The sequence below is a fragment of the Hoplias malabaricus genome, chromosome 11, assembly GCF_029633855.1.
Source record: "Hoplias malabaricus isolate fHopMal1 chromosome 11, fHopMal1.hap1, whole genome shotgun sequence".
Taxonomy (NCBI): domain Eukaryota; kingdom Metazoa; phylum Chordata; class Actinopteri; order Characiformes; family Erythrinidae; genus Hoplias; species Hoplias malabaricus.
In genome coordinates this window covers 38,909,631-38,981,228 of record NC_089810.1, presented here as the reverse complement: position 1 = coordinate 38,981,228, position 71,598 = coordinate 38,909,631, and the positions used below count along the sequence as shown (strand labels likewise).

Here is a 71,598-nt window from a genome sequence, read left to right as displayed (position 1 = left end):
AAATTATTCTGGTGTGTTACATGTTTTGGTGCGTTTGGTCTAAGGCTAAACCAGCTAAAATAATACAAATCTGTTTAACCTAACCCAGTAAACAAGGAACGTCCCTGAACGTTCAAAATAGGTCTAAAAGTAGTCTGTCCGTCAAGGACATATTTTAAACGTCAATGGACGTCCAAAATCCATCTTCATAAGTTAGTTATCAAGTGGTGACCAATCGATAACGTCAGTGGACGTCCAAAACGCGTTTTATACAAGTAATTTATTTCGGGACCAATTAAAAACGTCAATGGACGTTCAAAATACGTCTAATAGTCGTCTTTTCAATGTCTGTGTTTGGACGTCTTTTCAACTTTCATTTTCAACCTTAAGAGAACGTTGATTAGACGGTAGTCATTACGTTATTTCAACGTTGAATCAACGGCTAAATGTTTATGGGGAAGATATCACATTTATTATACACTCCTAATAAATTTGTATTTCCAGTGGAATATTAAGAATTGATAGTGTGTTTGTAAATGTGAAATCTTATGTGATTCCTCAGTGAATCAGTTCTTTTAAGAGTAAATATTAGTTTCAATGTCTTTAATTGTGCGTTCCTGGGTGATAGTCGAGCTAATTGCTACAGTGAGTGAACCATTCTGACGTTAGCTGTTCGATTCCAGAAATGATGGAATTGACAAGTTTCCAATCCCAAGTGACTGAGTGAATCAGATTTATCCAATATTTTTTAAGATTAAGACATCTTACATAAAAAGTACCGTTATTTTTGGGCTCGTAACACAGCATTATTATTAATATGGACCACTTTGAACCTGACATTGAGTTGAAAGTACCCAAAAAAAGGGTACTCGGATGGGTACAGCAGAACCTCTCATGTGTCGTATTAACACAACTGAGTGGAATCGAGTCCAGCTCCCTGTTGGGAGCTTTTGTAGTCTCTCAATCCCCAATCGGTCATGTGTGATTTTGCTGGATAACCACCCTAAAACACTAAGCAGAGTAGGCTTTTGTAGTCTCTGCATCTTCATTCATATGTTCATGAGCTGCCTGGGGAGATTCTCTTCTGGCTTTGGTCAGTGCTTTGAAAATAACACTCAGCTGCTGCTCCATGCGTGTTTTCTGTGAGTAACAACGTTTCAGCAGTCGCAGTTGGTGGGTTATATTAAGTTGGTTCATTGGTATGTTCTAACGAGCACAGTGCCTTATAACAGATTATACACTTTCCAGGTTTGTAAGTATATTTCTTGTTTTCTTCCTTAGCCACGTCAGAGTGGATCCAGTTTTTCAAAGATGCAGGAATCCCACCTGGTCTGGCTGTCAACTATGCTGTGTCTTTTGTAGACAACAGGTAAAATTGTCTTGAGTAATGTGACTTGAAACTGTGTTCCTCTCAGACTCATGGTGCAGCAATTAACACTTAACTAAACCCTAATAGACACTAATGACGTTTACATTCTCTGTATGTCTTCTACATATTGTACTATTGACTATAAAGCTGACTTTGACTTGACTTTCATGTGATGCACATTAAGAAAAATCAAAATTACCACCAGTTTCACATCTGGGAAATGTATTCTTGCCTGTGGATAGAAGTGAGGCCTTTTCTAAGTCAGCTTTTGTTACATTTGTGTGGATTTATAAATAATTAATGGTGAAGCCCTAATAGGATCGAGGCAAAACATATCTATCTTTATTGAGTGCAACAGATATTATTATTGTTATTGCATAATAAAAGACATTAAAAAAAAAAAAACTGTACTTTAACAATTGTGAATGCCCTAATGATAGATAATAGGATAATAGGAGCTTTAACAGTGACATTCCCTTTTTCCAGACGGTTTAATATTCCCTGGGGTCTTAATGAAATATCTGTGACATGATTTGGATAAAATACCACAAGGATCAAACACCACACCCCCATTTTCACCCTGTCACCTGGCCAGTTTCAGCTCCTGTCTCAAACCAGGGTTGGGGTCGTTTTTTCCAGCTCAGTTCTTTTATTCTCTGTTCACATTTCCATATTTTGTTAGTTTTAAACTGTTTAACCTTGTCTTGGTCTCACATACGAGGGGGCAGTGCAATTCTAAAGTCTCCACACTTGATGTCAGAAGTGGAGCAATATCAGAGCAACTCCTTTAATCTGTTGTTTTCTGAAATTAACCGGCCACAGGAAACTGACGGGTTTGTTTTGTTTCACAGTTTGTGGTTTGGTAAACTCCATTTAACTTAAAGCATGTTATGAAACACGTTTTTAGGCACTCGTATTTCCCTATTGAGAAATGTATTGACTCGATTATTTGTATTCAATTGAACTCCAAGTGCAAACCTTTACTGAGCTCATTGGTGTGGGATGTTTATTTTGGGGAGCAGCCCTTGTACAGAACTAAGAACAAAGTGAGTTTCTTTGTGAGACGTCTGTTTGAGCCGTGAGCATGTGTTTTGAGTCAACGCTGAGTTTTTGTTCTTTTCAGAATTCAGAAAAATATGCTCATGGATCTCAGTAAAGAGATCATGATGGATTTGGGCATCACAGTCATCGGGGACATTATAGCCATTCTCAAACATGCCAAGCATGTCTACAGACAGGTGAGCAGTGCCTCTGGGATGTGCTGGAGCGAAATGAACAGTTGCTCTGTTTAAAATCTGTTCGTTTTCTCATAATTGTAGTATCTGTACATAAAGAGTTTCCGTGATTATTCAAAATCTTTTTAACCAAACAAATCCCAAACAATATCTGGATATATTAGTGTTCTGTACAGACACACAAACAATCCTGTTCACTGCGTTTCATGTAACGATGGTTGAAAGCACATTAATACAGAACTTTTATTATTAGATCCAAGTATATAGAAGATTAAGGTTATTAGATTACAGCTTTATTGCGTCCACGAAACCTTGAAGATGATTTATGAGAACATGAGTTTGACATATACCTACAAGATTATCGACTTACCAATTGAATTCCCAATTACGTAGAGTGGAATAATGTAATGCAACACCAGCCAAGAGCAGTTGTACAATAACTGTATGAGAAAGGTGTTGTCAAGCCCTACTTTTAGACTTTGGACTTGTGATTCACTGCAGTCTTATCCCACTTGGGAGAATGTTCGACTGGAAGCCTGTATCTCTAGCTAAATTTATATTGTACTAGCCTGGCCTAGTATTCTGTGTCATAGGAGCTATATATGGCAGGCATAGTTTGCATTCAAAAATTTCTTCCTGTTCTGCCTGTAACGTTCTGCAAAGTACCGTTTATTTCAGTACGTTTTAAATACTGTACAAAAGCCTCCAGAAAAAAACTTGTATTAATTTTAGAATGAGGAAATATTAGTAGTTTAGACATAAAGGCCAATGCTGCTTCTATTTTGTGTGTGAGTTGTTTTTTATCTTTTTTTTTTTTCCTCTCCCATTCTGTGAGTGTGTTTTGAAACATTTGAAGTTTAAATAACAAATTTCCTACCTGCCTCCTTTGCAGGACATGTGCAAAATGGCCACTGAAGCCATTTCCTCCGGCCAAACGAGTGTTCAGGCTGAGCTGAGGCGTGCTGCCAATACTCGTGAGTATTGAATGTGCTAGAACATGCACAGCCACAACAGCGAAATACTCTCTAGATCTGTCCATGAGTAAGCCTTGATTTATTAGCTTAGGTACTTAAATATAAATCAGATCTGACTTACAATGGAATACACTTTTAGGCATAATCTAAACACACATTTCCACCATGTTATTGGGAGTTACTGACAAGCCCAGAACTTTTCTATCACCTCTTGGAGCCCCCGAATTTAAATCAGAAATGTGATTTGTTGAGTCAGTCACTGGTCCTGTAATCTACATATAAAATATGATAACCATATTCTTTTTTTTATTAGTCAGCATCTGAACTGTTCATGTTCAGTTTTGCCAATAATGAATTGCTTTATATACTTATCAATAAATTGCAGGCAGCCAGCAACATATATTCAGTTCTCTCCACTTTCCGTCATCTTAACGGTCTGAACTCTCTGATATGAACGCTTATCTGTTTCTTCACTGTTCGTCACAGTGACTGAACTCGGTGCACACAGCACCAGGAGGCATGTGAGTCAGCAGCAGTGTCTTTCCCCAAAGCACAGAGACTCAGCGTGCTGACGGTGTGACTTATTAAAGACGCAGCATTTGTCAGTGCTGCATGTTTTTCTTGGCACCAAAATTTGCAAAGATAAAAATAATTTTAGTTACAACAGTAATATTTCTACGCTGACTCAGATTTTAAGGAACTTTTTGAAGGTTTTGCATGGGGGGGGGTAAAAAGAGCAAGTAGAACAATCTGAAGTGGTGTAGGAATTGAGTGATTAATCTAAATAAAGATAGGCACTGTGTTGTTGTAGACAGCGGGTTAAAGGTGTTTGGAGTTGAAGGATTGAAGACGCCAAGTGATGTAGCATTTCAGGTGTCCCATCTTAAGGTGGGGAAAGGTACAGGGTCTTCATTGTCACGTTTACCCTTTCAAAATGTGCCACAAGTTCTCTGTTGGGGACAAGTTGGGACTACTTGGCGCACACAACCTCTTCCTCTGCATCCAAGACTTCATGTGTGCAGAATGTGGTTTGGCATTGACTAGTTAGCAGCAAGATGTTGCTCCAAGAACTGTATGTACTTTTCAGCGTTAATGCTCTGCCAGCACAGTGTTCTAAGTTACTTTTGCCAAGGACAGTGATATAACCTCATACCAACTTGTGGCTCGAAGCAGTTTGAATGGTCGTCTTTTTCTTTGGTCCAGAGCCCATAGCATCCATTGCTTCCAAAACTGATTTGAAATATAGCATGAAGACTGATTGGATAAATACAGTGGAACCTCTACCTACGAACTTGATTCGTTCCGTGACCCGGTTCAAAAGTGGAAAAGTTCATTTCTCGAGTCAATTTTCCCCATTTAAAATAATGGAAAAGCAATTAATGCGTTCCAGCCCCCACCCCGAGAGTCACCCTTTTTGCACTGATATATGTTTACAACACTCTCAAATTAGTAAAATACATGTAGCGTTACTAAAAATAAAAGAGAAATACAGTGGAAACAGTAATAAAAAAGAAATAATAAAGTTGTAAGTGGTTACACATCGCTACCTTGAAGACGTGACGACTGGCTGGAGGAGTAACACAGGCACTGGCTGTATGACGGGAGCTGGGGGGTGGGTGGAATAACGGAGAGTAGGCGGTGAATGTGAGGAGACGAAGCAGACGAAGTAGATACGGCTTAACTTAGCACGAATTTCGATGTCTGCTATTTACACAAATGCTAAATTGCTAAAGCTACAATGTGCTAATCTTAAAAGCTCACTCAAGTCTGGGGGCGCTGGGAGACTCGCCTATTGGGGTCAGTGGACATTTCCAGCCGCCGGCTCAGGGGAGGATCGGGTTCGTTTCTAGAGTCATGGTTTGTTGTTGGAGGCAAAAAATATTCAAATGCCCGGTTCGTATCTTGGAAAGTTCATTAGTAGAGGTTCCACTGTATCTTGTTTATATTGTGTGCAGCAGAACACTAGTCAAAGTAAATTTAGAAATCACTGCTTTCATTTTTTTCAGTTTGTATATTCCATACTATCAAAGCTATTTCTGAATCTGTATAAAATGCAGGAGCCAAATATAAATGATATAGAAGCTCAGGTAGGAGCCAAAACTGACATAAGGAACCGTTCTCAAACGATTGCAGTTGTTTGCTTTTGTTTGTATGGAATTAAATGTGCGAGATTCTAGCAGCATTTTCTTTAAGAGAATTCACACTTTTAAAAAGAGCTTAAGGGAAAAGGCGTACCATTTTACAGTTGATGGAAATATCCCATGATGTAAATACGAATGACTTTCCAGTTCCCTGGTGAGGACTTTAAAGTCAGCTCTGCGGTTATGGCAGTAATTAAGAATGTGTTGTTGAGATTGCTTTACCGTTCTCCACTTTCAGCTGCCACACGCATGATCGCCAACGCCTTGAGTCGGGACTCCCCACCGAGCACGCCCGCCCGTCGCCCTGACAACCGCCTCTCTGTGACAGTCTCCAACATCAGCGCTCAAGCGGGTACCTCTCTTTTCTCACTTGTGTCCTTTTCTCGGAGACTATGCTGTCACCATGTCACTGGGTGTTAGCCCAGTGTAAATGTTTATTTCTCAGCGAGCGTGAATGTCTTGGGCACAGATTACAGCAGCATGATGGAGACATCTGCTTGGTCTCCACACCTCCTTGGTTTCGCACCTTTTTTCATTTCTCACTGTTGAGTGTTTCTCTTTTTTTATGATTTCTCTCCTCCTCCTTTTTCAGCTGTCAGTCAGCCTGCAGATGAGGAAAACGACTCTCCAGTGAAACGTCGGCGGGTTACGGCGGAGATGGAGGGGAAATATATCATCAATATGCCTAAGGGCACCACTGCCCGCACCAGACGCATCCTGGCCCAGCAGGCCAAAAAAGGTGGGTGGGAAGTCTTTGCTTTTATAGGTACAAGTTCCCATCTTACACACACACACACACACAATCATGCTTGTATGTGTATTTAGCCCAGCTTCATGCACTAAACCAGGGTTGTCGAACTCTTGGGTTGTTCCTTCCAGGCCAGAGCACTGCAGCTATTAACGTTTTCTCTTTTCTGACACTCTGAATCCAAGTCATGAAGACCTTATTAACTGAGCAGTAAATTGGGTGTGCTGGATGAGTCAGAACACTAAACTCTCAAATGCTGTGACCTGGAATGACCCATATATTTATGTCTCAATCATGTACCCTTTTTCTGGCAGTGGCAATTTTAATGGCTCTCTTTTTCTCATCTGTTTGTTTTCCAGCCAAGAGTCTGAAGCGTACTTCTGTGTTTGAGAGGCTGGGGTCAGAGTCTAAGGCTGATGCTGCTACAGCCAATAACGTGACTATAATTTTCTTATTATTGTTTTAATCCGTGTTGTGATTCTTGTTTTTTAAATGTACACATCACTTTTGTCTAAACAGTTTCTCTAGCTACACAATTTTGTTTTATTACTTATACTTGTTTGTTTCCTACCTTCCGTCTACAGCAGGTAACGGGAGTGTTCAGTCGACTTGGCAAGGTAGACAACGATGAGGACCCTGAAAAGAAGGTGGGAGGCGAAGCTGGTGGTAATGGGGATGAGGACAGTGATGGTGAAGGCTCAGTGTTGCAGTACGCTGGCGTCCTTAAACGACCTCCGCTGCCTCCAAAAAAAGAGCCTACTGCACAAAAACCAGAACCCACCACCGTGTACCGTTTGGGCAACAAGTTCAAAACCACCCTCACTGCTGAGAGCACTCCCCCTATCCCGTCCTCTACCTCCTCCAGCCAGGAGGGGGCGCCCAAGCTGAGTATAATGCAAAGACTGGGTAAGGCTCCGTCAGCCAGCTCTGGCCCTGCCTCCTCCAGTTCCATAGCTGGCCAATCAGCAGATACACAGGATAGCCGTGTCACCAGCACTAAAAGCAAAGCTCAGGGAAGCTTTGCTTTGGCCAGCCCCAAAGTCAGCAGTAGCACAGGGGCAGGGAGGGACTGTCATGGGGCTCAGATGGACGCTAGGACAGTCAGTGTCTTCAAGAGACTTGGTGCCAAGAGGACCTAATGCACAAAAACGTCCCGAATCACTCCTCCTCCTCCTCCTTCCCTCTGCATTTCTCATCCCTGCAAAACCCTCCAAGTTCAGGGCTTAGAAATCCCTACATCGAAGAGTAGGAAGGAATCCCACTTTTCCTCAGCATAGGTGGAATGGAAAGTCTGTATGTGTCTTCACAGTCCTGGTTATTTGCAGTGTTATTCCATTGTGTGTGTCAGGTGGGACGATGCCTGAAGACAGAATGCAGAGTTTGCATGTCCTCTTGGTGCTTATAGGAAGTTTATGCACCCTTACCTCTCTCCAAACTCCCTTGTTTTCTCTTATTGGGCTGTACAATGCAAACAGAATATCTGAATTAAGATTAAATTGCTACATATTTTGGGTGTAGTGTGATATGCAATATATTCAATTTTGTATCATTTAGTGGTTGAGGTGTAAACAAAGGTGGTTTGATGTTGAATATTTTTACTTTTTTAATGACAGTCACAAATCTCGCCATTTTATTTACAGTCCAAAATGACCAGTGGACCTGCACGTTTCTTTGGGTCTTTTATATCCAGTGTTTAATAACAGTAAAGTATTTTTAGAGACTATTTTGCTTCACTCTGTCTTGCACGTAGGGCGGCACGGTGGCGCAGCAGGTAGTGTGTCTGCGTGGGTTTCCTCCGGGTGACTGTCTGTGAGGAGTGTGGTGTGTTCTCTCTGTGTCTGCGTGGGTTTCCTCCGGGTGACTGTCTGTGAGGAGTGTGGTGTGTTCTCTCTGTGTCTGCGTGGGTTTCCTCCGGGTGACTGTCTGTGAGGAGTGTGGTGTGTTCTCTCTGTGTCTGCGTGGGTTTCCTCCGGGTGACTGTCTGTGAGGAGTGTGGTGTGTTCTCTCTGTGTCTGCGTGGGTTTCCTCCGGGTGACTGTCTGTGAGGAGTGTGGTGTGTTCTCTCTGTGTCTGCGTGGGTTACCTCCGGGTGACTGTCTATGAGGAGTGTGGTGTGTTCTCCCTGTGTCTGCGTGGGTTTCTTCTGGGTGCTCCGATTTCCTCCCACAGTCCAAAAACACACGTTGCAGGTGGATTGGCGACTCAAAAAGTGTCCGTAGGTGTGTGTGTGTGAGTGAATGTGTGAGTGTGTTGCCCTGTGAAGGACTGGCGCCCCCTCCAGGGTGTATTCCTGCCTTGCGCCCAATGATTCCAGGTAGGCTCTGGACCCACCGCGACCCTGAATTGGATAAGCGGTTACAGATAATGGATGAATGAAAAAATGTCCTGCACGTACCTCTCACCAATGAATAAATTAAAAAGGTTTTAGGCCAAAACCTGGTCACAAAAATGTATACAAATGACTGTTTGCGAGATCTTTAACTGTAATATTTTTCTGCGACTGAGCTTTTAGAGGCTTTTGATGCCTTGTTCCCATCAGGACGGTTGTGAACAGTTCCTCCTCCTAGGTTTGGGAACGATTTCAAATCAAACCACAATGACCTTGGTTACGTTTCAACCATTTAATTCTGCAAAAGAAGAACACAGTGAAAAATAACCCCCTAAACATAACATTCACCAAACAGTATATTGTGCAGCTCTTTCACTTTCCCATACCTCTCTACTCACGCCCTGCCTTTGAGAGCTCCTCTCTCCGTTTTAAAGGAATCCCTTGTTTTTTCTACTGCATCATTGTTTAGTTTTGTACCGCATGACGCCAAGCAACGAATGCCCTAAAAGTGGGTGACTTCCCACTTCCTTTCACTGAGAAATCTTTCAAGTGAAAGTGTAAACAGCATTCACCCTCTGACACCTCTTTGACTCCAGACGCCTCACTTGTGACACTGTCTAAAAGGGAAGGATCTTTTCTCATCTCGGGTTAAGTGTTCAATGATCTTTCCTTGTGTGTTTGTTAAAAGAAAAGACGTATCGACCAGTTCTTGTCCTCTACTGTCCTCAGCTGTCGCTTCCCTGAAGACGTAAATGCCAGCGTGCACGTTATAAGTCGTCCTCCCCACTGCCCCCCGTTTGTCGGTTTTCCCTTTTCTAAGATGCCAGCTGCTGAATGGGTGCCATGCTAAGTGTTACCTAGATGGAATGAGTGAGCCGAGTGTCATCTCCCCTGCTGGGGGATTGGACAGTGTTGCCAGGCAACACACATGACGATGGACCCTTGAGTGTTGTTGATTTTCACCTGCCAGCCACCCCCCCCCCCTCTCCCTGTTTGGTGGGCAATGTTTAAATATAAGTGGCTCGTGCGTGTGAACCACAACACTGGCCGACCACACTATTATCTCAAGGATATGAGATTTACCTGGTCCTGTTGTTTTTAAAATAATTTTATTTTATGACCATTTTAATTTGTAATGTCTTTTGAAGTAGACCTTTGTTACACTGTACAGAATTAAGGTCTATGACCGAAGGGAAAGAGCACTGTTGGATTGTTTTATAAAGTGAGTTGACCATTTGTCTTTGGAAATGGTTGAATATAAAACAGGAGCGCAAAAGAAATTCGGGTGTGTTTTATTTTTCCTCCCCATCTTTCCACAAAACTACAGGGTGGGCCATTTATATGGATACACCTTAATAAAATGGGAATGGTTGGTGATAACTTCCTGTTTGTGGCACATTAGTATATGAGAGGGGGGGAAACTTTTCAAGATGGGTGGTGACCATGGCGGCCATTTTGAAGTCGGCCATATTGGATCCAACTTTTGTTTTTTTCAATGGGAAGAGGGTCATGTGACACATCAAACTTATTGGAAATTTCACAGGAAAAACAATGGTGTGCTTGGGTTTTAACGTAACTTTATTCGTTCATGAGTTATTTACATGTTTCTGATCACTTATAAAACGTGTTCAAAGTGCTGCCCATTGTGTTGGATTGTCAATGCAACCCTCTTCTCCCACTCTTCACACACTGATAGCAACACCGCAGGAGAAATGCTAGCACAGACTTTCAGTATCCGTAAATATGGAGTAAAACCAAGCACACCATTGTTTTTCCTGTGAAATTCCCAATAAGTTTCATGTGTCACATGACCCTCTTCCCATTGATAAAACAAAAGCTGGATCCAAAATGGCCACCATGGTCACCACCCATCTTGAAATGTTTCCCCCCTCCCATATACTAATGTGCCACAAACAGGAAGTTAATATCACCAACCATTCCCATTTTATTAAGGTGTGTCCATGTAAATGTCCCACCCTGTATTTTCATTCTTTACAGAGTGACGACTTCAAGCCTTTGCTCTGTAAACGGCCATTTCCTCACCCCACTTGGTTTTACCCAGCACAAATAAGGCAGAGAGAGCTTATATTAAACTGACTTTGATGAATGGATGTGAGAGTTGCCCAGTTAAGCAGGTTTCAGATATTACAACACATTTTTGCCTCTGCTTGTGACAAATCTCATAAAGCAGGGTGCTCAGCAGAAAAGCTGAATATGAAAGTCCTGAGTGATGGAAAACAAATGTGTGCTATTCTTCTTTACAAGTACAACACTGCCCACTTTTACAGTGTTTTGTTATTGTTGCTGATTTCTTCAAGACTACACAACAACCTGTAGTTATCTTGTTTAGCTCGTGCTGGATTAGATGCACGTACAAATAGGAGATGATTATAAAACAGCTTCTGTTACACTGACCATGAAATGAAGTAGCTGATATTTAAAATGCTAGGGAATGTATTAACAGCTGCCTTATTCAAGTATTAACGTTGGGTGATGATTTGGTTCCCCAAAAAAAATCACTCCAGCCACATCCACCTCAGAGAATGCAGTTCAGTTCCAAAACACGATGCTGATTGCCATTGTTTGTGGTTGATGATGGGCTACTCTGTAATATGCTGGGTTTTTTTTTTTTCATGTATTCAGAAATGTTATGGGGTGTATGCAAACTAACATCGAGTCATGTAGGTGTTGGTCGGTGTGGTACAGTGGTAACCCCATTGACTCCCATGTGAGAGACCGTCGTTCGATTCTAGGTCTGGGCGACAAATCTGTGCTACAACAATGAGTCCTTGGGCAAGACTCCTAACACTGCCTTGGTTACCTGTAACACCAGTCGCTTTGAATAAAAGCATCTGCCAAAATGCCATAAATGTAAATATAGCTCTGGCCCTTCCAGTTAAAATGAAGTGTTTTTATTTATTTACTTTAAAATTATTTCATAAAAAAGTAGTCAACACAATGTCTGAGCATTTCCAATTTAAAACTGGATTTCCAAAGGGTGAGTTTATAGAGCCAGGGTTTCTTACAAAATAAACCTTAAGAACCAATCACTACAACTTGCTGGGCTTTGGGGAGGAGCTAATTCATAGTGTCATCTAAGCCTTGGAAATAACTTCTAAACATCGTCATGAACAGATTAATAATTATCATCAATTATTGATAACCAGAGGTGAACTGTTTATTTTTTCTCTTCCTGTCGGCTACAAAAACCTTTCATTTAGAAAATGTTCTGCAGTCATCTGTTGCCATCCAGGGTGAGGAGGCATACATTTTCCTCTGATGAGCTTACTGCAGTCCAATGGCTTGTCTTAAGTGCTGCCATTGCATCAGTCTGATGTAGAAAGCAGTTGGCGTTTTGCCTTGTTTTTCTATTCAGCAGGTTTTCCAGAGTGGTCGAACTATGGCTGTGTTCTGATGAAGAAATGTGAGAGTTGATTTAGGCCAGCTGCAGTAATCACAGTGATGCAAACTCCCTGCCATCTGCGTAAGTGTGCGGCCGCACGGTTTTAAGAAAATTGCAGTGTATATTTAGTGATGCAGTGATTGTAATTATTATGTGTAGCCAGCCATAGCATGTTCTCTGGGAGTGTCTTATTCGGGAGCAACTTCTCAGCACAACAGACCACCTCCTGCACAGAGATGCCACTGTTATTCTATTGGTAAAGCATTTTCAGTCAAATGTAAGTATGTTTCCTCCAGACAGAAAGATGAAATACTATATTTACACATTCCCAAACACATGGGACAGTCGGTGAAACGCAAACTATATCCGTGAAATGCTCCAAAAACAAGGTGATGCACAATGGCTGTGAAAGCACTTTCCAGCAAAAGGCCTTGTCCTTTATGAGTGGAGATGACCTAAGGCTCAGCACCTTTGACGAATGAAGTGGTAGCAAATAGTCCATCAGTTTAAGCGCAATACGTTGTGTAGATGTTAGTATTTCACACTTTAAAGCATTGTTTTAAATAGAAATTGCTACCCACTGGTTTGACGCCGTCTTAAAATGATTGGGTTTAAGATTGGTACAAATCTAAAGGTAGTTTAGTAGCACTTTTAGCTGCAGTAAGATGTCTGGCCTCTTAGTACACGACAGATTAACCCTAAATATTTGTCTTGATGGTGGTGGAGAGTGGCTTGTCCGTAATCATCCCCTGAGGTGTTCAGCTGGGCCTGAGGTCTGGGGACATTGGGCCAGTGTCCCGTCCAGTTCTGAATGTCCTCACCAAATGTTTACAGCCACATCAGCAGGGTCTATAGCTACTGAAACACTAGGAAGCTGAGCAGTCTTGTTTTGAACAAAGCTTCTGCCATGTTTTGCCTTGTAATTGATCCTCGATTGGATGGTCATTGGATGTTTTTGCTTAAAGTACATCATACGTTGTTTCCTTTGCTTTGTCACCCATATGTAGCTTTCGCGACAAAAGAAGTGTTAGCAAAGAGTTAAGGCTTCCTTCTGCACAACTCTAAAGCCCAGTTCTAGTTTATTAGCTCTGATTAATCTTTTGGAAAAGACACAATATATAAAACGCTCAGTTTCATGCTTTGTTTAGTTTATCAATGGGTTTTTCCAATGAGAATATGTTCTGTTATTTAATATTTTATCATTAAAATCAAAATACAGAGTGGTAGTCTACATTTATCACGTATAAAAGGCCTAATCTGCACCTGGTGTTTACTGGTTTAATAAAATAACACCAATATATAGAGAGAATTAAGGCACTGATGTTTCTTATCAGACATTTCCACAGGGATTAATGTCATCGTCCAGGAAGGTCACAGTGAATGAGTCTGTCATTTGGGCTCGATCCCGAATGTTATATTGCTTTCTAGTGCCCTATTTGTGGGGGGGTCCAGATTCGTTCCTATGAGATACGCTTTGTAGTGCACTAGGTAGGAAGGAGGAGGCGGTTTGTGACGCGGCCCTTTGTACGCGTTTAGCCGTTAGCGCCCGTTTACAGTTCGTTTTTCTGCAGATAACGCGCTCTCCCCACTTCACTACCCGTACATTAATGATCATTCCGCAGTAATAAGAGCCGGTCGCTTTCATAAACACGCGTATTGGGTTCCTCTGTTAACGCTACAACGAATGTGCTTTTCATTCGGGGTGTGTCCCAAACGGCTATATGCTCCCTAAGTAGTGCACTTTAAAAATCTGGTTACACACAAAACACACCGCTGTGTGTCGTGACTTTCCTAAAAAAAATGAAAACAGTTTTGTGATTAATCGAAATGGCTTGGTTTAACCTGCTGTGGCGATTATTTCTGCAGCTACTTGGCGCACTGCTTAGGGAGCATACAGTGATTGGGAACGCAGCCCCAGCCCCAGTGCTGTCGGTGGATGGTGATGTAGCTTTGGCTCCTCCTCGTGTTCTTTTCCTCTCTTTTTTTCCCACACCACAATGCCTCACTGTCCGTGGTGCTGAAGTGAGGTGCCAGAGGGGGCAGAAAGCGCTGAGCTCAGGCGAGGCATCCTCCCTTCTCTGCGTCCTTCCATTCATTCATCTTTGCGAAAGGCTCTGAAAAACGTGTGAGGTTCATGTCTTTATTTTGTTATCGTTAACAGTCTTTTTCTGTCTCTCTCTTGCTCTCTCTCTCTGCACTTCATCCTTTATGCACCGCACGCTGCTGGTCGTGCCTTCACCGTCTATCCGCCGCAGCCCCAGCATCAGAACAACCATCAACACCCTCGTCGTCTTCAGCATGGCTCCATTTCGCCGTGAAGGCGACTGAGGAGCTCAGCGATGGAGGCGAAGCATCAGCATCAGCACCAGTATCAGCATCAGAGCAAAAGCGTGAGGAGCCACCAGGAGGACAGAGGAGGAGGAGGAGGAGGTGGTGGTGGGGGGCTCGGAGGGGCTGGAGGACACCGTGCCGAAATGGAGATGCAGGCGAAGATCCAGAAAGCTGTGGACTTCAAGCTGGAAGGCCACCGCTGCTACAAGGAGAAGAAGTTCCGCGAGGCCATCGGCAAGTACCACCGGGCCCTGCTGCAGCTCAAAGGCGTCCACGGCTCCGAGGTGGAGCTGCTCAACCAGGCGGCGTCCAAGCTGACTGAGGAGCAGCGGAGAGCTGTGGAGAGCACTGAGATTGAGTGCTACGACAGCCTGACAGGTGAGACTCTGGAGCCTTTGTGGCTGAGACGTTTGAGGTTTTTCCAGGCTTACAGGGCTATAAGGGTGTGCTGCATTGGTATGCTATGGTAATGCTAGGAGAGCTGCAGAGGCCAAAGCTGGTGGTGTGCTTTGTGGACGGTAAGCTCTCAAACGTATCTGTAATAACACATTACTTTGAAACCTATCACTCGTGAAGATTAAGGCTCAACCGTGGCACGATCAACAGAAACCTTTTATGAGGAATACAATGAACATAGCTTTCTATGTCCATGTCTATAGCACTAGATGCTGTGACTCACTAGTCACATAGTAATAGGTCCTTGTTACAATTACAGCATATAGCAACAATAAACAAAAATATTGCATAAAAGATGAAGACATAAGACTCATATGTACACTATGTACCACTATGTAAACCCACCCAGTAAAAGGAAAAACCCTAAATGTGTACATAAATGTCGTATACATTTATTGTTGCTTAACAATGATGAGGTAATGAGAGGTGTATGTATATCAACATTGCTCAAATTCACACATAGGTTACATAGGAATAACATTCAACCAAATGCGTACAGCTTGATGGCTAGAACTCTTTAAAAATCAGTAAAGAATTAAGACTCACTGCTTGTAGCGCTGTGAATGGACACCTCTTTTCAGTAATTACAGACTGAAGAGTGTATACTGTATCTAAAGAATACGATTCAGTACCTGCAGTACCAATCATAGCAGTGTCTCTTAAATGGTGAAGTAATGCGACTCTTGGAAACACACAAAGAAAAAGACATCGTGGAGCTCTCAGCATCGTCTCATAACAAAAAGAAGGGCAGGAAAGACACCTCTGCAAGCGACAGGATAGTTTTTATTAATAATTTGAACGATCGAGAAGGCGAAGATGATCACGGTTGCGTTCCACATTGTGGAGGGCAACACTGCTTTAAAACAAAATAAAAAATGAACCCTCCCTATGTGCCATGAGGGAGTAACTCTCTCTTGCTTTAGAGGTTTAGAGGTTTAAAGTACAGTTCACTCTTGGCTGATTATAACAGATCAAGAACAAAACAATTTTCCTTTAAGTGTTCCATTTGCCTTAAAGGAAAACACTGACCAACAAAAAGGCGAACGGACACTGCACCTGCACCGAGAGGTGGGGGGGTTGATGTTTGTAGCCTTCAGATTCCTTCATGCTGTTGTAAATGGGGTCTGGCCATAAATCTAGCCTTGGGGAAGCCAGTAAAGCACGATGTTAAAGCACTGCGACTGCACAGTTTCTGTCGTCTCTTTCCCTGGCCGCTTTGCTTTCTTTTGTCTTTACCGTGTAAAAATAATAGTAAAAGTAGGTTTTGATCGAATGTAATGAATAATATTTAGGTATTGATATTTGAGACTATCAATAATGAGATGATATGTCATCAGGACGACTGTAACAACAGAGGAACATTACTGGTGCTACAATATAAGGCCACAATCAGTATAAGTATAATGTATAGTGGATGACATCAGTTCTAGTTCTGCATTTGAATGGTTGTGAACCTCTTAGAGATTTGAAGGACCTTCTTCAGGTTCTTCACATTCACACTCATTGAAAAGGACCAAGTTCTTCTCTAAAAGCGGTTCATCGGTGGCATTAGCGAGATTTAGCGTGGTTATTTTCTTAACCTTCCTCTTGTGTTAAAGTCTTGAGCGACCCGTTTTTAGGTTTTAAATAAATACAAGTGCTCCATGAATTTGTTTATTGCATCAAGACTTTTTGAATTAGGGTCAATTTCGACCGAGGTGTAATTTTAAATCAGAAACAAAAACAAGTGCCAAATCTGGACGCATAAACACACTATACACCAACAGCCTACAGCTGTCTCCTCCTACAACCACTGGAGCTTCAGTTAGGGGCTTCTATCTTTGTCTGTTTCACAAAACAAGGAAAGACAGACATGTCCAGACACGTAAGGCCCAGTCAGTTTAGAGTTAGAGTTTTGTATCGTGTACATCTCCAGTTTACAGTACGCAGCAATGAACAATTAAAACCAATCCTTTCATGGATAAGGAAGAATAACGAGGTCAACAAGAGGAAAGGCACAGATTGGTTGATGATTAATTGTTTTTAGAGGGTCTTAGGGCTGATTTAAGACACGAGTCATTAACGTAAGAGATGGTAACAGAAAGCTAACACAGGAGGAAGGTTTTAAACAATGACCTCGAATAAACTCTTGGTTTCGATGAATGCCGCCGTAGGAGGAATCTTTAGTTTTGGTGTAGATCGGGTACATTTTTGGGATGTTCTTTACAACCAAAGGTCCTCTTTTCCACAGTAAAAAGACTGTTTTTTTTATGGCATTTAAATCCTTTGTTATTCGGCACAGTTATTCTTAAATAATCTGAAGCTGAACATCTCCTCAGCCTCCTCCGTAAACGTCTTTGTCTTGGTACCGAGTGTCGGATCCAGATTCCTCGAGTCGCTGAGGATAAGCTACATTAGGCCCCTGTGTTGGTGTAAATGGCTGTTTTACAAGCCATGAGACAGAACAAGGCCACCCAGACTTTGATCCTGTGGCCATTGAGTTGCCAGCGGTGCGTGTTTTACTGCATGTGGACTGTAAAGATTCACACAGCCGCATGCAACGACAGAAGTGTTTTTCTGCAGCGTTTCTGTTAGCCTCAGCACTCCTCACCTAGCAAAGCAGTCACCAGCCAGGGCTGATGATGTTGGTGAGGGGGGGCTGATAGAATAGCCTGCTGTGAAACCCGCCGGGCTGAGCCAATACAAATGCTGCTGTTGTTCTTGCTGTGTGTGTGTGTGTGTGTGTGTGTGTGTGTGTGTGTGTGTGTGTGTGTGTGTGTGTGTGTGAGAGAGAGAGAAATAGAGAGTAAGGGAGGGAGCTGCCATTCAAAGCCTTGCCTGTTGTGACAAGGACAAGGTTTCCCTTCCTATTGTTCCACTAGAGCCAAGCACAGCAACTTCTAAAATAATTAAAAGCCCTTAATAAAACCCACTGAGAAGGCTTTACCCAACACGGCTAGGTCTTACATCAGCAAAGGGAGGCACAGTGGTGCAGCAGATAGTGTCTCTGTCACAGCTCCAGGGTCCTGGAGGTTGTGGGTTCGAGTCCTTTCTTCGGGTCACTCTCTGTGAGGAGTGTGGGGTTTTTTCCCTGTGTCTGTGTGGGTTTCCTCTGGGTGACTGTCTGTGAGGAGTGTGGTGTGTTCTCCCTGTGTCTAAATGTGACATTATTCTAAATTACCAGTGAGATTTTTTTTTTCTTACCAAATATATCCCACCTACCGGAAATGATGCAACCCTGACTGATTCCACTGTCTGCTCCTGTTTCATCTGTCATTAGGCCTCATCTTCAGCTCCTGAAGTCCTAGCCAATGACAGAGCTTGCTTAGATACATCCTTCCATGACCTCACACAACAGCTATTACAGACTTACACCAATCAGGAAGCCAAACCACCACAAATCAACACACACAATGTTTTTTTTTAAATATTCTTAATAAATAAAAGCTTTTTATTGTAAATCTACTTCACATTCTTTGACAAGAATGACAAGGAATGCAGCAAATTACCATGTTGTATATTTACATCAGTTCTTTATGATGCTTAAGATATTAACCTCTGTGTTATTCGTCTAAACGGCAAAGAATGCTTAGGTCAAAGAGAAAACGGTGGACAGTATGTACGTTAAAAACATACAATCATACCATAACACAGAGCTAAATGGGGAGAAAAACAACAGAGATATAGGGGTAGAGAAGTGCGCTGCCAAAAAAGTATTGTTACCTGATTCTGTCTGGGCAGCAAAAAAAAAAAAAAGACGAATGGTCTATTTGCCGTCTTTATTAAAAACACCCTCCCAGGAGAAAGGAAGGGCAGGAAGCGTTTGTAACTGGGTTACAGCTACATTTGTCAGGCATTTTTAGAGGAGCGCAGTGCAGCTTTTGCAGGTCCTGGTGTTAATCAGGCTTTCAAATACACACATGCACATACATGCATACACACACACACACACATACACACACACACAAAACACCCAGCCACAGCACACACCACTAATCCAAGGTGATGGGGAACAGATATTTTTGGCAGCTTCTCATGTAAAGCTTCTGCAAGAAGGAAGAAAGTTGTTTTCTTGTTGGTGTTATTATAAGTATAAGGTGTTTCTAATAAATTGGCCAGTGAGTGGAAGTATGTGTAAGAATATAAGGAGGTCTTTCTGATACAGTGGCCAATAAGTGTACATTATAAACATGGTGTTTTCATTAAAGTGGCCAGCGAGTTGAAGGAAATGGGGAACGTTTCTAATAAAGTGGCCAGAATGTGGCTGTAAATGGAGGTGTTTCTATTAAAGTGGCCAACGAGTTGAAGGAAATGGGGAACGTTTCCAATAAAGTGGCCAGAATGTGGCTGTTATTGGAGGTGTTTCTAATAAAGTGGCCAGCGAGTGAAAGTATGAGTGTTGTAATAATGCGTATGGTATAGTGTGTGGATGAACAAAAGCAGACAGTGTGATAGATCTCTGATTTCTGACGCGTGACGAAGCCAACGCAGGATACGGCTGAAACTGAGATTGTATCGAGCGTGTATTCTGCTGACACAAAATTAATGGCATTTAATCTCAGCACATTAGTTCTGTATTATCACACACAGCATTACTGGCAGTGCTAATGCTCAGATCGTATCTTAGTATTAGGCCTAAGACAAAGCCTCTTCGCTGTCACTGAAGAAAGTAATGCATTGTACATGGTTTCCATATTAATAACACACATTAATGTATAAAACACTTTATTACAAAAACCCATTTCCAAAGAGTTAGAACAGAATGGAAAATACAAATGAAAATTCATCCGGAGGAAACCCACACAAACACAGGGAGAGCACACCACACTCTTCACAGACATTCACCCGGAGGAAACCCACAGACACAGGGAGAACACACCACACTGTTCACAGACAGACACCCGGAGGAAACCCACGCAGACACAGAGAGAACACACCACACTCCTCACAGACAGTCACCCGGAGGAAACCCACGCAGACACAGAGAGAACACACCACACTCCTCACAGACAGTCACCCGGAGGAAACCCACGCAGACACGGGGAGAACACACCACACTCCTCACAGACAGTCACCCGGAGGAAACCCACGCAGACACGGGGAGAACACACCACACTCCTCACAGACAGTCACCCGGAGGAAACCCACGCAGACACGGGGAGAACACACCACACTCCTCACAGACAGTCACCCGGAGGAAACCCACGCAGACACGGGGAGAACACACCACACTCCTCACAGACAGTCACCCGGAGGAAACCCACGCAGACACGGGGAGAACACACCACACTCCTCACAGACAGTCACCCGGAGGAAACCCACGCAGACACGGGGAGAACACACCACACTCCTCACAGACAGTCACCCGGAGGAAACCCACGCAGACACGGGGAGAACACACCACACTCCTCACAGACAGTCACCCGGAGGAAACCCACGCAGACACGGGGAGAACACACCACACTCCTCACAGACAGTCACCCGGAGGAAACCCACGCAGACACGGGGAGAACACACCACACTCCTCACAGACAGTCACCCGGAGGAAACCCACGCAGACACGGGGAGAACACACCACACTCCTCACAGACAGTCACCCGGAGGAAACCCACGCAGACACGGGGAGAACACACCACACTCCTCACTGACAGTCACCCGGAGGAAACCCACGCAGACACGGGGAGAACACACCACACTCCTCACTGACAGTCACCCGGAGGAAACCCACGCAGACACGGGGAGAACACACCACACTCCTCACTGACAGTCACCCGGAGGAAACCCACGCAGACACGGGGAGAACACACCACACTCCTCACTGACAGTCACCCGGAGGAAACCCACGCAGACACGGGGAGAACACACCACACTCCTCACTGACAGTCACCCGGAGGAAACCCACGCAGACACGGGGAGAACACACCACACTCCTCACTGACAGTCACCCGGAGGAAACCCACGCAGACACGGGGAGAACACACCACACTCCTCACTGACAGTCACCCGGAGGAAACCCACGCAGACACGGGGAGAACACACCACACTCCTCACTGACAGTCACCCGGAGGAAACCCACGCAGACACGGGGAGAACACACCACACTCCTCACTGACAGTCACCCGGAGGAAACCCACGCAGACACGGGGAGAACACACCACACTCCTCACTGACAGTCACCCGGAGGAAACCCACGCAGACACGGGGAGAACACACCACACTCCTCACTGACAGTCACCCGGAGGAAACCCACGCAGACACGGGGAGAACACACCACACTCCTCACTGACAGTCACCCGGAGGAAACCCACGCAGACACGGGGAGAACACACCACACTCCTCACTGACAGTCACCCGGAGGAAACCCACGCAGACACGGGGAGAAGACACCACACTCCTCACAGACAGTCACCCGGAGGAAACCCACGCAGACACGGGGAGAAGACACCACACTCCTCACAGACAGTCACCCGGAGGAAACCCACGCAGACACGGGGAGAAGACACCACACTCCTCACAGACAGTCACCTGGAGGAAACCCACGCAGACACGGGGAGAACACACCACACTCCTCACAGACAGTCACCCGGAGGAAACCCACGCAGACACGGGGAGAACACACCACACTCCTAACAGACAGTCACCCGGAGGAAGCCCACGCAGACACGGGGAGAACACACCACACTCCTCACAGACAGTCACCGGGAGCGAAACTTGAACCCACAACCTCCAGGTCCCTGGAGCTGTGTTCATGTTTTTGCCACTGAACAGACTTTTAAGCCCCTGTTTAAGTAGCTTTCCTTTACTCTCCCAACATTTTTGGAACTGGAGTTCATAGAAATGTTATAAATCCACTCCGCAGCAGAGAGATGCTGACTCTGTGATGATCGTCTGTGGATGATCAGTTGGTTTCCTGCAGTTCAGGGGACAGTAATGAAGATGAAAGGGTGTGTTTATCACATGTAGCCTGCTATAACGTTACAACAGCCCGAGTCAGTCTATACCCTGCTCTGTGTCCATTTGTATTTTCATTACGATGATCAGGAAAAATCAATAAACTCCTGAAGCCTGATGTTCAGTTAGGAGCGATCATATTAAAAAAAGATTTAAGATACATCTCTCCCCCACATCACTATTTTTGATTTTATTTTTTCTCACTTTCTATTTTCCTTATTTATTTTGGCTCTTTTTTATTTATTTATTTATTTTTCTTTTCATTCTCTCTATATTTTTCTATATATACATATTTAAAAATTTTCTTTCCCCTTTCTCTCTCTCTCGCTCTCTCTCTCTCTCTCGTGCTCTCTCTCTCTCTCTCTCTCTCTCTAGCTCTCTCTCTCGCTCTCTCTCTCTCTCTCTCGCTCTCTCTAGCTCTCTCTCTCGCTCTCTCTCTCGCTCTCTCTAGCTCTCTCTCTCGCTCTCTCTCTCTCGCTCTCTTGCTCTCTCCCCCTCTCGCTCTCTCTCACTCTCTCTCTTTCTCGCTCTCGCTCTCTCTGGAGAGGGCAGATAGCATTTCTGTTATACTCGCCTCTTCATGCTGAGGGTGTTATCATCATCCCAGGAGCCAATCACATGAAAGCAGAAAAAATTATTAAATCCCATAACATTTAATATAAGGAGTGTGGAGTTGTGGAGGCGGTTGATGAAGTGATGAATGAGTGTGGGATGAAGATAAGGATGAGGAGCTGAAAGCTCATTTGGGTGGTGTTGGGCCAGCAGAGTGTGGTGAGGGCAGCTGGTGCCAGAGCTGCAGATGGCATGGCATCTCTGTGGGGTTCTACTCGGCTCAGACCCTACTATACCGTAGTGTATTATATCATAACAGACCCTACACCATGGAGAATAGGGGGGGAGATAGATATGTTAGGAGTGGGGAAGCAGCTAATAATCATTTTATAACATGTTAATCTGTTAATTGTTTGATTGATTAATCAAGCCATTCTACATTCTGTTACGACTACAGGCCTCTCACAGTTATTACATTATCACCTGACTGAAATGTTTATGTTGCAGCTAATGCCTGTGAACAGACAGAAGGAAACACTTTTGAGAGATATTATGAGACTTACAAAAACAAGAACAGACCTAACTTTAGACTAGCTGAATTACCCTGAGTAAATATTTTGTTGTTTGTTTATAACAGCTTTAGATGGCAGTAGTGAGCGATGTTTGTTTAAAAAAGCTTTAGATGGCAGTAGTGAGCGATGTTAGTTATAACACCTTTAGATGGCAGTAGTGAGCGATGTTTGTTTATAACACCTTTAGATGGCAGTAGTGAGCGATGTTAGTTATAACACCTTTAGATGGCAGTAGTGAGCGATGTTTGTTTATAACACCTTTAGATGGCAGTAGTGAGCGATGTTTGTTTATAACACCTTTAGATGGCAGTAGTGAGCGATGTTTGTTATAACACCTTTAGATGGCAGTAGTGAGCGATGTTTGTTATAACACCTTTAGATGGCAGTAGTGAGCGATGTTTGTTTAAAACAGCTTTAGACTGCAGTGTTATGTTTGTTTTAGTGCTGTCAAAGTTAACGTGTTAAGGCACACGGGAATTTAACACGTTAATTTGTTTTTACGGCAATTCATCGCTTTATAAAATTTGGTCACAACTTCCGTAATTCACTATTTTACAGAGTCTAGTGACCTGTTAGCGGTTCTATGTAGCGATGTAAACAGTGTCGTTGCTGTTGAGTTCAGAAGGTAGATTACGTTTTGTTTGTACTGAAATTATATATTAAATATCATTAAATATCATCTCTGTTTCCATGTTTGAGCCATGAGTTTCTGGCAAGGCACTGTAGCATTACATTTCTCCATTAAATCTCGGTCTGATGCTAAAGCTCTCCCTGTAAAATTTACTCTACAATTTAAGAGATAATTAATAAGTCATCAACACTGCACTGAGATATTATAATAAATTAGAAAGAATGTTTTCCTCTCACCAGTTTGTCATGGATTTCACACTACACATTCATCTCGTGCCCAAAAATACAAGGATGTGTTATAGCTTCATTTTTGTGGCGGTGGAAGTGGTGAATGATGTTTGCTCATTTGAGCTGTTTATGATTTTTTTTCTCATCAGTTAAGAGCTACTGTAAAAACCAACAGCTGGGAAACAAGACAGCTTTTATTGACTCTTTGCTGCAGGTTCAGGTCCTGCACATCTGGGGAGGCTTAAGGTTAAAAACGTTGCTGTGAGGATTTGATTGTATCCTGTCATGAGCCAGTAGGATCAGATACTCATTCATTCATTGTCTGTAAGCGCTTATCCAATTCAGGGCAGTGGTGTGTCCGGAGTGTACCTGGAATCACTTGGTGCAAGGCAGGAATACATCCTGGAAGGGGTGCCAATCCAGGGCGACACACACTCACACACATTCACTCACACCTACGGACACTTTTGAGTCGCCAATCCACCTACCAACCCTTTTTGGAGCGTGGGAGGAAACCGGAGCACCCGGAGGAAACCCACACAGACACAGGGAGAACACACCACACTCCTCACAGACAGTCACCCGGAGGAAACCAACGCAGACACAGGGAGAACACACCACACTCCTCACAGACAGTCACCCAGAGGAAACCCACGCTGACACAGGGAGAACACACCACACTCCTCACAGACTTTCACCCAGAGGAAACCCACGCTGACACAGGGAGAACACACCACAGTCCTCACAAACAGTCACCCGGAGGAAACCCACGCAGACACAGGGAGAACACACCACACTCCTCACAGACAGTCACCGGAGGAAACCCACGCAGACAAAGAGAGAACACACCACACTCCTCACAGACAGTCACCGGAGGAAACCCATGCGGTAGTGCGACACTACCCACTGCACCTGTGCCCCCTTGGATCAGATACTCATGTGGGGTGATTATTTCAGAATCATAAACATCACCAAAACATGTCTTAAACAACAAGGGGCTTAGTATCTTTCCAGCTGACAATGTTCACGTGGCATGTTGGCCTTAGGTTCCTGTGCAGTTCCATTGGTCAGTGTTTTACTGAACACGATTGTGTCAGCCCTGGGTGTACTTTAAAGCACAAATCCTTGGACGTATAGTGTATATGAAGAACTGTGTTGTTTGTGTGAAAGAAAGAAAGAAAGAAATGACAGGCTCTTTCTTGCATGTTGTGGTCATCGGGAGTGTTCCGCTGGGCGGTTTATCTCTCTATTGCAGTGCTTTTAGACGCTATTTCATTCCAGCTAAGAGCAGAGGAAGTGGCTATGAGGCCGAGAAAGCTGCCAAGACTGCGCAGAGAGCTGTCATCACAGTAAATAAAATCTCAGCTGGACATGAGTGGGGTGAAATGGAGGGAGGGGAGGGAGAATGATATGATGGAGTGAGCGAGGCTGCCACACACACAATCACATTATCAAAGTCTGACAGAGGCCTCAACACATCGCATGACGCCATTTAGCATTAACCTTGTAGTCCACTGAAGCAGTGCAGGCTCCTGGACCTCAGAACACTTTACCTGAGCCCGTTTGAATAGAATGAAACTGTTAATACCTTTGCACTTACTGTCCCTTCCCTCAGCTCTAGGTGCACGCTGTAGCTCTACAATTACTGACTGTTGTCCATCCCTTTGCCCCCTCTCAGTGGTTAGTACCCCCACAGAGCAGGCTGGGGGTTATTCTTAGTGCTCCAGATGCAAGATGCACCATTAAATGCCTAAATGTGTCTAATAAAATGGTCAGAATACAAATTCCGTGTTCTGTGACCCTGTGTAAGACTGGCGCCCCCTGCAGGGCGTGTTCCCGCCTTGCACCCAGTCATTGCTGGGAGGCTCCGGACTCACCGCGACCCTGAACTGCATAAGCGCTTAAAGACAATGAATGAATGAATTACTGCTTTTTCTGGGGGTTAATCATCATTGTTTTTTGACATCCCTTGGATGTAATGCATTCGATTGCTTTAAGGTGAACCCATTATAGAATGAAATGTTCTGTTGTTCACACACAGATGTTTAAGGGGACGCTGAAGCAGTGGCACATGAGCCCCAAAGCACCATGCTCAAGGATGTCTGGGTAAAAGTCGCCTCAGCATTGGACAGTGAAGCACTGGGATGAGTTGGAGTTGCATATCTATTGATACTGTTTTAAAGTCGGATGCATTTTCATCAGATTATTTTATTCTTGTTCCACTGCAAGGGGTTTAGATGGAGTTTGCTGACAGAGACGCTCCTCTGGGCAGGGTGACTTCACTGGTGTACGATGCTGAGTCACTTTGTGTGTGTGTGTGTGTGTGTGTGGTTTTGTGAGCACACCCTGTGCATTAGTCCTGCCCTCACCACTCTCCAAAGACCACCAGGGATTTATCCTGACCTCTGAAAGTCCATTATGAGATAGAGCAAGGATTAATGCAGAAACATAACCACTCTTTAGACATAATACTTACACAGTATTTTCAGTGCTGCCATCCTTGGTCTCGGCCATACACTCTGGACGGTTACATCCCCATTGTTTTATAGAATACTGTAAGGTCCGTGGCATGGCTTTTAAACATTCACATGGTGAATGCGCATGCAAACACACCACACTCCTCACAGACAGTCACCTGGAGGAAACCCACGCAGACACAGAGAGAACACACCACACTCCTCACAGACAGTCACCCGGAGGGAACCCACGCAGACACAGAGAGAACACACCACACTCCTCACAGACAGTCACCTGGAGGAAACCCACGCAGACACAGGGAGAACACACCACACTCCTCACAGACAGTCACCTGGAGGAAACCCACCAGACACAGAGAGAACACACCACACTCCTCACAGACAGTTACCCAGAGGAAACCCACGCAGACACAGGGAGAACTCACCACACTCCTCACAGACAGTCACCCCACAGGAAACCCACGCAGACACAGGGAGAACACACCACACCTCCAGGTCCCTGGGGCTGTGTGACTACGACACCACCCGCTGGGCCACCGTGCCGCCCTCAGTACATTGTTACCAAATTTAAAACAGTAACGTAACCATGAAGAGGAAATCTGAATGTGTTTTCAGAGTGAAACAGGAAGTTTGGGCCGGGCGTAATTGGGGAGAACATGACTTTATCCTTTGACATTTAACTGGATGGTGAAAAGTGAATGTTTCATAACAGTGATATAAGTGGTAGTATTTATCCTTGCCTGTGGCCTCTCACATACACAGTCACATGTTATAAGGCGTATTACAGGAAGAAAAGCCACTGATATAATGGTATACTGGTACAAAGATGCACATTTATAAAGATGCTAGAATGATATATTATCTATGATACGGCACAAAAAGAAATAGTTGTCATATCTCTGTAAATTAATTAAAAACGGTTCAAACTGTAAAAAAACAGTAAAGAAACGTAATCTGTATTTAGAGATGAGTTGAAGCATAACCCACAAAAGAGAAGTGCGAAAGTGCAGGTATTATTAGAGAGTACACCCAAAGCCTGGGGTTTTTTAAGGGTGCCACCTGTGAAACTGCAGTGTTGAAGGTATAAAAGCTGCTTGGTGACAGACGCTGAGCTGAGACAAGTTTCTGAAGGAAAAACCCAGTAGGTCTGAGGTAGCAGAGGGTAGCTGCAGCTTTATATCCCACACAAAACTAAGAGGATTAGGTAAATAAATCTAGATTTTAACTCACGATCACTGACAGACTGTCTTCAGCTTTGTTATTAGAGTCAGATTAGAGCTGAAACCCCTCTCTGTTTCATCCTGTTCTTCACCTCAGCTACTGGTAGATAGATGCCAACAGTGCTGTAGCCTGCACATTATTAAAAGATAATGGGTGTGGCTCAGTTCTCAGTGAGCTGCCATCCTCCCTGCTTTTCTGATGCACACGTGTTGGAAAATATAATATGATCTTTACAAAGCTTCCCCAACATCTGTTAAACCCCAAACAAATTATATCATACGTTTAATTATATTTACATATGTGTTAGAATGCAGCAGTGGTGGAGGGTGATGAGTGATAAATGATAAACGATTGATTTAACCGAGAAATAGCTTTAATCCTGAGCTTCGAGTGTCTCACATTCTGCAGTTATGCTTTTATTTAAAAACAATGACAATCCTGAAAATACATTTGAAATACAGGAGAGATGATGTGTTTGATGATGGACTTTCCCATCATCATTGGACCTACTTTTGATTCTGGGGCAAAGCAACCTGGAAGAAAAAGTGTTCTGAATATTATCTGTTTTAATAACGTTGGGGCGGCACGGTGGTGCAGCAGGTAGGTGTCGCAGTGGTGTGTTCTCCCTGTGTCTGCGTGGGTTTCCTCCGGGTGACTGTCTGTGAGGAGTGTGGTGTGTTCTCCCTGTGTCTGCGTGGGTTTCCTCCGGGTGACTGTCTGTGAGGAGTGTGGTGTGTTCTCTCTGTGTCTGCGTGGGTTTCCTCCGGGTGACTGTCTGTGAGGAGTGTGGTGTGTTCTCCCTGTGTCTGCGTGGGTTTCCTCCGGGTGACTGTCTGTGAGGAGTGTGGTGTGTTCTCTCTGTGTCTGCGTGGGTTTCCTCCGGGTGACTGTCTGTGTGGAGTGTGGTGTGTTCTCTCTGTGTCTGCGTGGGTTTCCTCCGGGTGCTCCGGTTTCCTCCCACAGTCCAAAAACACACGTTGGTAGGTGGATTGGCGACTCAAAAGTGTCCGTAGGTGTGAGTGTGTGAGTGTGTGTGTTGCCCTGTGAAGGACTGGCGCCCCCTCCAGGGTGTATTCCCATCTTGCGCCCAATGATTCCAGGTAGGCTCTGGACCCACCGTGACCCTGAACTGGATAAGCGCTTACAGATAATGAATGAATGAGTGAATAACGTTGGCTAACTCTCAGTTCAAAGTGGTATAAGACGTAAGTAGATTTTTCCAGAGTGTCTTCCTCGGTGTCCTTTCCCCCCAAGTTTTAATGGAATATTATTTAGTGAAAGTGTGTTATGACAGTTTGCATCTACATCTCAGAAATCTTGTGGCAGTAAGAATGTATAGAACGATAACTTAAGGATGTTTTATAATCGAATTCTGATGGACTATTTTTCTTCTGTTTTCTCGTAAGGGGAAATTTAAGAGGAAAAATCCATTATTAATACAATATTGAGAAAGCAGTGCTTTGTCTTTAATCGTTATAGTTGATTTTATTTGGCATATGGCATTATATCGAATGACAAATGCTTGGGAATCAACCAAAATAAATCCCACTGCTTCTGGCAAAGCTAACTCAGATGCTGAACCCTTTTCTGGATTTGTTCAATCTGTAAATCTATAACAGTGGGAGGAATTGTTACAACTCTTAAAAAGAAAATTAAATACTTACGCAGTAAATCACAGTGAAGTGCACCATGAGCACACAGTGGAATATTGCAGTTATACCACAGTGATATTACTGATATTTCATACGTTGAGGGAATGATACAATCGCACACAAACACATAAACAGATTAGTAAACATAACATTACTCACACTCCAAGAAGAAAAAGAGGTCTGCTCTAGCACTGCTGGATGTTTACAATAGAGAGGTCACGTCTGCTCATGGAGACATACAGTAAGAAGGGAGCTAGAGAGGACGAGAACATCTTAAAAACCAATGTCAGTAGCTCACAACAACAAGTGAACAGCTGAAAAAAGAAACTTCTTCCCTTTGAGTTGGAAGAAAGAAATGTGGGTCATGTATTGATGGCTCCTTCAGCTGAATGCAGAAGCCAGATAAAAGGTCAGTTGTAGCTCGAAATGGAAAAGAAACTAATGTAATGGCTCTGTTAAAGGTAGTGAGGAGTGTGGTGTGTTCTCCCTGTGTCTGCGTGGGTTTCCTCCGGGTGACTGTCTGTGAGGAGTGTGGTGTGTTCTCTCTGTGTCCGCATGGGTTTCCTCCGAGTGCTCCGGTTTCCTCCCACAGTCCAAAAACACACGTTGGTAGGTGGATTGGTGACTCAAGTGTCCATAGGTGTGAATGTATGAGTGTGTGTCGCCCTGTGAAGGGCTGGCACCCCCTCCAGGCCATGTTCCCGCCTTGATTCCGGGTAGGCTGTAGACCCACCGTGACCCTGAATTTAATAAGCGGTTACAGACAACAGATAAGTAAAGGTTTTACACGTTATTCTACAAAGTAACTGTGAGTTGAAACAGAGCCTGCGCCACAGGGAAGAACACACCATGACCTTGATTTGTATGAAATACTTACACAAGAATGAATGAATGACCCAATGAATCAATGAAGGAATAAATTAAACCATTGATGTATAAAAAATTGGTAAATACAGATTATATGTTTTATTTGAAGTATAAATTAAAAGTCAGAAAAATTTAAAATAATTACAATACGGATACTTTTTAAAAATGTTATTTATTGCAGTAACTAAGTAACCCACACTTTGCTACGTCCCAACATTGTAAATCTGTAACTGTTGCAGGTTTGAGATTAGTATTTTTGCCATTACCAAGAACTATTACAGTTTCACCCGTGTGGATAAATCCAAGAGTCTTTTCATTCTTATCATCTGCATAAACCAATGCTGTAACTGTATAACTCCATATAAACATGAATGGTGCAGAAGCCCATACTCCAGAAGCGTTACGCCGTGTGAGAGAATGTTTTTATGAATTCTGCATTTCCAGGGGTGCTGTTTGGAGAACAGAGTGGGTCAATGTAGCTACAGCAAAGTGGCAGGTTTTAAAGCAGTGTGTGGTCTGATGCAAAGATGTTTTTGCCAAAATTAGGGAGATTTTCCGGAACAAATGAAGGAGTTGAGCAATCATAGACCCCCCACTGAAAATAGCATCCATAGATCTATCTTTCTATCTATCTGTCTGTCTCTGTCTGTGTCTATCTTTCTATCTGTGTGTCTTTCTGTCTGTCTGTCTGTCTCTATCTATCTTTCTATCTATCTGTCTGTCTGTCTGTATCTGTCTGTCTGTCTGTCTGTACGTACGTACTATGGAACGTATAACTGTGTAGAAGTTACCTGTTTCCTTTCACTGTTAATTATAACACTGAAGTTCACAAATCCTTTATAAGAAATGAGTTTGAGGTAGTTTTCATGTCTCACTTCAGTCCAGTTCTGTGTGTTACTCATTTTTAATTACATTATGAAGCTGTGTTTGGGGCTGTGATTGACACTGACTAAGACACTGCACTGAATGGTGTGTGTTTGTGTTTGCTTGTTTTTGTCTGGGTGTGTTCTTTTTTTTGTTTTTTTGCATGTGTGTGTGTGTGTGTGTGTGTGTTACGTTTGTCCATTATGTATGGACTGACTTTGTGTGTTTTTGTTTTGTTTGTGTGTGTGTGTGTGTGTGTGTGTTATGATTGTCCATTACGTATGGATTGCCTTTGTATGTTTGTGTTTACTTGTTTGTTTGTCTGGGTGTGTGGTTTTTTTGTTTGTTTGCATATGTGTGTGTGTGTGTGTGTTACGTTTGTCCGTTATGTATGGACTGACTTTGTGTGTGTCTGTGTTGTATGTGTGTGTTTATTTGTTTGTTTGTCTGGGTGTGTTATTTTATTTGTTAGTTTGTTTTATGTGTGTGTTTGTTGGTCTGGGTGTGTGTTTTCTCTTAGTAATTGTGTGTGTGTGTGTGTGTGTATATATGTATATGTACATCCTCAATGACAGGTCTGCGTGTGGCTAGGGATGACCGTTGTCCAGGTGGCTGTGCCCCTGGCACACTGCATTGCGGTCTGTTTCTAGGACACAGAGGCACACAGGGACAGTGTGCTGCTCCTCCCTCGTTAACATCAACAGCACGGGTCAGCAGCACAACATGTTTTCCACCTGGAGAGCTCAGTCAAAACCTGCTGTAATTTATCCCCAGCACTTGTTAAACCTTCAGACTTGGTCTGTATTGGTCCAGCATTAAAACAGTGCTACAGTGATGCAGTAATGCTATAATCCTACAGCAGAGTTTTCCTGTGGAGATAAAGTGCTGTAATTAAACCTCTCCGTAGATATTTACAGTGTTGTTATAGTAATGTAGTTTTTCACTATTGTGATGATAATGTAAATAATCGTTATTGAGATATTTCTGTAGTGATCTAGTGTTGTTTCTAGGATGTATTGCTGTAATACCATTGCTATCCAGCACTGTTAAAGTGCCATAGTTACACTGCATTACATTATCTGCTTAAAACTCTGGCCTTGTCTTACGTTTCAAACTAATAGCTAGGGAAAGGAACAACGCCTTGGACATTGTGTGTGTGAGAAAGTGGGTTATATAAGTGCTGCTTTACTCAGTGTGATTATAAAGCACGTTTTGGCTCGGATAATTCCTCACAAATACACAGAGTTGTCCTTAATGACCCTGTACTGGTCGCAGAGTTCTCATAATGGTGAGAAGAATGGAGGCAATAATGATGTTCTCCAAACAAACAGGATAGGAGTCTGAGTCAGCGTACTGACTGAGTCAGCGTACTCCTACTCAAAAGTGTCCGTAGGTGTGAATGTGTGTCTGTGTTGCCCTGTGAAAGACTGGTGCCCCCTCCAGGGTGTATTCCCGCCTTGCGCCCAATGATTCCAGGTAGGCTCTGGACCCACCGCGACCCTGAACTGGATAAGGGTTACAGATAATGAATGAATGAATGTTTCAGTGTGGAAAAAAGGCCAAAACACAGAACTCTTCCCATACCCCGGTATATCTGTATTCCTCCTTGTGAAAGTGCTAAGGTTCACTTATATTCCCAAAAGCATGAAGTTATTGTCCTGGTACCAAAAGTGAAGTTACTTTGAGTGTGTCTTTTGTATTGTTTCCTCTTGTGCTCGTGCAGAATCAGCATGTCTGTACCTGAGAGATGCTGCACAGGACAGCTTGCTGTAATGCTGGGCTGGAAAATGCTCTCATGCTAAGTGCCTCACTTAAAGCCCCAACTGGGTTCGGCTCTGCTCCTTTTAATCCAGCCTCAGCATCGTAACGTGATCCACGGTCATAAAAAGCTCCGATATTAACACTGTTTAAACAGTGGGATGTGTGTGTGTGTGTGTGTGTGTGTTAGTTTGTACACAGGCACGGCAGTGACAGGGTGTGTCATAGCTGATGTCATTCATACTAAGTGCATTTGTGATAGGATTGTGAATTCTGGGTTAATGGAGTAAAGGGTTGTGTGTGTGTGTGTGTGTGTGTGTGTGTGTCTGGCACTGTGGTGGTGTGTAGGAGAGAGTGAGTTGTGTGGAGGTATAGGGATACCCTATTAATATTGCATCTTCTCCCCTTAAAACGTGCCCTGCGTCTGTTTCAGTGGCAGCATGAGTCCTGCTCTTTACAAGCGCGTCACACTGAGTAATCCACCTGTGTTATTTTTTTTTCTTTCCTCTTTTTCACTCTTCCAACCATGGGCAGAAATCCCAGGGGGGGTGTGGGGACACGTGACTCTTCCTGGGAGTTGTCTCATCTATAATAATTGTAAACATAACTACAGTTATTGAATTATGAACCTCTACTTACGAACTTGATCCGTTCCGTGACCTATTTCATAAGTGGAAAAGTTCATTTCTCGAGTCAGTTTTCCCCCATTTAAAATAATGGAAAAGCAATTAATGGGTTCCAGCCCCCACCCCGAAAGTCACCCTTTTTGCACTGATATGTTTACAACACTCTCAAATTAGTAAAAAAATACATGTAGCGTTACTAAAAATAAAAGAGAAATACAGTGGAAACAGTAATAAAAAAGAAATAATAAAGTTGTAAGTGGTTACACATCGCTACCTTGAAGACGTGACGACTGGCTGGAGGAGTAACACAGGCACTGGCTGTATGACGGGAGGTGGGAGGGGGGGTGGAATAACGGAGAGTAGGCGGTGAATGTGGGGAGACAAAGCGTAGATACGGCTTAACTTAGCACGAACTTCAATGTCTGCTATTTACACTAATGCTAAATTGCTAAAGCTACAATGTGCTAATCTTAAAAGCTCACTCAAGTCTGGGGGCGCTGGGAGACTCGCCTATTGGGGTCAGTGGCCATTTCCAGCCGCCGGCTCAGGGGAGGATCGGGTTCGTTTCTAGAGTCATGGTTCGTTGGTGGGGGCAAAAAATATTCAAATGTTCGTATCTTGGAAAGTTCGTTAGTAGAGGTTCCACTGTATGTAGTTTTAAACAATGTATAGTAACATACATTGAAAGCACTGTGCTTTTTGTGGGATATTTTTAAAAGTTATTCAGGCTTGCTCCATGGTCCTCTCTCCCTCTCTCTCTCAAATATACCTGTTTAATGAAGAGAAACTGCCAGATTTGTCCTGCTGGAAGTGGTTTATTTGTCAGTCAGCCATGTTGGTTTTCCATTGAGAATCTGTTAGGTGAGATCACGCCACTATGCCCATGTATAGATTGCTGTCTACGGGCCATTCTTGGTAATGTGTTTTAAACATACTACCTGTAACCTAAAAATCAACAGTATGTTGGTGTCCCAATATAGTTTGATTATTTCCTTTCAATGCGGGACATCATGTGTGGGACAAGGTTTTCTAGGAAAAATGAGCTTTAACTCTTTTTAACGCTTGAGAGAACTGGAGAAAAAACAACAGATTAATACATTTCTTCCCATAACTAGGTCACTGTTGCCTCTCTGTGTATGCAGTGTTGTGCCTCCCTGTTGAGCTGCAAGGTGGGTTGAGAGGAGAGCGATACAGTTTGAAAACAATTCACAGTCATAATATAAAACTGGGGCGGCACGGTGGTGCAGCAGGTAGGTGTCGCAGTCACACAGCTCCAGGGACCTGGAGGTTGTGGGTTCGATTCCCGCTCCGGGTGACTGTCTGTGAGGAGTGTGGTGTGTTCTCCCTGTGTCTGCGTGGGTTTCCTCCGGGTGACTGTCTGTGAGGAGTGTGGTGTGTTCTCCCTGTGTCTGCGTGGGTTTCCTCCGGGTGACTGTCTGTGAGGAGTGTGGTGTGTTCTCCCTGTGTCTGCGTGGGTTTCCTCCGGGTGACTGTCTTTGAGGAGTGTGGTGTGTTCTCTCTGTGTCTGCGTGGGTTTCCTCCGGGTGCTCCGGTTTCCTCCCACAGTCCAAAAGCACACGTTGGTAGGTGGATTGGCGACTCAAAAGTGTCCGTAGGTGTGAGTGTGTGAGTGAATGTGTGTGTGTTGCCCTGTGAAGGACTGGCGCCCCCTCCAGGGTGTATTCCCGCCTTGCGCCCAATGATTCCAGGCTCTGGACCCCGCCACCCTGAATTGGATAAGCGGTTACAGATAATGAATGAATATAAAACTGTAACTTTACCTAAAAGAAAAAGTAATGTAGAATGGTAGCTATATAAAACATTTAAACTGAAACTGAACAATTAAATAAATGTTGACTTGCTAGCTTCAGTCATCAATTTGCCTCTGTTTTATTAATCATTCTTCCATCAAATTATATTCCATCTACATTATTGAAACACAAAAATGCCTAGCTGTGGGGCTGTATGAGCTCAGAAACTATCCAGTGCATCCAACAGTAAATACAAGATGGAACTTCTTTTACACAGTGATATGAAACATGGTAGCGCACAGAAAATCCCTATTCCACGTTCTGTTTTATTTTACAGGGACCAACATGAAAAGCAAAAAGCAAAAGCTCCTTGGGTAGGTTTTAAGTCGCTGATGCTTGATGATGGCTTTAGGTAACTCAGGGTTAATGATGAAAGAACAGAGGAGGAGAGTGAAAGAGGAGTTAGAGTCATCAAGGGAGTTTAATTAGAGCGAGCACAAGCAAAACACCTGTTTTTTTTTTCTTTCTCTCAAGCTAACAGAACAAGAGGACAATCCTCCAGTCGCTCCCTCAGAAGCACGCGAGCTGCCGCTGACACGTGTTGGCTCTTGATGAGCTACAGTGATTGCAGGCGGCTGCCTGGTGTGCATAATAAACACTGTGGTTGGAGCTCTGCTCGTGTTTTTGTGGAAAAAAGAAAAGTGTGATCCATCATCACAGTGTTCTTCTCACAATCTGTTTCTTTATTAAATCAATATTTAATAAAGAGGGTGGAGGGGTAGAAAGTGGAGATGCTATTGGAGATGTGTATATTTATATGTGTATTACAATATTAATTTATTATATACTTTCTATTATCATTATTATTATTATTATTATTATTACTTGTAACAGTAACAAATTATATTACATTCATTCATTATCTGTAACCTTTATCCAATTCAGGGTCGCGGGGTCCAGAGCCTGGAATTACTGGGCGCAAGGCAGGAATACACCCTGAGGGGGGCGCCAGTCCTTCACAGGGCGACACAGACACACACATTCACTCACACACACACACCTACGAACACTTTTGAGTCACCAATCCACCTGTGGGAGGAAACTAGAGCACCCTGAGTAAACCCACGCAGACACAGGGAGAACACACCACACTCCTCACACTCAGACACCCGGAGGAAACCCACGCAGACACAGAGAGAACACACCACACTCCTCACAGACAGTCACCCGTAGGAAACCCACGCAGACACAGGGAGAACACACCACACTCCTCACAGACAGTCACCCGGAGGAAACCCACGCAGACACAGGGAGAACACACCACACTCCTCACAGACAGTCACCCGTAGGAAACCCACGCAGACACAGGGAGAACACACCACACTCCTCACAGACAGTCACCCGGAGGAAACCCACGCAGACACAGAGAGAACACACCACACTCCTCACAGTCAGACACCCGGAGGAAACCCACACAGACACAGGGAGAACACACCACACTCCTCACAGACAGTCACCCAGAGGAAACCCACGCAGACACAGGGAGAACACACCACACTCCTCACAGACAGACACCCGGAGGAAACCCACGCAGACACAGGGAGAACACACCACACTCCTCACAGCCACCGTGCTGCCCCTCATAGGTCCATGTGACACTGTGTTTTTTTACTGGAAAAGCCCAGCGTGAGGAGGGTCTTTTCACCACCGCAGTCTCAGCTCTGTGACCTTGGCTCACTCCAGCTCCTCTGCCACCACTGTCAGCATCAGCTCACAGCTATTAACACAGAGAGAGGCTTATCACACTCACTTCTGAAAAAGAGAGAGAGAACAGGAACAAAATATCCCAAAAGCTTTTTTTTTTCTTATTTTGGTTAGTTATAATGATGCATGATTGACAGATGGGCTGAACAGAGAAGAGGGTGGGATGGACGGGGAGAGCAAGAGAGAGAGTCCGCCAGCTGTGATTTAGGCACAGCCTTCCTCTTCGACGCAGTGTCCTTCAAGCCACAATGAACTGAGTGACAGCACATTAGCAACAGGCTGCTGAACCCAGCAGCGACCCACAGTCAGGGCTGAGGTATCTAATGTTTAAATTATAGATGTGAGCTCAGGGCTTTTGACTACAGTCCGAAAGACTTGGGATACGTCCAAAAACTGGCCTGTTCACTGTATAATGTATTTTATATTGTCTGAAACTATGCCCCAGGCACTACACAGTGCTCCTACTTTATTGGAAACACATGTACTGGGCATTCATAATACAAGCAAAACCGTTCACTGCAATAGAAACACTCCCTGTGTCCGAAATGGCTCCCTACTCAATATTCCATACATTATCCACTATACAGTGCACTATTTTTTGGTGAACTCAATGTAGCAAGGTAGTGACCACTTTCAGACACAGTACCTCATGTGGAATTTAGCCAAACAACACAATAGATTATGGGTTGCTAACACTGCTAATGTGTTGTACACTACTTTTTGTCCACCACAATGTTTTCGGACACGTCTACAAATTTGCGTAACCCCAAAATAGTGTACTATATGGTGAATAAGGGACAGTTTCAGACAGTTTCCAGCACACTACTGTTATTCATATGTGCTGCAACCCAGTTGTGTACTACACGCTAATACTAGAGAGTATGTACTACTACAAATTATGTAGGCTGTAATTGTGAGTTTGGCCGACTAGTACACAAAATATTAACATAATTCACTTTCTTTATAACAGGATGTACTGAACTGAAACCCATATATCTTCCTTCACACTGCATAGTACACAGTTTATTTATTAATTCATTCATTATCTGTAACCCTTATCCAGTTCAGGGTCATAGTGGGTCCAGAGCCTACCTGGAATCATTGGGCGCAAGATGGGAATACACCCTGGAGGGGGCGCCAGTCCTTCACAGGGCAACACAGACACACAGACACTCACACCTACGGACACTTTTGAGTCGCCAATCCACCTACCAACGAGTGTTTTTGGAGCGTGGGAGGAAACCGGAGCACCCGGAGGAAACCCACACAGATACAGAGAGAACACACCACACTCCTCACAGACAGTCACCCGGAGGAAACCCACACAGATACAGAGAGAACACACCACACTCCTCACAGACAGTCACCCGGAGGAAACCCACACAGATACAGAGAGAACACACCACACTCCTCACAGACAGTCACCCGGAGGAAACCCACACCGACACAGGGAGAACACACCACACTCCTCACAGACAGTCACCCGGAGGAAACCCACGCAGACACAGGGAGAACACACCACAATCCTCACAGACAGTCACCCGGAGGAAACCCACACAGACACAGGGAGAACACACCACACTCCTCACAGACAGTCACCCGGAGGAAACCCACACAGACACAGGGAGTACACAGTTTAGGTCTAAAATAATGTTTTTTACCCTAAAATAGTCCATCGAATGTCAGATAATAAAACTAATAATATTCAATACGTCCTGCCTAGTGTTTACTGCACTGCCGGGGTGTAGTATGTAGGGAGTAGGGCACTTTGGGAAAAACTTGGATTGTGGCACCATAGTGTCACCAAATAGGGCTTAAATATTATGATTTAAATAAATGTGCCTTTTGTCTTATACATCATCATCATCAATCAGCTTTATGATGAAGCATTCACGTCACAAGGACATAGTGTAGCTACAGGAGGAGGGTGTAAATGGAGATAAGTGCGGAGTCTTACGGGTGGGTCTTAAGGGTGAAGGAAAGACACAGTGGGTGGGGAAGCTTCGGCCATTAAGCTCAGAGAGAACTAATTACTGCCTGAATGACAGCAGGGTGATCAGCGGTCGCTAACGCTGGCTTTAAATTAGCTTCACTAGCTCCTGCTGCTGTGAGCACTGGACCTGTCAGAGGAAAAGTGCCCTCGAGAGAGAGGGACAGGGGCAAGAGAAAGAGGAGCGAGGAGAAAAAAAGTGCCAGAGCGACAGAGATGGACGGATCCAGTTCAGTAGAGATGGATGCTGCAGGGAGAGGGCATTTACAATCGATTCCCCTGGACTCCTCACCTCCTCTAAACTGCCATTCTTTTCAGTTTTCACCGCACTGGCTCACCTCCCTCCTCCTTCATCTATCTCGCCCTATTCCTGTCTTGTCTGTGATCTTTCCGTTTACCCGCTTTCACAGGCCTCTCTAAGATAAATAGCTATTTACATAATCTCCCTCCTGAAATGTTCAAAGTACACGAGGAAGGGGAATACTGAGCGTTTGCTAAGTGCCGCCAACACATTCCTAGCTGTCCCTGCACCTGTTTACAAGGTCTCTCTGGCCTGGTTCATTGAGTATCTTCTGTTAATTTATTAAAGATGTCTTATAACGAGTGAAATAAGCCACTTCGAGGTGCTGCCATTGCAGATTCAATCGTTGACACAGGGAGAACACACCACACTCCTCACAGACAATCACTCGGAGGAAACCCATGCAGACACAGAGAGAACACACCACACTCCTCACAGACAGTCACCCGGAGGAAACCCACGCAGACACAGAGAGAACACACCACACTCCTCACAGACAGTCACCCGGAGGAAACCCACGCAGACACAGAGAGAACACACCACACTCCTCACAGACAATCACTCGGAGGAAACCCACGCAGACACAGGGAGAACACACCACACTCCTCACAGACAGTCACCCGGAGGAAACCCACGCAGACACAGAGAGAACACACCACACTCCTCACAGACAGTCACCCGGAGGAAACCCACGCAGACACAGGGAGAACACACCACACTCCTCACAGACAGTCACCTGGAGGAAACCCACGCAGACACAGAGAGAACACACCACACTCCTCACAGACAGTCACCCGGAGGAAACCCACGCAGACACAGAGAGTTTGTGCCCCTTATGCTGCAGTACGATTCTCTAATTTCCTGGGAAGGCTTTACACTAAGTTGTTGCTGTGAGGCTCTGATGGCATTAAGCCATAAGTTTACTAGTGGTGACAGGTACTGATGTTGGATGATTACTTCTGGATTACAAATGTTCAGACACATCCCGAAGGTATACGACAGCCGTCCATCTCTGCATATGTCACAGTTTGACCGCGCCACAGTGCAGTGCTGGGGGGTTTAATACCCAGCTAGTCCAGGCCTGGCTTTGGGGGTGTTGACATTAGCCTCATGAGTGGATGATGTAGTCTCCTACTGTGCTCTTTCCTTTTCTATGTAATGATTATATTTATTATTACACATAGATGTAGTTTACAGAAAGCACACAGACATCATCCTCCTGAAGAAATCTTTGAAAAACCCACACAACAACAAAGGGCGGGTCATGGAGGAGTGCTAGGACGGCTACCCTTTCTCCCTTCCTTAGATATCACACGTATCGATCTGGCTTCCTCATAAAGTTGGAGCACTTTAGAGTTCTACACTTGGATGGATTACTTTTTGTTTCAGACAGATGTCTTGTTGTGTTGCTGCAGATGAAATGATGCTGCTGCTCTCGTTAATGTGCACCCCTGACGCCATCGTTATTACACTCGCTTGGCCACTCAGCTCACACTTAAGTGCAGTTCTGTACTGTGACGCCCCTTCCATTTGTGTGATGAATTAGTGTCTGCTGCTGCTGTGTGTGTGTGTGTGAGGGGGTGTGTGTGTGAGGGGGTGGCTTTGGTGTGGAGAGAGCAAGGGCCAGAGAGAACGAGAAGAATCAGAGCATTACAAAAAGAGTTCGGATCCATTAGGGCCTTATGGTGTGTAACTGAATACAGTGAGGGCTTCTATAGCAGCAGCATGGACGGATAAATGAGAGAGAGAGAGAGAGAGAGAGAGAGAGATTGGAGCTGACAGGTGTTTACTGTCTCAGTCACTACACTGCGGACCCCTGTGGGCTCATAACAGGACATAAACAACTGAGAGAACGGCACGAAGGATGAGCTTGCACAGCTGTAATATACCTGACCTGGGCTAGAACGCTGATGACATCACTGTAAACATCTAAGGCCTCACACGCCCCACTGAAAAACCTGAGTGGGTCTTATAAACAAAAACGAATCAAAAGAAAGATGTAGTTTGCCGGATTATTCTCTTATGAACCGTGACTTAAAACGTACAGGAAGTCTTTAATTGACCTCCATCTAAATAATTTGATGATGTATTACTAATGATTGTTGGCTTTAAAGTATGGTTCTAGTAAAAAAAAATAACAAATAGAATGGTATTATTAAGGGCGGCACGGTGGTGCAGCAGGTAGTGTCGCAGTCACACAGCTCCAGGGACCTGGAGATTGTGGGTTCGATTCACGCTCCAGGTGACTGTCTGTGAGGAGTGTGGTGTGTTCTCCCTGTGTCTGCGTGGGTTTCTTCCGGGTGACTGTCTGTGAGGAGTGTGGTGTGTTCTCTCTGTGTCTGCGTGGGTTTCCTCCGGGTGCTCCGGTTTCCTCCCACAGTCCAAAAACACACGTTGGTAGGTGGATTGGCGACTCAAAAATTGTCTGTGAGTGTGTGTGTGTGTGTGTGTTGCCCTGTGAAGGACTGGCGCCCCCTCCAGGGTGTATTCCTGCCTTGCGCCCAATGATTCCAGGTAGGCTCTGGACCCACCGTGACCCTGAACTGGATAAGGGTTACAGATAATGGATGAATGAATGGTATTACACTAAGAGACTCATTTTTAAGTGAATCTGATTCACTCACTTGTCTCATTTACAATTAAACTACTTCTTAAAAAACAATACATTATTGTATTTTTGATGGAAGAAATAAAAAACAAAATCAAAATTACCCTACAGTGCCATTATTTTACCTCTCCACTCATTTAATGCCTGCTGCCAATAACCACCACACTGAACTTCCCACCTTGCGCCCAGTGACTCCGGGTAGGTTCTGGACCAGTGGCAGATGCTGGTCTTTCAAGGAGGGGAAGCTCGATTTCGGCCTCCATCATAAAATGTGTCGGTTTATTTATACGTAAATTCTACCCTCCGTTCCTTTTCAAGAAAATGATCTGTGACCCTGTCGTACCAACAAGGCGTCTTTTCCAGGGACTTGACTAGTGTCAATGGCCAGCAGAGCTAGGCTGCTTAAACGGCCTTGGCCCATGTGAAGTGTGTCCGCCTGTGAGTGCTTTGTGACGGTGGAGGGGCTCAGCAGCACCCGCTGGACAGAAACTGTGATAGAAGTCAGAAAGAGTGATAGAAGTCAGTCTCCAAACACAAGCAGCTACAAAAACCCACCAGAAATAGAAGCTCGATTTGTCGCTAGTCGTTTTTAACAAAGAAAATGCCACTAAGAGGATTAAGAAAGTCTCCGGTTCAACTCAGAACAGAATGAAAATGTAATGCTCTCACTGATCTTTACACCAAAGGATCGCTGATTCGCTCATTTCGCTGTCAATCAAAAAGGGATTCAGCCTCAGACAGATCATCCAATCATCATGCAGAAGCTGAGCGTCCGGGCCAGCCGAGGCCAGCCCACTGCCCCATAGACCCCCAGAGACGCTGAGCGTCCGATGGGCGGGACAAAGCCCAGCATTTATCCAATGGCTCGTCTCGTTTCGCTGCACTTCGCTGCTTCGCTATTGAACTCTGTGGACGCTCAGCGTCCTCACTGTTTAAAGCACTGTGAAGCTGTGGGAATGATTGAGAGGAAAGCCGCGTCTTTACCAGTGATAAGAAGCTGATTCTGAACAGAAGTTGAGCGTGTTGTAGTGCATATTTATTCAATGACATGTACACACAACAGTATATATTTGATCACTTATTTTTTGACATTTTAGGGGAAGCTGAGCTTCCCTTGCAGTCTTAGAGCAATCGCCACTGTTCTGGACCAACCGCGACCTTGAACTGGAGAGGTGGTTCCAATGAATGAATGAATAAATGAATATCACAACAGGAATAATAGGTAAAAAATCTAAACACAAACCCTCTAAATAAATGAATAAATGACCTAAACATTGGTATCTTTGTTGGTATTTTGTCGCCTAAGCATTCCATAAGAATCCTTAGGGAATCCTCCTAAGCCCAGATCTGTACGACTGTGCTCATATCCTCCTGATATGAGTGTTTGTCAAATCCCATAAATATTAAAATATGGTTTTAATGATGGCATGAAATGAGCTGCTTATGAACGGCTGCACACTGAGGACCCCAAGTGTCATTGGTCACAACTTGGTCTGAATTATAAAAGCTGCTGAACTTAAAAAAGGTCCTGGTGTAACCCCTTGAGCAGTTGTACTTTGGCTCAGAGCATGTGCATCCCTCTTCCTCTTCTGTAATTTGTCAGCCCACCTTGTTCTTCAATAGTCAGGACCCCCACACCACCACCACCACAGAGACTGCCACAGACGGACTACAGTCTGTAACTTTAAAACTACATAGAGCTCCTGTGTGGTCAGTGGAGCTGAGAGAATGGACAGTGAGTGCAGTGTATTTCACACAGTGCCATGGTTGACCTGTAAAACTGTAGCATATTGTGACATGTCAAATTAACATTAAGTTATTAGTGATTTACTGCATTTAACAGACGCCACATGCTAAAGTTCAGAGTAGTTTTACACCAAAACACCCACCTGCTCCATGATCGCTTTTCTCCTTTTTTATTCTCTCTCTACCTCCTTTTTCTTTCGCTGGTTTGTTGCTCTCTATCCTTTCTTCCTTATTCCCCCCTCATCTACCTCTCTATACATCTCTTCTTTCTCCAACCCCCCTGTCTCTCTCTCTCTCTCTCTTCCACTCGTCCATCTAACTCTCCATCTGCTGCTGGCATCAAGATACTTCTCTGAAAGTCATGACTCAGGGGCTATCAGAGAGAGAGAGAGAGAAAGAGAGGGGGGGGGGGTGAGAGAGACAGGGAAGGATGTAGAGGTGATTTTTTTTCCCCTTTCTCCTCTGCACGCTGCGTATTTGGACATTAACCTTGTTCAGGGTCAATCTGCCGAGCTCTGAACTGGCACCACTCAGTGACTCACTCAGTGATTCTTTATTGATTCACCACTGAACCAAGTGTTAATGTTCATTACACACATTCATCACCACTTGTTTACACAAATTATGTCCTGCCACATGAATATATATATATCGTCAATATACTCAATATGACTTCAATCATATTGAGGCCTCTTCTATTTTGTGAATTCATGAAAATAGACTGGGGCATCTGAAGCAGCCACACATGAGCCTAAAGTCACCGTGCCCAATGTCAGGTGTTCGCAAGAGGGGAATACAGCCCCTGGATAATGAAGCAAGGAAAGTGCCTTCTCTGTTGTTTTAGAGCTTTATCCAGTCGTATCCTTCCTTAATTCATTGTCTGTAACCCTTATCCAGTTCAGGGTCGCAGTAGGTCCAGAGCCTACCTGGAATCATTGGGTACAATGCGGGAACACACCCTGGAGGGGGCGCCAGTCCTTCACAGGGCAACACACACTCACACCTACGGACACTTTTGAGTCTCCAAATCCACCTACCAACATGTTTTTGGGCTGTGGGAGGAAACCGGAGCACCCGGAGGAAACCCACACAGACACAGAGAGAACACATCACACTCCTCACAGACAGTCACCCGGAGGAAACCCACGCAGACACAGGGAGAACACACCACACTCCTCACAGACAGTCACCCGGAGGAAACCCACGCAGACACAGAGAGAACACACCACACTCCTCACAGACAGTCACCCGGAGGAAACCCACGCAGACACAGAGAGAACACACCACACTCCTCACAGACAGTCACCCGGAGGAAACCCACGCAGACACAGGGAGAACACACCACACTCCTCACAGACAGTCACCCGGAGGAAACCCACGCAGACACAGGGAGAACACACCACACTCCTCACAGACACTCACCCTTAGGAAACCCACGCAGACACAGGGAGAACACACCACACTCCTCACAGACAGTCACCCGGAGGAAACCCACGCAGACACAGAGAGAACACACCACACTCCTCACAGACAGTCACCCGGAGGAAACCCACGCGAACACAGGGAGAACACACCACACTCCTCACAGACACTCACCCTTAGGAAACCCACGCAGACACAGGGAGAACACACCACACTCCTCACAGACAGTCACCCGGAGGAAACCCACGCAGACACAGGGAGAACACACCACACTCCTCACAGACAGTCACCCGGAGGAAACCCACGCAGACACAGGGAGAACACACCACACTCCTCACAGACACTCACCCTTAGGAAACCCACGCAGACACAGGGAGAACACACCACACTCCTCACAGACACTCACCCGGAGGAAACCCACGCGAACACAGGGAGAACACACCACACTCCTCACAGACACTCACCCTTAGGAAACCCACGCAGACACAGGGAGAACACACCACACTCCTCACAGACAGTCACCCGGAGCGGGAATCGAACCCACAACCCCCAGGTCCCTGGAACTGTGACAGAGACACTACCTGCTGCACCACTGCAAACACTGTGGGTTTTGCAGACTACAAGCAAGAATTTAGCAAACTTTTTCTTTAATCACTTCCTTTTACTCTACGATATCTACTGTCAACACAATCTCTTCAGCCATTTCAACTGAACATGCCACATGAATTCTCAGGCAGCTGAGGTATGTTTTGGTAGTTGCTTGTCTATCGTAAAAAGCTAGAATCTGCAGCAAGACACCGGTTTGATTAGAAGAATGCACAGTTGACAAGCAAACACCTGATAGGTCAGAATGTTGCTATGTGTCTTGCTAGCTAAACAGAATCAAAGTAACGTGTGTTCACTGAGCGTCCCTCTCAGCAGCGTCAGTCTTTTAAAATGGAGAAATCTATAAAACCAACACTACAAGACATTCTAAAGTTTCAAGAACTGTTCTTAGACCTCCCAGCCTTCAAGAGTGATTTGTCCATGTGATTTCAGAATGTTTCCCAGCATTTAGATTTGGTTCATTTCTGTCATTTGAAATAACCTGCCAGCTTTTAGCTGATTTTTTATAATAATTTTTCCAATGATTTTGCGTATTATTGTCACAGTTGAAGGAGGATGAGGAGGTGGACGTACACGCAAGGAAGATTTATTTAAACAAAACCAAGACAAACACAACAAACAGAAAACAAACAGGAGCAGGGAGGCAAGAAAACAAACTAGAACTCAGTGGAACATAACTGTGAACTGGTGGTAATGTGTAAGACAACAGACAAAGAAACACATCTAAACACACAAGAACCGACAACAAAGGGACTATATACACAGAGCACTGACAAGGAACACCTGGGGACAATAACGAGAGGGCAGGACTACAAAGGAGACTCTGCGGAGCTAAGGCGGGACTAGGGTGGAGACAGGAAGAATAAACAGAGCCATGTGCTAAATGAGCACATGGCTAGGAAAACAAACACAGGACGTCACAATTATGAACAGTAACTGTCCCTTGCCGACATCTTGTTTTTGTTTAGTGCATAGATCAATACATTAAGGTGGCCTTAAGTGCCACAAAGGAAATTAGCTTACACTGGAGAATGGCTAATCCTGGAGTGAGGGGCCCACTCAGTGTGTGTGAGAGAGAGAGAGTAGTTTCAGGATGAATGACAGTGCTGGACAGTGATGATAACAATAGTCTGAGCTTTAGCCACAGCTGATAGAGTGAACCTCCCAAGGGGTGAGGTCCAGGGCCGTCAAAGCTAAATCAGGATTAAACACACACACACACACACACAGAGAGAGAGAGAGAGAGAGAGAGAGAGAGAGAGAGAGAGAGAGAGTGTGAGTACTTCCCACATCTAGCTCGAATGGAAATATGAAATGAGGTTCCTCGACCCCTGTCATCTCTGTCCATCCCCGGTTGTCCTGCTGTGTAAATAAAGCCTGTGATTGGACGCAGGGTGGACAGCATGTGGCCAGTTGCCTGCCAGCCATTGCTCTAATTCATTTGCAGTGCAGATGTTCTTTCAGGGCCCATGCATCTAATTTTACTATTCCACTGAGCTATTAATTAGCTTTTTTTTTTTTTGCCTACAGAGGAGGGCTAATATTTTATTCATTAAACTTGGAAATGAGTTAGGAAATGGGATTTCAGCTGCCTTATATTGTTTAAAAAATGGACGAGGAAGATTTAACCTACTGTCATTAATTGGATTCTGTTTTTAATGCTATTCAGGAAATAGAGATCCACGGATATTATTGTCTTGTAAAATCAGGGTAGCGGTTTTACAGCTAAGTCACAGTGCTACAACAGTTTCCACTCGTCTGGGAAGGAACATTGCTGTGAGGATCTGATATCATTCAGCCACGAATGCATTAATGAGGTCAGGTACTTGGTTTGATTATTTCGCTGTGGATCACAAACACCGCAGCCCTGTTCCTGGGGTAGAACTATAACTCTCTGGCTAACACGCAGAACTGAGGATGGTGATCGTAACTCATGTGCAGCTGCTCCAGAGCGTCCCGTTTCACTTCGTGTTTTTCTGTGGAGAATTGTAGCTGCACAACTGAACATCTGTATGTCGACACGTAGCTAAGGTCAACAGCAAAGGTGTCGCAGTCACACAGCTCCAGGGGCCTGGAGGTTGTGGGTTCGATTCCCGCTCCGGGTGACTGTCTGTGAGGAGTGTGGTGTGTTCTCCCTGTGTCTGCGTGGGTTTCCTCCGGGTGACTGTCTGTGAGGAGTGTGGTGTGTTCTCCCTGTGTCTGCATGGGTTTCCTCCGGGTGAATGTCTGTGAGGAGTGTGGTGTGTTCTCTCTGTGTCCGCGTGGGTTTCCTCCGGGTGGTCTGGTTTCCTCCCACAGTCCAAAAACACACGTTGGTAGGTGGATTAGCAACTCAAAAGTGTCCGTAGGTGTGAGTGTGTGTGTGTTGCCCTGTGAAAGACTGGCGCCCCCTCCAGGGTGTATTCCTGCCTTGCGCCCAATGATTCCAGGTAGGCTCCGGACCCACCCCGACCCTGAACTGGATAAGGGTTACAGACAATGAATGAATGAATGAATGAATCTGGACTTAGAGTTTATCTTGTAGTAGGTCTGATAGGGCACAATTCCCAGAGTTTGTTCTGAGGGCCTCTCTTTTTTGTCTGTGCATGCAGATAAAACAATTACCCCAACTCTGTCGCTTAGCTTACGAAAGCTAAAAGGTGCAATTAGATCTGCCCATTGTGCTAATGAAGTTATCTGCTGTGGGATTGAGGCAAAAAGCGTGCAGACTGCAGCCTGAGTGGAGCTGATGACCGGAAAAAAAAGCCCCCTGCTTCCCCAGACCTCACATCACTGATGTCACTCGGCAGTCTGGCTGCTGTGGTTCAGCCACTCCCCAGCCATTTTTCTTCCTCCACTATTTTTACTCTGTCCTTTAGGTTTAAAGACGTGCTTTGATTAATCCAATTTGTCTTTTGTGTATAGTTTTGCTCTGCCCTTTTCCATGCACCAGTTCATTTCAGTCATCACACTGTCTGCAGTCTAATTATCACCAGCCGCTCTCTCTCTCTCTCTTATTCTCTCTCTTTCTTTCTCTCTCTCACTCTCTCTCTCTCTCCCTCCCTCTCTCTCTCTCTCTCTCTCTCTTTCTCTCTCTCTCTCTTTCTCACTCTCTCTCTCTCTCTTATATAGTCTTATATCTGTGCTAAGCTTCTTAAATTCTTGAATCTGCTGTTTTTAATAGGTGTGGTTTATTGCATCTCTCTCTCTCTTTCTCTCTCTCCCTCCCTCTCTCTCTCTCTCTCTCTCTCTCTCTCTCTCTCTCTCTCCAGCGTGTTTGCTGCAGTCGGAGCTGGTGAATTACGAGCGAGTGAAGGAGTATTGTTTGAAGGTGCTTGGTCATCAGCAGGACCATTTTAAAGCCATGTACCGAGCTGGAATAGCCTTCTATCACCTGGGAGACTACGAGTGTGCCCTGCGCTACCTCCGCGACGCCAAGAGCCGTGAGCCCACAGGTGGGTCAGTCTTCATACAGGCCCCTGACCCCAAACCCATTTCACATTTTCAAATTCTTTCATACGGAGCTGGAGTCAGCGTTCTCCATTATGGGGTGAGCTGAGGTACTTTCCTAGGATTGTGAAAAGTCAGACTTTCCCCATACAGTCAGCTTAAGTTATCTGGCTAACTGAGAAATCCATGTTCGATTAGAAGTCCTAAACTGTTCAGACACATTGTTGCCTGCTCAGGCCTTCATCAGGACACACACACAACAGCTAATCTATGATTTAACATTACCTTTTAGTGGATGAACGTGGATAATTCTGTCCTCACAGGTCACCGACAAGGTTTAAAGCTGGGATACTTCTTTATGTTCACTGTCATCTTCACTGAAGTCAAAACGCGTGCAAATTTGGTGCCAGCTGCTCGAGTTGCTCCGTTGGCCTTTGTGTTTAGGTTCTACTCCATGTTGCCTCCATGTGGCAGATTGGATGGTGTTGAATCACATGACTTCACACATGATAGCATGGTCCCATTAAAAAGATGAACAGAATTAAAAGAAAAATTGATTTAATTAAATACACAATTAGGGTGGCACGGTGGCGCAGCAGGTAGGTGTCGCAGTCACACAGCTCCAGCTGGAGGTTATGGGTTTGATTCCCGCTCCGGGTGACTGTCTGAGGAGTTGGTGTGTTCTCCCTGTGTCTGCGTGGGTGTCCTCCGGGTGACTGTCTGTGAGAAGTGTGGTGTGTTCTCCCTGTGTCTGCGTGGGTTTCCTCCGGGTGACTGTCTGTGAGGAGTGTGGTGTGTTCTCCCTGTGTCCGCGTGGGTTTCCTCCGGGTGACTGTCTGTGAGGAGTTGGTGTGTTCTCCCTGTGTCTGCGTGGGTTTCCTCCGGGTGACTGTCTGTGAGGAGTTGGTGTGTTCTCTCTGTGTCTGCGTGGGTTTCCTCCGGGTGACTGTCTGTGAGGAGTGTGGTGTGTTCTCTCTGTGTCTGCGTGGGTTTCCTCCGGGTGGCTGTCTGTGAGGAGTTGGTTTGTTCTCCCTGTGTCCGTGTGGGTTTCCTCCGGGTGGCTGTCTGTGAGGAGTGTGGTGTGTTCTCCCCGTGTCTGTGTGGGTTTCCTCCGGGTGACTGTCTGTGAGGAGTTGGTGTGTTCTCTCTGTGTCTGCGTGGGTTTCCTCTGGGTGGCTGTCTGTGAGGAGTTGGTGTGTTCTCCCTGTGTCCGCGTGGGTTTCCTCCGGGTGGCTGTCTGTGAGGAGTTGGTGTGTTCTCCCTGTGTCCGCGTGGGTTTCCTCCGGGTGGCTGTCTGTGAGGAGTTGGTGTGTTCTCCCTGTGTCCGCGTGGGTTTCCTCCGGGTGACTGTCTGTGAGGAGTTGGTGTGTTCTCTCTGTGTCTGCGTGGGTTTCCTCCGGGTGACTGTCTGTGAGGAGTTGGTGTGTTCTCTCTGTGTCTGCGTGGGTTTCCTCCGGGTGACTGTCTGTGAGGAGTGTGGTGTGTTCTCTCTGTGTCTGCGTGGGTTTCCTCCGGGTGGCTGTCTGTGAGGAGTTGGTTTGTTCTCCCTGTGTCCGTGTGGGTTTCCTCCGGGTGGCTGTCTGTGAGGAGTGTGGTGTGTTCTCCCCGTGTCTGTGTGGGTTTCCTCCGGGTGACTGTCTGTGAGGAGTTGGTGTGTTCTCTCTGTGTCTGCGTGGGTTTCCTCTGGGTGGCTGTCTGTGAGGAGTTGGTGTGTTCTCCCTGTGTCCGCGTGGGTTTCCTCCGGGTGGCTGTCTGTGAGGAGTTGGTGTGTTCTCCCTGTGTCCGCGTGGGTTTCCTCCGGGTGGCTGTCTGTGAGGAGTTGGTGTGTTCTCCCCGTGTCTGTGTGGGTTTCCTCCGGGTGCTCCGGTTTCCTCCCACAGTCCATAAACACACGTTGGTAGGTGGATTGGCGACTCAAAAGTGTCCGTAGGTGTGAGTGAATGTGTGTGTGTGTCTGTGTTGCCCTGTGAAGGACTGGCGCCCCCTCCAGGGTGTATTCCCGCCTTGCGCCCAATGATTCCTGGTACGCTCTGGACCCACCGCGACCCTGAATTGGATAAGGGTTACAGACAATGAATGAATGAATGAAATACATAATTAATATATGATAATGATATCCAGATAATATTAAAACGATCTTATTCTAAACGATTAATTATTCTAATTAATTAATTTTCGATGAATTGCCCAGCCCTATTTTAACAAGTGGTAAAGAGCAGATGGCATTGTCAGATTACAAAGAAAAATACGAATAAGGGAACTGTAAGATGTAATATTTTGTCCTGTGATTGACGGTCCCTTGTCTTTGTCTCTTCCTCCCTCCTGTCATCTCTTTCCAGACACAAACGTGTTGCGGTACATCCAGCTGACGGAGATGAAGATGAGCAAGAGCGGTCAGCAGGCTCGAGAGAGCGGCAAAGAGGCCTTGGGTTAAGCACTGTTTCCTCTCCGCCAAAATGTTCTCCACAGATCCCTCCCCCCCCACTTTCCTCCTGCTCCCCTCGTCCCGCTGACCACCAGGACCCCTGTACTGTGCCCTTCTTTGAGGATGGATTCCTTTTGGCACAGATCCTAAACAGAAGAAGCTCCCTTTCTTGACTGTTCCTATCACTCTGAGTCCTCCTTTTTCCCTTTAAAAAAAACGGACTGACCGCCCTGGTGCTTTCTGCTTCCCAGGTACAGACTGACCAACCCCAGAACGATGAGGGAGAAAAATAGTAGAGTTGTATTATTATTGAAGCAGTAAGGGCCTCAGAAAAAAAAAATGGCAGTTTGACGTAGACCTGATGAGGGACCTTCTGATCTGTTGTAGGAGAAACTGAGGTAGCGGCGAAGAGTAGCTCTACGGAGGTGGAGGTGTTACTGTGCGGTCACAATCTTTATCTTTTTGACCAGAAAAGCACACATATCAAAGCCACAGTTTGCAGAGAGAAGACTCCACTGGGCCCACCGTAAAGTAATTGACCTTAGACTGAGCATTCTTCATCCCATCCCTCCTCGCTCTTCCTCGCCGAAAGGACTTGCCATTTCCGAATGCAAATGGATACTGCTGAGCTCTATCCACATATGCCCGCTGTACTTATTTTTTAAAATGATATCTTTCTTATTTCCCTCTCTCTCTCTCTCTCTCTCTCTCAAATTTGGTCATATCTTCATCCAAGTTTCTGAACTCTTTCGATTCAAGGGCTAATTCGAGTGTTTGTGATTTGTCCTCTGCTTTTTCTTTGTCTCGCTGTTCGTACAGTACAATCAGTGGTTGAAGCAAGTTTGTGATATTTGTCTTACTTTGAGGACGGCAAGAAAAAAAACAAAGCAAATCTAGAAGCTCATTTTGCCACCTCAATGTTAACAAGTGTGGTTTTTTTTTCATGAAACAATGCCTTCAATTTGCCGTCCTTGTCCAACTGCACAAAGTAAAAAGTCAGCCCTTTGTTGCGCACCGCTTGCAGAGATTCCCCCGTCAGAGGAAGGCCTGCAGGATTTAGCTTCACACAATATTCAGACCCAGCTAGAGACTAGGCTGCGTAATACTCAATCATATCTGCTTTAGGATTAATACGTCTGTCTACGATGCAGGAAAGAATGTTGATTGCAACAGTATTGAACTCCAAGTCAGCAGAGGGTGCTCTCACAGAAATGTACCTTGATTAAAATGTCACCTTGACCACCATTCTTCCATTTTGTGTCTATAACTCAGGATGTTATCATCTATTATACGGTGGGATGACTTTTTTCTTTGTTAAAACTAACAAAAAGCTCTTCCTGAGTAAATACATAGAGAGATATTGAGAATATATTCATTATTAGCAGTAGAAATAGCTATCCACTATATTTTGATACGAGATTTAAAAATTCAAAGTTAAGTAATGCTTTGTAGCCGCGGCGCAAACGGTATTTAGCCCCGAATGCACTAGTCCCAGGAAATATATGTCTGATCTTGAAGGTTTGCTGTTAGTTGACTTATCCCGTGCCAATCAACTCTGCTTCTTCACTCCAAGCATCTACTCCCCTGCTAAAGTGTGGCCCTACACTATCAACATTATCATTCATCTATCATTCTCTATCCATATTAACACTGATGTTATGATGTCGAATGGACAAAAGGGGGCAGGAAACTCTTAGCAGGAGCACATTCTTTCCGCTGATCCCGTTTACTCAGTGTCTTTTGGAGGCAGTTTTGTTATTGATGTGGTCATCATTGACTACGGAAATGGGGTGGTTTCCGCTTGAGTGCACGTCTCAAACTGGAAGTGACTGGATTTAAACTGAACCTCCAAACTCCTGCCTCAGAAAAACATGGCCTAGAAGGAGCTGAACCTGAGCTTCGGAAATCGTAGACCCTTTTGACAGGACGCATCTCTCTTAGTTTCCGTTTTAATGGTTGCAAGTGGGACATATTACATTTTCTGTCTGACCTAATATGAGCCGGAGAGATAATTGTGTCAGTGGGGCTCTTGGGGATGCCTGAGCATGGATGTAGATGAGAGAGAGAGAGAGAGAGAGAGAGAGAGAGAGAGAGAAGATGTAGATGAGATGTAGAGCAGAAAGATAGTAAAACAGAGCAAGAGACTCTGACCTAAGATGAGGCCAGTCTCCCTCTTGCTGGTATATTGCTCATGTGTGATGTGATCAGAGAGACATCTGAGAAACGATGTGTAGCCATTAACAGCTCTCTCACTTTCCAGCACTTTCCGCCTTTGTGAAACGCTATATTGAGAACACGTCCTGACAAAAGTTTTGGGGACAATTTGCGCACACTTTGAATTTTGACATTTAAATTTGCGTAATAGTACGGTTCAAATATTTACAAATGTTTTGCTCACATAACATTTTTTTTGCTAATACATCTGAGCCACGTTTTGGATTTTTATGTGGTATCTAATGAATACTTTTTTTTTTTTCAAGGCGTCAAAATAGGTTCTAAAGTTCTGAGAACCAAAAAAAAAACAAAGAAACCATAAACAATAAATGTCATTTTGTAATTGAGAAAACTGTCATTAATATTCAGAGTTATAAAAACAGTATATTTCTGTATGTAATCCTCTATTTTGGGTTTAATATTCTTGAAGAATCCGTTTTCGCTTTCATTCCGCCTTTTGTCGGTTACACTTCTCTCAGTCTCGCCTTCGCTTCCAGAAGTTTCTCGCCTTTGACTTTTGACGGGGGTCGGGATCTAGACAGTCATTGGCTGCTTAAGTTAAGCCCCGCCCACCCAGCAGATTCCGCACACCCCGCTACGTCAGCAGAGCGCGCCAATCTGACCCTGACTGGAAAAAGAACGACGGCAAACGCTGGTAAGCCATATCAAATATTTATTAACGATTATGTCTTTTAATAATTCACAGTTCGTCATAGAGGCTTAGAGTCATTTTTCAGTCAGGGTTAGGGTGTGCAGAATCAGCTGGGTGGGCGGGGCTTAACTTGAGTAGCCAATGACTGTCTAAATCCCGACACCGTCAAAGGTCAAAGGCGAGAGTGAGAGAGAAAAGGCGGATTGTTCAACGAAATATTCTGTTTACAAACCTGTTTTTATAACTCTCAATATTAATGACAGTTTTCTTAATTATAAAATGACATTTATTAGTTATGGATTCTGTTTTGACGCCATAGCAGTCCTTCTCTTCTCTTGCTCTACTATGGGAACGGAAAACAAAAACAAACAAAAAACACAGCTAGAAAAGAACAGCTGAATGTCCTCATGCTTTTGACCGGCCGTGTATTTCACCTTGTTCCGTTTCTGCGGCTCTGGCTTTTAGTGTTTGTGTATGTTTTAATTTCTTATAAATGAGATTTACCTGTAGGTGGCAGCAGAGACGCCACTGGTATGTCGATGGACGGCAGGTTGGCCGTGTCTCTTTTGTCCCTGTGCGCCGGCTGTCCTCATCGGTCCACGTACATCAGAGTAACCTCAGTTACACAACACATGCTTATGTGTGACAAAAGCACAAAGGGAGATGCGAGGAAATGATCTGTGCTTGTTTTCTTTGATGTCAGTTGAGGTAGGTGTTCGTCAAATGTCCAAGTAGGTGTGTGGTTTTGAAACAGCTGTATAAAAAAAAAAAGAAAAACACACAAAAAACATACAAATGGTTGTGGAAAGCTTTACTTTACTGAAATTGTTTTATCACATATAAGAGAAAGTAACTAAGAAATAAAATACAATAAAAGAGATTATTGAAAAAATATCTATTTAAGGTTAAAGGGAGCGATTTGTACCTGTGTATTTGTTAAAAAAAATCTTCTGTTTCTTGGCCTTTTTCGTGACGTCATGGCTTTGTTCTTGTCTGGATCGCAGTCTAAAGGGTTTGGGGTTTGCCCTTTGACCTCCGGAGTGGACGTTCTAAGTATATCGCCAGAGGGAGAGGGGTGAGGGTACCCTACCCACATTGAAAAAGAGAGAGAACGTCAGTGGCTTTTTTTTTCCTCTTTTCTTTGCCTGTTCTGGAGAGAGAGACTTGGACCTTCTGCGTGTACTGGTTCGAGTCACACGTCTCGCTGGTTCACCAGAACCTCATCCGATTTTTCCAACCAAACATCGGAAGAACCGAGAACTGGATACATTTACCTGCAAGCCCAGGAATGCACTATTGATTGGTATTTGAAGAATACAAATAAACTTTAAAATACAGTAAATGTGTGCTGTCTGGTTATTCCATCAGATTTAGTTGTGTTCTAATTACGCAGTCACACAGCTCCAGGGGCCTGGAGGTTGTGGGTTCGATTCCCGCTCCGGGTGACTGTCTGTGAGGAGTGTGGTGTGTTCTCCCTGTGTCTGCGTGGGTTTCCTCCGGGTGACTGTCTGTGAGGAGTGTGGTGTGTTCTCCCTGTGTCTGCGTGGGTTTCCTCCGGGTGACTCTGTGAGGAGTGTGGTGTGTTCTCCCTGTGTCTGCGTGGGTTTCCTCCGGGTGACTGTCTGTGAGGAGTGTGGTGTGTTCTCCCTGTGTCTGCGTGGGTTTCCTCCGGGTGACTGTCTGTGAGGAGTGTGGTGTGTTCTCCCTGTGTCTGCGTGGGTTTCCTCCGGGTGACTGTCTGTGAGGGGTGTGGTGTGTTCTCCCTGAGTCTGTGTGGGTTTCCTCCAGGTGACTGTCTGTGAGGGGTGTGGTGTGTTCTCCCTGTGTCTGCGTGGGTTTCCTCCGGGTGACTGTCTGTGAGGAGTGTGGTGTGTTCTCCCTGTGTCTGTGTGGGTTTCCTCCGAGTGACTGTCTGAGGAGTGTGGTGTGTTCTCCCTGTGTCTGTGTGGGTTTCCTCCGGGTGACTGTCTGTGAGGAGTGTGGTGTGTTCTCCGTGTCTGCATGGGTTTCCTCCGGGTGACTGTCTGTGAGGAGTGTGGTGTGTTCTCCCTGTGTCTGCGTGGGTTTCCTCCGGGTGACTGTGAGGAGTGTGGTGTGTTCTCCCTGTGTCTGCGTGGGTTTCCTCCGGGTGATCCGCTTTCCTCCCACGCTCCAAAAACACACATTGGTAGGTGAGTGAATGTGTGAGTGTGTGTCGCCCTGCGAAGGACTGGCGCGTTCCCACCTTGTGCCCAGTGATTCCCAGGCAGGCTCCAGTTTTCGGATAATGAAATAATGAATTCTTTCCTCATTAAATGGCTTTCATGGCTCGCTGTTTGTTACAGAGGAAAAAATGAGACTCCACTTTTATTGGCTTTAATTTGGCTAAAAGAGACTTGAGTCTACTCTGTTATCGCATCACATCCAAGACTGCAGCTAATCTCCAGCACTTGTTTTTTAATACACAGGTTTGTCAACATTTCCCTGGTGGAGGTGAAAAATGCTCAAGGGATAAAATGACTGAGGTACCACGGAAACAACGACAGATAAACTGGAGTACACAATGCGTCTTGAGAAATAGCTATATTTACAGAACTGTAACTCGGTAGAAAACAGATCATCTTTCAGGCCTTTATGATAATACTGCAAACCCAGATACTGCATAGGCACCATACCCCTGACCCTTTTAGATCATATTACACATTCAGATCTCACAACGATGCTCCTTTTAGATCATACCGCAAATCATGACCTTGTAGCAGGCTTATGAACTGCCACTGCGTTTTGTTGATGCTGCCATTGTTATCTCAGTCTGTTTCTCGGAGGATTCAGGACACTGTTGATATTCATGCTGCTTAAAGAGTTCACAGTTTTGTTTTGCTTTTTTTCCCAGAGCTGTGGCCTTGTCGTCCTTTTTCATGTTCCTTTTTTTTCCCTTCCATCCCTCTCTCTTGTGCTCTCCCCCCTCTCCCTCAGGGTAATTATGAGTCTGTCACTACTGACTGCCCTTCTTAATGGCTCGCAGCATTTTGAATGCAGAGAGTACAAGATTCGTAGAAAGGGGCAGACAGAAATGTAATGGAGGGGTAGGAGCAGGAACAGGAGTGTAACATGTTAGGGCACGTAGGCATGTGTACACAGGAAAATATAGGGAAAGGATGCGTCCTTATGCACTGGCCCATCTGGAATTAGCAGGCAGTTCTTTATTATGGTTTTGATATGTTGTGATATTCAACCTAAAACAGTCCGGGAATAATTAATCATCTAATGCTTCAGTGGGGGAGAAAAAAAGGGGTTGCAACAGGGCTTTTGAGGTGGATTGATCCTTTAAACACAGCCCTTCGTCCAATTTTACCATGTCCACCATCCTTCCCTTCATTTCTTCTATCCTTTGTTGTTGCTTTTTATAGCATTGCCATGGAAATGGAGGGTAGTTGCTAGGTAACTGGCTGGCGTCTGAAAATGTTTGAGTGGCGGCTGCTTTCACAGACAACGAGCATTGGAGTGCAGCGAAGCTATGCATGAATTTGTCTCTGAGTATGTACCACAATGAACTTTATTATTTATTTATTGTTATTATTATTATTATTATTCATAATCATAATTATAATTCTACCAGTCATCTGTTTGAGGTTTGATGAGTACAGTGGTGGGTAGAGTCCAAACCAAGCCAAACCCAGCAGACTAGGAATAAATCAGTCTAATTTCCTCATGGTCATTTTTTATGGTGTGGGGTTGGAATTAACAGCTCATTGTCCTTTAATTCGGAGCAGTACGTCTGCTTTAGGCTGGACCTGAGCTTCGAAGAAAACACATGTTCATTATGTCTTTTAATTCCTAATAAATCTAGACCTGTTTACAAGAGTGGGAGGGCACGGATTTAAAAAATGGCCCATTACTGAACTACATTGCGTCATACTATTTTTGAGGCTGTGCTTTATGTGGATTTGGCGACACCTAGTGGATAAAGTTAAAAATCATTTTCAATGTTGATTCCGTCAGATTTAAGGGTTTAATTTTTGCCACAAACTTAAGGAAACAAACCTTTCAACTAGTGGACTTTCACGCTACGGGAGAGTGGTGGAGGGGTGACAGTAGGTAGAAGTATTATGGGTATTATTTGCATATTCATATCAGTTTTCACTGTGTTGAGTTTTAAGTGCTGAGTATCCTCATCATTTTCTAGCTCTCCTCCCAGTAAACATTTAGCCGTTGATTCAACGTTGAAATAACGTAATGACTGCCGTCTAATCAACGTTCTCTTAAGGTTGAAAATGAAAGTTGAAAAGACGTCCAAACACAGACATTGAAAAGACGACTATTAGACATATTTTGGACGTCCATTGACGTTATTAATTGGTTTCCGAAATAAATTACTTGTACAAAACGCGTTTTGGACGTCCACTGACGATATCGATTGGTCACCACTTAACTAACTTATTAAGATGGATTTTGGACGTCCATTGACGTTTAAAATATGTCCTTGACGAACAGACTACTTTTAGACCTATTTTGAACGTCCAGGGACGTTCCTTGTTTACTGGGCTGTTTGTCTGTGCATTGGAAACCGGTCTAAATTAGTTTATGAAGCTCCGGTGTAAGTAAACGAGTAAAAAAAAACAAGGTTGCTCAGTCAGATACGCTAGGCTTCCTCTCTATCTGCTCACAGCAGAAAATCGCTACGAATATTGACTTATTTTTATTGTTTCAGATTATTTAGGTAGGAACCCACTCTAAATCTGGGAGAGCACATACTGCATGAAAATAATCACAGAGCGAAAGTCGTTTTTTTTCCTCAAACATACCATTCCACCTTAGAAAAGACTAAGCTTATGAACGTAAACAAACCGGTGAGAACTGCCTTTCCCCAGTCGTAGACTTCCTGTTCGGGGATGCACCATCCACTGAATTTAACTAAAATTTGTAACTTTGAATTTTCAATGTCCTACTTGGAAAAACCAGATCACAAAAAGTTAGCAAACAATATTCACTTTCACGGAGCTCAGTATTCAGACGGGACACGTTAGCATTTGAATTCACTGAGCTAATGATACCCTGAGGAAAGTTTTTCTCCCTGTGTCTGCGTGGGTTTCCTCCGGGTGACTGTCTGTGAGGAGTGTGGTGTGTTCTCTCTGTGTCTGCGTGGGTTTCCTCCGGGTGACTGTCTGTGAGGAGTGTGGTGTGTTCTCCCTGTGTCTGTGTGGGTTTCCTCCAGGTGACTGTCTCTGAGGAGTGTGGTGTGTTCTCTCTGTGTCTGCGTGGGTTTCCTCCGGGTGACTGTCTGTGAGGAGTGTGGTGTGTTCTCTCTGTGTCTGCGTGGGTTTCCTCCGGGTGACTGTCTGTGAGGAGTGTGGTGTGTTCTCCCTGTGTCTGCGTGGGTTTCCTCACGTTGGTAGGTGGATTGGCGACTCAAAAGTGTCCGTAGGTGTGAGTGAATGTGTGAGTGTCTGTGTTGCCCTGTGAAGGACTGGCGCCCCCTCCAGGGTGTATTCCCGCCTTGCGCCCAATGATTCCAGGAAGGCTCTGTTCCCACTGTGACCCTGAATTGGATAAGGGTTACAGATAATGGATGGATGGATAAAAATGAATAACTAATTCAGTCGTAACAATAATTTTAATAAATACTCTTAGTGTTTTTTTTTCACACAGGAAATATAAGGGTGGGTTTATGTCTCACCCCTCCACAGAGTCACCCCATACAAATGATAACAATTAGAACACGCAAAACACACACGCATACACACATGCACTCACACACTAACCGGTGGACAGTCGCAAAAAAATACTGTCAGATACTCTGTCGGACCTTTGAGCATAAAAGTGCATTACGGCTCCATTCGCCTTGACAGGCAAGTCCCAGGATTCCTAGTTTTGAAGTGGGATCGTTAGAGTTTCGTTTTTGCTTGTGGCCTCGGCCGTGTGATCGCAGCCTTCTGTCAGAGTGCAATTGAGATGCTGCATAAATAAATAAGAATTACAGTTCCTTTCTGTTGGATCAGTCACGGAGGAAGAGCGTATGGGGTCTCTATAGAGGTAAGAAGTGTGCGTGAATGGCTGTTTGATACATGGTCATATAAAACAGGTAGTACATTTTGTAACTTATTGCAGATTGATGTAGAACCCTCATTTGACAATAAATGTCCCTTTTTTTTTAAAAGAGAGAGGCCCAGAGTTCAGCATTTCAGCCAGAAACACTGCAGCAATGTGGTCATCTTTTTTCCCCAGTCTATGACACGCTACGCAACTCATCCATACAGAAAAACGCACTCGCGCACACACAGTCTCACACACGTACACACAGGCAATATGTACTATATATCAGGACACGGAGACGGAAAAGGCCTCTGCATAACAGCATGGGCATCAAGGGATCAGCTGGACTTCACATTAAGACAGCTCCTGCTTTCTGATTAGGTCTTGCAGGGAGCCCTTGAGATGGTCAGTCGGTCTTTTCTTTGAAAAATAATAATAAATACATTTTAAAAATGTTTTTAAAAAGCGTACATCTATTTTTTTGAGTCAAAGGAACGTTATAGTGAACACAACCGCGAATGGACCTTGTTTAATTGCGATTTTTCCTGTGTGTGGATATTTTAAAAAAAAGGGAATGGCGCAAGCAGTGGGACACGCTAATCTACGCTTTCGTAGGAGGTCTGTACAGATCACTAAAAGGGGACTGGAGGCCATGGATCCTTTGTACTAACAGGGGGTCACAGATTTAGAGAGAGAAAGAGAAATGGATGCGATCTGAAGCAATCAACTCTGGGCCAGAGTTTAACCGGCTCCTTCACTTTTATGGACCCCTCATAAAAGTGCATTTGCTCTGAGACTATGAGTCAATGCAGTAGTAAAGAAAAATAAATCTAGGTCATTTATGACACGAGTGTCCATCCACAACGCTCTGGCTTTCTGAGATACTTTGGGCCAGCTTTTTGGACACGGATTAAACCTTAAGCCTGGTCTTTAGCTCTGTTTCAGTTGTTGTAGACCATTTTGTAGTGGTGTTGAAACATCCAGTACATAGCAAACCTTAAGTCAAATGCTATGTAGTAAACAGTGAAAGACTATTCACTATTTCTCAGGGAAAACAGCTCTGAATCTATAGGAGAGCTATTGAAAATGGCCTATAGGGCAAGGGTGGCATAAGAGCCCATAAGGAAGGCTCTACAAGGTGCTGGCCTATAGAATGTGAACTGGACAGTGCTTCAAGCCCAGGTAACAGTCTCTCTTCGTATCTATATGAAGTGATGACCACAAAGTGTGTGGTGAGGGTGCTGTCCACATAGAGGCACAGTGCTGTCCTGGCTCTGTCCCTCCATGTCCATATCCAGTAGCGTCTGCCGGGCGACACTGACCCCTGCGCTGACCCCGCTGTCCCCGGAGCCCAGTGGACTGTCGCAGCTGCTGCCCGGAGAGGAGCTGAGAGTTCGGGACAGAGACGATAGTTTCCAGGGGTCCGGACGTGCCCTGGCGGGAGTGGGCCGAGGGCGAGGGGCGAACTCCAGGGTCTTGGGCCTCTCAAGTGTCCCAGCGTGTGTGTCTGGAGCAGGGGCTGGGAGCGGGGCAGGAGCTTTACGCCGATGAACTGGAGGGAAGACTGATGACGGGTCCGGCAGACGTGGGATGTCTAGAGTGTCACGAGAACCTGAAAGAAATATATATTTTTATATCATTGTAAGGATCTTTTTGTTTTTTAACAGGCAGCGTATCCAGGGGGACCAACAGCATTGATCTATGAGTATTATGAATTATAATATATATATTTAATATGATCAATAACACAAAGGTTATACCATATATCTTCAAAGGCACCGTGCCCCACCTGTGTGTCCTGCAGCAATGGTGGTAGGTGGGGACGGGATAGGCATGCTGCCGTCCGAAGGCGTGCGGCGGTGTCCCCCCACCGTCTGTGCCCGCGGGCGGATGGCTCCGTCAGAGGGGGTGCGGCGATGCCCTCGGTTAAGGGCCATTGCGGCAGAGACATGTGTGGGCGTGAGAGACTGGTTGGGCTCCCGTTTGAAGCTTTCAGCCCTCAGGTCCAGCAAGGGGTTAAGAGCTGGTGCTGGTGCCGGAGAACTGCTGGGGGTCGGCAGCAGCTCATCAGGGTCTGAGGGCAGCAGGGATTTGGTAGAGTTGCAGTCAGAGAGAGAGGAGAGAGAGAGAAGTGTGACGGAGGGGGAGGGGTCTAGGCAGGGGAGGGCGGAGTCATGGTGGCGACTGTGGGAGAGAGACAAAGACAGGGTCCGGCTTGGGGGAGATGTACTCCGACGGAATCGTCCCGTCCTCTGGAACAGACCCTCTTTTTTCCTCCTCTGCTCCTCACGGACGTCCTGTTCATCTTGATTCACCTGGACAGAATAACCACAGAAAAATACCAATGTCACCAACATAAGAAAAAAAGAAAGGGAAAAGTAAGAAAAAAGGTAACAAGGATCTCTAAAATATACTCAACCAGTATTTATTAATATTCATTCATTCATCCATTGTTTGTAACCCTTATTCAGTTCAGGGTCGCGGTGGGTCCAGAGCCTACCTGGAATCATTGGGCACAAGGCAGGAATACACCCTGGAGGGGGCGCCAGTCCTTCACAGGGCAACACACACTCACACATTCACACTTACGGACACTTTTGGAGTCACCAATCCACCTACCAACGTATGTTTTTGGACTGTGGAAAGAAACTGGACCACCCGGAGGAAACCCACGCAGACACAGGGAGAACACACTACACTCCTCACAGACAGTCACCCGGAGGAAACCCACGCAGACACAGGGAGAACACACCATGCTCCTCACAGACAGTCACCCGGAGGAAACCCACACAGACACAGGGAGAACACACCACACTCCTCACAGACAGTCACCCGGAGGAAACCCACACGGACACAGGGAGAACACACCACACTCCTCACAGACAGTCACCCGGAGGAAACCCACACAGACACAGGGAGAACACACCACACTCCTCACAGACAGTCACCCGGAGGAAACCCACACGGACACAGGGAGAACACTATTTATTAACATAATTTTTATAATTATATACTCATTTATAGGTATCATTCAAAAGCTTGCTAATTCTGTTGAGGAAATCTCATTCATTACTTGCAATAGAAAATATATACAATTACTCTCTTAGCCTAAATATTATCCTCCAGAGCGTAGTTTCTCTTTGTAGTTCTGTACCTGCAGACGTCCGAGCTGGAGGAGGTCCGAGCCGAGGCCCACTGAGGCAAGGATGGAGGCACAGCCCAACAGCAGCATGTCACTCTTCTTCCTCTGACTGCAGCGCCGCAAGGAATCCTGGGAACCCACCCCCGGCCCCACCCCCACCCAATTGTGACTGCCCTCCTCTGGACCTCCGTTACTGCTGCCCTCAGGAGCCAAGCGCTCCTCAAACTCTCCGTGCTCCTCTGCAGGTAGAAAAACCAAGGAAAAGAGATGAGTGATAGCTGACTTCACTCCATACTGTTTAGAAAGGAGAGATACTGAGGTGAAAATCATTTACGCTCGATTCTCCTTAGCCCCAAGGTAAATCAGCCAAGTTATTTTTTATCCAGTGCACCATAAGGTATCCACTTGGAGGTGTTCCATGCAGGCCTTGACTACAGTCAGCCAGCTGTTTACATTTACATGCAATGCACTTGGCAGGAGTCCTTATTCAGAGTGACTTACACATTTTTAACTGTGTTAAAGGTGTATTAATGCCCCAAACTCTCTTGGTATAGTATGGTGTTCCTGCCCAAGCTGGGAATTGAATGGAGGGCAACAATGTAACCCACTACACTGTAACAGCCAAGCCTTTCTTTTCAGATATCTGCGAACCCGAGAGAGGAAATTAGGTCTAAGAACATATTTGAAACCCTCTGTAAGAAGAACCCATGTCTAGAGTCCTAACTTACCCATCTCACTGAGACTGGAGAAGCCAGCTGTTATTGGGACATGTTTCGGAGACTTGCCCAGATTCGGGGCACTGGAGGACCACACTTTCCCTTCACCCAGTGACTTTAATCTGCAACAAATACAGCAGATTACAGCAGATTTAAATCACAGCCCTTGAAGACCAGGTACTATTTACTTCTTTTGTTTCCTAAAGGGATTTGGTTGTATTTTAATAGAAAAATGCATGCTCTGGGCACAGTATAAACAGACTGGAGTACAGACTTTGTTAAACACTAGCCATGGACCACAAGAAGGTCAGGAAACACATTCTGGGGGTGCTCAGACCTTCAGTGAAAGAGAGTCAGTGGCCTGTAGTGGACTGTCAATGGCACTTTATCATACAAACTGATGCAATTATAATAAAACAACAACAGATTACTCTATTTATTCTTAAACATTTCCTAAACATAAAATAATTTTAGTTTTTTGTGGCTTTGTAGATGTTTAGAATTAGAATTGCTTTATTAGCCACTGTGTTTGCAATTTGTTCTCTGCATTTAACCCAATCCGTGCAGTGAAACACACACTTGCACACACTGGTGAACACTAGGGGGCAGTGAGCACACATGCCTGTATGACCTGTCAGTCACGACCTGCCGGCTTTGGGAATCGAACCAGCAACCTTCTGGTTACACGCCCAGTTCCCTAACCACCTGATAAAGGCCTTGAAGGGGAAAAGCCTGAACTCCTAGATTAGACAGTGCAGAATTTCATATGTTTCTTGTAGTCATGTTGACGTCTATACAATATAACAGCTCCAGTCTTGCCCTCTGCCTTTTCTAAACCTGTATTATTACCTGTCTTCTCCCCCAACCCGTTCTTTTTGGTGGGTGGAGCTGGGACCCCAGGTGCGGCCCTTCTTTTTGGTGCCTGTCAAATCTTCCTTTTTACAAACAGCGGTCCGCCCCCACGTGTTCCTCCCGTCACTAGGGGTCACTGCAGATAAAAAGAACAACGTATTTGTACAAACATTCCCAGTGATTGGACGTTAATGAGAAATGTAAACAGTGACTAAGACAAAGGAAGGCCTAGAAATCGCAAGCTCATTTCTGAAGACTCTGCAGAGAGGTGTGAAGCTCTGCTCTGATGTAAGTTTTGTCTGTACTCACGGCGAATGGCTCGCAGTCGAGGAATGACCCCGGGACTGGCTGGAGGAGTGGTGCTCTCACTACCCTGAGTTTTCCTTTTATCCACACTTGGAGAGGCCTGCACTGTGATCTTATGCTCAAAATCTATACAAGAGAAGCAACTCAGTCACTCATTACATCATATTACGTCACTTTCATACGAAATCAACTTAATGTTAAAATTAAAAACTGCCACAATATATGCAATAAAGTGTTAATATGCTTTTTGTTAATTGGCCCATTATTTATGTTCAGTCTAAAGAGTCGCAAGGTTAAGAGCAGTTAAAAATATTTTTTTTTTACAGTGAATAATATGAAGCCCAGTTCTGCCACAAAATAATTTAAAAAAAGCACCAATTTTTATTTTTCATTAATATGCAAGTTGCTATCTCAATATTCTGAGATACTATCTCATTATTTTGAGATAAGTCAATATATTGAGATACTAACTCATTATTTTGATACTAAGTCAATAAATTGAGATACTATTTTATTATTTTGAGACAGTATCTCATTATTTTAGATAATAATAGCAAACAATCTCAATATATTGACTTAGTATCTCAAAATAATGAGATAGTATCACAAAATATTGACTTATTATCTCAAAATAATGAGTTAGTATCTCAATATATTGACGTAATATCTCAAAATAATGAGTTAGTATCTCAATATATTGACTTATTATCTCAAAATAATGAGATAGTATCACAAAATATTGACTTAGCATCTCAAAATAATGAGATAGTATCACAAAATATTGACTTAGTATCACAAAATATTGACTTAGTATCTCAAAATAATGAGATAGTATCACAAAATATTGACTTAGTATCTCAAAATAATGAGTTAGTATCTCAATATATTGACTTATTATCTCAAAATAATGAGTTAGTATCTCAATATATTGACTTAGTATCTCAAAATAATGAGTTAGTATCTCAATATATTGACTAAGTATCTCAAAATAATGAGTTAGTCTCTCAATATATTGACTTATTATCTCAAAATAATGAGTATCTCAAAATATTGACTTATTATCTCAAAATAATGAGATAGTATCACAAAATATTGACTTATTATCTCAAAATAATGAGATAGTATCTCAAAATATTGACTTATTATCTCAAAATAATGAGATAGTATCTCAAAATATTGACTTAGTACCTCAAAATAATGAGTTAGTCTCTCAATATATTGACTTAGTATCTCAAAATAATGAGTTAGTATCTCAATATATTGACTTAGTACCTCAAAATAATGAGATAGTATCACAAAATATTGACTTATTATCTCAAAATAATGAGATAGTATCACAAAATATTGACTTAGTACCTCAAAATAATGAGTTAGTCTCTCAATATATTGACTTAGTATCTCAAAATAATGAGTTAGTATCTCAATATATTGACTTAGTACCTCAAAATAATGAGTTAGTCTCTCAATATATTGAGATAGCAAATTGCATATTAATGAAAAATAGCAACTGGTGCCTTTTTTGTTGTTATTTTATGTGAAAAAGTGAATACCCAATTGGATATTGAACGCTTTATGAGCAGGTGTATTTCTGTGTGGACCCACCAGAGGGCAGGCTGATACAGTTGCTGTCCCGGCCCAGCTTGAGCAGCCGGCTCTTCTTGAAGTGGCCTTTACGTTTTTTGACATGGGGTTTCTCTTGGTACATTTGGTGGATGATGATGTTGAGTTCTCTCTCCACGATGTCGATCTCTCGTTCTGCCAGCTCCTGCTCGCGTCTCCTCAGCAGCTCCTCCTGCTCCTTCTGCTCCTCAGCTGCTCGAGCCAGAGCTTCCTCCCAGGAACGCAGTTCCTACAGGGAGCAGTCAGTGTGCGGTTAAACTTGACTGGAGCGTTTCAGATGCAGTACTTAAAGGTGATGTTCATGATTGTAATTTAAAAAAAAACACACACACTGTAAAATTCAGAAGATGTTTCCTCACCATTTGCTAGCTCTCAGGTCTGTTTGCGTGATGGAAACTGGTCAAAATGGCTTGGTCACACATACTAGGCTTCCTCTCTATCTTTTCACGGCAGAGGAACGGCAAAGAGCCTTGCAAACGTAACACTGACTTATTTCTGCTGTTTCAGATTAATTAGCTAGGAACCCGCTCTAAATTTGTACAAACAGCAGTCGTTTTTCTCTTCAAACGCACCATTCCACTTTAAAAGACACTGAGCTTCTGAACGTAAACAAACCTGAGAGAACGGCAGTTGCCCTATAATCCCTATAATAATAATGCCCTTAAAGTAGACATTCCCTTTAAACCAACTGGATTAATGACCTTATAGCTTTACTACAACTGCTACTTATCCCTGCTGAGTTGTATTTTGTTAATTAATTTAATGCTTTCTTAAATCAGTATGTTCACCCTCATTTTATTTCCTTTGCTTCTGTAATTAAATGCACTGATCCAACATTCCTGTTCTCCACTTCATCCAGGTAGGGGCAGGAGAAACGCTCATACCTTTTCCTTCGCCCTCAGCTCATCAAACATCTGCTGGATCTCCACCCTCCAGTCCTCCTGCAGAGAGTGGAAGGACTCCAGGGGCATCTGGAACATGGATGACTGCTCTATGGCTTGAAGGCGCTTCATGATGCTGCTGAAGGATGGACGGCCGTGTGGGTTTGGGCTCCAGCACTCTGGGAAAAGAGAGAGAGCGGGAGAAGAAAAAAAAGAGAGAGAGAATCAGAGAACAGTGTGATAGATAGAGAGAGAGAAGAACAGAGTAATAGAACAATAGAGAGAGACAGAAAGCGAGAAAAAACAGTGAGAGAGAGAGAAACAAAGAGAGAAATAGAGAGAGGGACAGAGAGAGTGAGACAAACATTTACAGATAAATAGAGAGAGAGAGAATGAGGCCAACAACACAACACCACTGCAGTTCAACACACTTGGAGTAGAACACTAACCCCAGAGCCCCACACACCCAGGAGGGGGCGCCAGTCCTTCACAGGGCGACACACACTCACACATTCAGCTCCGATTCATTTTGACCACAATAATTCTCTGGACCCACTGCAACCCTGAATTGGATAAGGGTTACAGATAATGAATGAATGAATGAATACTTGGAAAGAGAGACTGGCCCTTTTTATATATATATATATTTTTGATATGATTTAGTTCAGCCGCCTATGAAAAAATTTTGGACACCCCTGGATTAGACGGAAGGTCCTATGTTCAACTAAAAAAAATCAACTGTATCAGGATTAAACATGTATTACACTTTACTGACATAAACCTCTACAGAAACACAACAATTGGACATCAAAACTGACTAAAGCCTCATTTACTACAACAGCAGCTTTTGGAATAAGACTTTACAGATGTTTATGATTTATGTCGTTTTTATGTAATTTTACAGCTGCTGCCCTTCAGTAAAGTGTGACTAGAGGAGTTTGTTAAATGATAAATAAATCTAAGGAACAATGTCCATTTTCATACACTCCTGATATCTTCAGGATTGAGGGCGCTAAGTGTAGTTGTTTGAAGTGTGAAGTACCTCCCAGCAGCTGAGCGAAAGCCTCAGGGCACGTAGAGGGGATTGGAAGGGTCAGTTTGTTCATGGCAACTCCATAGGCCACCGCTAGGGCATCAATCTCCCGATAAGGAACCTCACCTGTCAGCAGCTCCCACAGCAGCACGCCAAAACTGGCCACCAGAAAAAGGACAATTACTTTAGGGTGAGTACCTTTTTTAAGAATCATACACACTATATTTTTAGATGCAACACACATCATAGACCTGGCTTATAATTTGCTCACTCATTCTCACACTCAATTATGCACACACACATATGCATAAATGTGTCTTGACAGACAGCTCTCATACCTCCAGACGTCACTGCTCTTGGAGAACAGGGATGATTTAATGACCTCTGGTGCCATCCAGGCGTAGGTCCCCGCGGCACTCATCTTCGTGGTGCGATGCCACTCCCGTGCCAGCCCAAAATCTGTGATCTTCAGGGTCTTTCCATTCAGATCATCCCTCTCCACCGGCTCCAGGATCAGAACTGTGGAACAGGAGAAGAGAGAGGAAGTGGTGTGAGGTGTTTAAACAACATTTCAGGACCATTTCCAACATTTTTGGCCAGGGTTTTTATTCATTTTGATTCTGGAACTATATGAAGTCCTTTACATAGAGAGAAATAAGTAATGATCTAATTCTTTTTTTTTATTCAATGATGGACACATTGGTCTTTCTGTAAATCCCATTAAATCGGACTAAACACCACCACTGAAGATGTGTTCTTATAGTACACAATATACCCAAGGTATGGTCAGAAATGCATGCTATATATTATGTATTTAACAGTTATAACAGTTCTGCTGAAACAGTTTGCCACGTAAAAGTGCTGTTAGCGCTGTAGCTAATGTTATCGTCACTGTTAATATTTGCTTTTAGCACTTACAGGACACAAAAGAATGTGACTGACGGTCGGGGCTGTGACAGAGGAATAACTAAACATGAGGCTTGAACTGGTTTCTAACCACATTTTGTTCTGTGTCTGCGTGGGTTTCCTCCGGGTGAGTGTCTGTGAGGAGTGTGGTGTGTTTTCTCTGTGTCTGCGTGGGTTTCCTCCGGGTGACTGACTGTGAGGAGTGTGGTGTGTTCTCCCTGTGTCTGCATGGGTTTCCTCTAGGTAACTGTCTGTGAGGAGTGTGGTGTGTTCTCCCTGTGTCTGTGTGGGTTTCCTCCAGGTGAGTGTCTGTGAGGAGTGTGGCGTGTTCTCTCTGTGTCTGCGTGGGTTTCCTCCGGGTGACTGTCTGTGAGGAGTGTGGCGTGTTCTCTCTGTGTCTGCGTGGGTTTCCTCCGGGTTACTGTCTGTGAGGAGTGTGGTGTGTTCTCCCTGTGTCTGCGTGGGTTTCCTCCGGGTTACTGTCTGTGAGGAGTGTGGTGTGTTCTCCCTGTGTCTGTGTGGGTTTCCTCCGGGTGACTGTCTGTGTCGAGTGTGGTGTGTTCTCCTTGTGTCTGCGTGGGTTTCCTACGGGTGACTGTCTGTGAGGAGTGTGGTGTGTTCTCTCTGTGTCTGCGTGGGTTTCCTCCGGGTGACTGTCTGTGAAGAGTGTGGTGTGTTTTCTCTGTGTCTGCGTGGGTTTCCTCCGGGTGACTGACTGTGAGGAGTGTGGTGTGTTCTCCCTGTGTCTGCATGGGTTTCCTCTAGGTAACTGTCTGTGAGGAGTGTGGTGTGATCTCCCTGTGTCTGTGTGGGTTTCCTCCAGGTGAGTGTCTGTGAGGAGTGTGGCGTGTTCTCTCTGTGTCTGCATGGGTTTCCTCTAGGTAACTGTCTGTGAGGAGTGTGGTGTGTTCTCCCTGTGTCTGTGTGGGTTTCCTCCAGGTGAGTGTCTGTGAGGAGTGTGGCGTGTTCTCTCTGTGTCTGCGTGGGTTTCCTCCGGGTGACTGTCTGTGAGGAGTGTGGCGTGTTCTCTCTGTGTCTGCGTGGGTTTCCTCCGGGTTACTGTCTGTGAGGAGTGTGGTGTGTTCTCCCTGTGTCTGTGTGGGTTTCCTCCGGGTTACTGTCTGTGAGGAGTGTGGTGTGTTCTCCCTGTGTCTGTGTGGGTTTCCTCCAGGCAACTGTCTGTGAGGAGTGTGGTGTGTTCTCCCTGTGTCTGTGTGGGTTTCCTCCGGGTGACTGTCTGTGTCGAGTGTGGTGTGTTCTCCTTGTGTCTGCGTGGGTTTCCTACGGGTGACTGTCTGTGAGGAGTGTGGTGTGTTCTCTCTGTGTCTGCGTGGGTTTCCTCCGGGTGACTGTCTGTGAGGAGTGTGGTGTGTTCTCCCTGTGTCTGTGTGGGTTTCCTCCGGGTGACTGTCTGTGAGGAGTGTGGTGTGTTTTCTCCTTGTGTCTGTGTGGGTTTCCTCCGGGTGACTGTCTGTGAGGAGTGTGGTGTGTTCTCTCTGTGTCTGCGTGGGTTTCCTCCGGGTGCTCTGGTTTTCTCCCACGGTCCAAGTAACGTGTCAGAATAATGATAAATGTTGCCATACTGCCCCATCTCTAGGTCATGGGAGGTGTGGAGAAGTGGGCCGATGTGCAATGTCTTTATCAAATATTCATCACTGAACAGTACATGGAGATATTGCAGCATCCTGGAGAGCAACATGACCTCGCAGCCGCCGCACTATCACACACACATTCACACTTTTGCATGTTTAGTCACATGTATACACACATATAATAACACCCTTCAGATAAAGACTTTTACAGGTGACAATATACTCACTCACACACACACAACTATATATAATGTGGTAGCACTTTGCCTTGATCCTTCAGCTTCTTTT

General features: G+C 44.6%; 3 protein-coding genes across 4 annotated transcripts in view; 2 read left to right on the top strand and 1 right to left on the bottom strand.

The window, feature by feature from the left end:
* The window catches only part of c11h19orf47 (chromosome 11 C19orf47 homolog), an 11,388-nt gene extending 1,348 nt beyond the window's left edge, over positions 1-10,040 (top strand). For both annotated transcript variants that reach the window (XM_066685697.1, XM_066685698.1), the window contains exons 2-8: positions 1,261-1,348; positions 2,472-2,586; positions 3,476-3,557; positions 5,937-6,050; positions 6,291-6,437; positions 6,806-6,882; positions 7,031-10,040. In XM_066685697.1, coding sequence (XP_066541794.1) covers positions 1,261-1,348; positions 2,472-2,586; positions 3,476-3,557; positions 5,937-6,050; positions 6,291-6,437; positions 6,806-6,882; positions 7,031-7,585 — 1,178 coding nt within the window. In that variant the 3' untranslated portion in view covers positions 7,586-10,040. The remainder of the gene's footprint in view (positions 1-1,260; positions 1,349-2,471; positions 2,587-3,475; positions 3,558-5,936; positions 6,051-6,290; positions 6,438-6,805; positions 6,883-7,030) is intronic.
* Positions 10,041-12,162: 2,122 nt separating this feature from the next.
* On the top strand, positions 12,163-55,547 carry ttc9b (tetratricopeptide repeat domain 9B). Its single transcript, XM_066684540.1, has 4 exons — positions 12,163-12,259; positions 14,434-14,887; positions 48,782-48,964; positions 51,299-55,547. The coding sequence occupies exons 2-4, from the start codon at positions 14,518-14,520 to the stop codon at positions 51,391-51,393; spliced, it is 648 nt and encodes a 215-aa protein (XP_066540637.1). The 5' UTR covers positions 12,163-12,259; positions 14,434-14,517; the 3' UTR covers positions 51,394-55,547.
* A 4,287-nt stretch (positions 55,548-59,834) lies between these two features.
* Positions 59,835-71,598, bottom strand: part of map3k10 (mitogen-activated protein kinase kinase kinase 10) — a 38,597-nt gene continuing 26,833 nt past the window's right edge. The window contains exons 3-12 of the mRNA XM_066684538.1: positions 69,151-69,331; positions 68,822-68,970; positions 67,783-67,958; positions 66,881-67,127; positions 65,282-65,404; positions 64,970-65,108; positions 64,133-64,242; positions 63,417-63,643; positions 62,052-62,577; positions 59,835-61,874 (exon numbers count right to left, since the gene is read on the bottom strand). Coding sequence (XP_066540635.1) covers positions 61,465-61,874; positions 62,052-62,577; positions 63,417-63,643; positions 64,133-64,242; positions 64,970-65,108; positions 65,282-65,404; positions 66,881-67,127; positions 67,783-67,958; positions 68,822-68,970; positions 69,151-69,331 — 2,288 coding nt within the window. The 3' untranslated portion in view covers positions 59,835-61,464. The remainder of the gene's footprint in view (positions 61,875-62,051; positions 62,578-63,416; positions 63,644-64,132; positions 64,243-64,969; positions 65,109-65,281; positions 65,405-66,880; positions 67,128-67,782; positions 67,959-68,821; positions 68,971-69,150; positions 69,332-71,598) is intronic.

What these genes read in the sequence shown, in the direction of transcription:
- ttc9b (XM_066684540.1), top strand. Translation starts at nt 14,518, where the DNA reads ATGGAGGCGAAGCATCAGCATCAGCACCAGTATCAGCATCAGAGCAAA. An exon ending in GTGCTACGACAGCCTGACAG is followed by an intron (nt 14,888 to 48,781) that starts GTGAGACTCTGG and finishes CTCTCTCTCCAG; the next exon opens with CGTGTTTGCTGCAGTCGGAG. An exon ending in CAAGAGCCGTGAGCCCACAG is followed by an intron (nt 48,965 to 51,298) that starts GTGGGTCAGTCT and finishes ATCTCTTTCCAG; the next exon opens with ACACAAACGTGTTGCGGTAC.